The sequence below is a fragment of the Asterias rubens genome, chromosome 10, assembly GCF_902459465.1.
Source record: "Asterias rubens chromosome 10, eAstRub1.3, whole genome shotgun sequence".
Taxonomy (NCBI): Eukaryota; Metazoa; Echinodermata; class Asteroidea; order Forcipulatida; family Asteriidae; genus Asterias; species Asterias rubens.
Window position 1 is genome coordinate 8,377,588 of NC_047071.1, and position 72,089 is coordinate 8,449,676.

At 39.2% G+C, this 72,089-nt stretch overlaps 5 protein-coding genes across 7 annotated transcripts in view; 1 reads left to right on the plus strand and 4 right to left on the minus strand.

Moving 5' to 3' along the window:
- Positions 1-258: 258 nt before the first annotated feature.
- Positions 259-22,715, minus strand: LOC117295382 (regulator of G-protein signaling 7-binding protein-like). The gene is made up of 2 exons (XM_033778000.1): positions 21,573-22,715; positions 259-795 (listed from the first exon to the last, which is right to left on the minus strand). The coding sequence occupies exons 1-2, from the start codon at positions 21,771-21,773 to the stop codon at positions 619-621; spliced, it is 378 nt and encodes a 125-aa protein (XP_033633891.1). The 5' UTR covers positions 21,774-22,715; the 3' UTR covers positions 259-618.
- Positions 22,716-26,617: 3,902 nt separating this feature from the next.
- Positions 26,618-30,283, plus strand: LOC117295383 (nucleotide triphosphate diphosphatase NUDT15-like). The gene is made up of 3 exons (XM_033778001.1): positions 26,618-26,778; positions 27,719-27,915; positions 28,969-30,283. The coding sequence occupies exons 1-3, from the start codon at positions 26,618-26,620 to the stop codon at positions 29,085-29,087; spliced, it is 477 nt and encodes a 158-aa protein (XP_033633892.1). The 3' UTR covers positions 29,088-30,283.
- Positions 30,284-32,102: 1,819 nt separating this feature from the next.
- Positions 32,103-35,514, minus strand: LOC117295384 (frataxin, mitochondrial-like). Its single transcript, XM_033778002.1, has 4 exons — positions 35,422-35,514; positions 34,751-34,871; positions 33,471-33,568; positions 32,103-32,938 (listed from the first exon to the last, which is right to left on the minus strand). Exons 1-4 carry the CDS (start codon positions 35,493-35,495, stop codon positions 32,791-32,793), a joined length of 441 nt encoding a protein of 146 aa, XP_033633893.1. The 5' UTR covers positions 35,496-35,514; the 3' UTR covers positions 32,103-32,790.
- Positions 35,515-40,264: 4,750 nt separating this feature from the next.
- Positions 40,265-41,498, minus strand: LOC117295385 (zinc transporter ZIP1-like). The gene has a single exon (XM_033778003.1). It carries the CDS (start codon positions 41,289-41,291, stop codon positions 40,284-40,286), a length of 1,008 nt encoding a protein of 335 aa, XP_033633894.1. The 5' UTR covers positions 41,292-41,498; the 3' UTR covers positions 40,265-40,283.
- Positions 41,499-46,529: 5,031 nt separating this feature from the next.
- The window catches only part of LOC117295386 (aquaporin-10-like), a 25,880-nt gene continuing 320 nt past the window's right edge, over positions 46,530-72,089 (minus strand). Inside the window, exons 2-9 of one of the 3 annotated variants that reach the window (XM_033778005.1) lie at positions 64,988-65,164; positions 59,371-59,514; positions 53,918-54,044; positions 52,803-52,940; positions 51,420-51,538; positions 50,393-50,610; positions 48,998-49,187; positions 46,530-46,875 (exon numbers count right to left, since the gene is read on the minus strand). In XM_033778005.1, the coding sequence (XP_033633896.1) occupies positions 46,828-46,875; positions 48,998-49,187; positions 50,393-50,610; positions 51,420-51,538; positions 52,803-52,940; positions 53,918-54,044; positions 59,371-59,475 (945 nt within the window). In that variant the 5' untranslated portion in view covers positions 59,476-59,514; positions 64,988-65,164 and the 3' untranslated portion in view covers positions 46,530-46,827. Of the gene's footprint in view, positions 46,876-48,993; positions 49,188-50,392; positions 50,611-51,419; positions 51,539-52,802; positions 52,941-53,917; positions 54,045-59,370; positions 59,515-64,987; positions 65,165-72,089 lie in introns of all 3 variants that reach the window. The other 2 variants (XM_033778007.1, XM_033778006.1) reach the window with 2 other exon arrangements.

A 72,089-nucleotide genomic window follows, 5' to 3' on the forward strand; every position in this document is an offset into this window, starting at 1 on the left:
GTAATAATAAATATTAATGTAGTTAAATAAGGCGCACTCATCCATTGACCAGGGCCTAATTTCAAAGATCTGCTAAGCACAACAATTTGCTTAGCATGAAATTTGTTCCTTGATAAAAAAGGATTACCAACCAAATTTCCACTTGATTTTCAGGATAGGCAAACAACAGCTGAAAATCAGTATCAAGCAATATGCAACAAATGGAAATTTGGTTGGTTATCCTGTTTTTATAAAGAAAAAAATGTCATGCTTAGCACGTTTTTGTGCTCAGCAGCTCTATGAAATTGGGCCCTGGTGCGCAATGTGCTTATAACACCGCCAGGATACCTCAACAAAGGGAACGTGAAATATACAGTTTTAACATGAGCTGTGTTTGAATTTTATAAATATCGGATGCTTTGTGGGGTCCTAATTTAAGGTGTTGTTCTATATGACTGACATGGGGACACCAAAGGAGAATTAGTTTTTCACTTCTCGTGACCCAGATGGCCGATCGATCTCAAACTTCTATATTTTTGTTAGTTTATGTTCCGTGGTGGATAACATAAAGTGCTTACACTGCCAGCAATTGTGTAATACAATACAAAGCTAAAAATTTACATATAGATCATAATGACGTCATACCAACCCTCGCATGTGTGGAAAGAGTTTAAACTTGGCGATCTTGGCGGCATCCAGGCCCTTTCTGCGCTTGCGCCGTATGTCCTCCCGGAAATGAACGCAGTCACATACATCTGCGATTCCAATCAATTTCTCACGGTATTGAGCAACTCTCGTGTTGAAGTCACGCACAAGCTGGAGATTTTGAAAGAAAAACAATGCGTGATTTCATTAGGGATTTGGGTTCATTGATATAGTTTCTGTCTTTCTTGAGTGAGAGAGCAGTCAAATTCTGTGTCAGGATTCTGGGCTCGGATCGCTCCATCTAAGCACAACATGTTTCCTGAATTAGTTTGTTCAAAAATTCAATCCTAGATGACAAACTTGGCAGTAAGAAGCAACTAAAAATACTAGATAGTAAACTTTCGGGTGCAACCATGTATAATATCTCTTCTGCTCATCTTCAGGAGAATGGAGATGAGCAGAGTATACAGTTCAAAATGTCGAGACCACATACCCCCTATGTATAAAATTATTTGGTTTGCGGTAACACCATGCGGGACATCAACTTGCTTAGAAGTATTTTGTTCTTTGAAGACCCGATTCGCTATTCTACTTATGCGGAGTAGATTTTTCGAAATTCGTGAGACTTCTCAGATCTGAAAAGGTCTGTTCTGCTTATTAAAGGAACACGTTGCCTTGGATCGGTCGAGTTGGTCTTTGAAAAGCGTTTGAAACCGTTTGTTACAAATGCGCATAGTTAGATGGATAATTTGAAAGTAGAATATAATAATCCACACGAAGAAACACGGTCGGCCATTTTGTGGGGTCAACATTTTGACTCCATAAAATGGCCGACAGTGTTAGTTCGCGACGTAAAAGGAAAATCGAGTGATACTTGTGTGGATTTGATACTTCGCCACATAAATGGAAAACCGTGCAGTTTCAAGTGATACTTGTGTGGACCATTATATTAGTACACTTGTTAAATATCTTTCTAACCATAGGCCAAAGACAAACTCGACCGATCCAAGGTAACGTGTTTCTTTAACTATCTTGGCGGGAAGAAGGAAATCGGCTGGGAATACTACTTTCGCTGAGTGGATCGAGGGTAATTCTCGTTATAAACCTCGCTACCGCGGAGTGAGTTCTTATAAATTGGTTAACGTTTCGACTAGCATGGTATCGTCAAGAAACATACTTGTTAAAGGAACACGTCGCCTTGGATCGGACGAGTTGGTCTTTGAATTATAATATAATGATCCGCACAAGTATCACTCGAAGTTGCGTGGTTTTCCTTTTACCTCGTCGACAAACACGGTCGGTCATTTATGGGAGTCACATTTTTGTTTACTCCCATAAATGGCTGACCGTGTAAGTTCGCAAAGTAAAAGGAAAACCACGCAATTTCGAGGCAAATGTGTGTGGATCATTGTATTCTACTTTTAAAACATCTTTCTACCCATATGCATTTTATAACAAACGGTTACAAACGCTTTTCTAAGACCAACTCGACCGATCCAAGGCAACGTGTTCCTTTAAATGCACTGGTGCATTTAGGGCCTACATGCTATTATCAGACAATACATTGAGGTAAACGAAATATTGAAAAGTATCTGAGACACTGGAAGGAGTTTTTACCCGGCTTAGGGCATCACAAAAGAAAGACCTTGCTTTAATGGAAAGCGTGGCAACCCCAGGAAGAACAAAAGACTTGAATATAATTGCTAAATTTCAAAGAAGAATTCACAAGAAGAAAATGGGTCAAGTGAGAAGTAAAATCCATGTCACAATGAGATGACAAACAAATAGCCAAATTTTGCAATTTTATTTTTAACATAATTCCATTGTCTTCTTTGTAAAACACCTTAAAGGGAAGGTTTACGTTTGGTAACCACTCTTAAAATTATTGGTAAGAAATTTTGTTGAGGTACAAAGTAAATTGCATTCAGCATTTTCAGAATCATTTCACAGGTATTGCAGTTTTTGTCTCAAAAAATTTAAGTCTTATATTTCTCAGAATGCAAATTTTAGCCCAATTTCGAAAAAGATGCAAGGTTTACCCCTTGGGATTTTATCAAATTTTAGCCCAATTTCGAAAAAAATGCAAAGTTTACACCTTGGGATATATTTTTGTTTTAGCCCAATTTCGACAAAGATGCAAAGTTTACCCCTTGGGACTTTATCAAATATTACATTAGCCCAATTTCGACAATATTGCAAAGTTTACCCCTTTGGATTTTATCAAATTTTAGCCCAACTTCGACAAAGATGCAAAGTTTACCCCTTTGGATTTTATCAAATTTTAGCCCAATTTCCACAAAGATGCAAGGTATACCCCTTGTGATTTTATCCAATTTTAACCCAATTTCGACAAAGACGCAAGGTTTACCCCTTGTGTTTTTATTCAATTTTAGCACAATTTCGACAAAGACGCAAGGTTTACCCCTTGAGATTTTATCAAATTTTAGCACAATTTCGACAAAGATGATACAAAAAAAAAATGTTTGTAACAAAAAATACTTTTTGTAACAAAAAATAATAAAATGGCTAAGATTTTATAAATAAAGGGGAATAGGGGGTAAGTCTTGCAAGTTTTCAGCATAATTTGTTCTCTCTCCGATTTGCCTAACTTTCAGTGGCATAAAAGCCTTTGATAATTAGAAGACAGTTGCTGAGTTACAGGTGCTTGGGTGGGGCTTGTTTGGAAACTCAATTTACTCAGAGAAATAATGTTCAACTCCTCGCACTCCATTAAGCCTCCACTCAATTACCAGGTGAATTGGTAAAGAAACAATACGCCGACATTTAAAAAAAAATCTGTCCATTTGTTTTTAGCTGTGAAATGTTTATATTGGCTTTGCCTAAAAATAGGCGGAAATTATTAACACAATAAATAGTCAATATCTTAAAAATAGTTTTAAATTAAAACAAATTTGTGCAGAAAGTTAGTTAGAGTGAAGACCAGGCATTCAGGGGACTCAAAGTCTGATCGAAACCAGCGTGGTGATCACCCATTAGAACCCTTAAGGGATGGCTAGTCCCGGCCCCTCCTTTACTTTCCGACCCGGAATAATCATCCTACCCTAATTTGGGGAGAGACATGACGGACCCCAATCACTTACTGGTGCTAGCAGTAAAAGTCATGTCCCTTTGGTACGGGGCGGGATTCGAACCGGGTCTCCCAGCTCTGGAACGCACGCAAGCGAACGATCCAGTGCACTGTGTCGCCACAGTGCCCGTTGGTGTTAGGAGGTGATTTTAAACACTACTTAAATAATGCATTGTTATGACTGCTTAGTAAAAGAAAAAGATCGGTAGTAGTGGGATTCGAACCCGGGTCAGTAGCATCCATAGCCTACCTCTTACAGCATAAGCTACAGGTTCTCTTGTACAAGTGGGAGATAATGGGTTGTTATGCATAAAAGTGGTTCTGACTTTATTCGTCAGAATTAAAGATGAGTGAACAGCGTTCTCCCCGAAATCTTAATGTTCTTTTAAGGTTTTCCTTTTTCATGGTTTCATCAAGTGATCATCCGGAAAACTGGGGAGAAAATCCCAGGTAGTGTGTTTTTGCCAAAATTCGGTTGACTAAAAAAAAGGCCTAAGTATTGCACATTTCGAAAATGAGTTTAAAAATGAAATGAAATCCCAGGGAGAATTTGTTAAAATATGAAAGGCAAGCTTTGCAATGTTGTCAAAAAAAAAAATAAAGCGTTTCATTTTGACGAAAACTCCCAAGGCCTAAGCCTTGAAATTTGACAAAAATTGTGATGATCTTAGTGTAAACTTACATTTTCCTGCATGCTAAAGTTAAACACTACTTGAACAACTCAGTGCGTAACAGCAACGGCTTAATAAAAAGAAAATAATGTGTGAAGTAGCGGGATTCGAACCGGTGTGGCGGTTTCAGTCTTCCGCCGTGATTAGTTTTCCGGGTGACATAGTCGGACATATCAGCACGTTGTTCGAACGGTTTTAGCTTTCCGGCGTGTTCAGTTTTCCGGGTGACCTGTCAGATACCGCCGCGAGTACCCTGGCGAGTACTGTAGTTCTCTCAGCATTGACCCCAAATTGTTTATTATTACGATTCTTTTCTGTGTAGTCACATAATCTCTCTCCCCATCTTTACATGTACTCATGGGTACAACTTTAGGCAGGTCACACTCTGTTTGCATAAAAAAAATCATACGATCCACGCGTTTGCCGCTAGTTGTACTCGACTCGTGGACGCCGCCATGACAGCTGCTACCGGAGGTAACGGATGACTCAATACGGCACTAAAAATGGACTACTTTCGCTTGCTGTGCGCAGGCATCGCATGACGTAATGCTACCGTATTTGGTCATTCGGAAAACTGAACACAGCAGAAAGTTGAAACCGCCACACCGGGGCTAGTACGTCTCGAAGCCAACACTAACCACATGGGCTGCGGATCCATGTACATTAAGGAGTTAGTTTAATAATAATAATAATAATATAAGTAAAGCATCGGATGTATCCTGTCTGAAGAGACGACACGCTCGAATGGCTTTGATGAGTAAAGCGCTCTCCCCCGAAATCATCAGGGACGTGCATCTGCCACTATTTTTAAATTGTTTTCATCGATGGTTTGTTAACTTTGAACCGCAACTCGCGTCGTCGGCCGCCATCCTTGATGAAGAGCCTTTGCAAGGTTAAGGCCTATACCCCATGTAATTTAATCAAATTTCAGCCCATTTTTGACGAAAATGCAAGGGTTCCTTTGTAATTTCAGCCTATTTGTGATGAAATTTCAAAACACAATTTTGACATTACATTTTGGAGTGTTTTTCCACATTTTTTATTTTCCACATGTTCATAAAATTCAATTTTGAGGAATCAAAATTAGCCGTTGCAAAATTCTTTCTGGAAAGCTAATAACCAATCAACAAAACAAACATGTATTTTTAGTGTGGGGGATTTATATTTTGCCCACTCAGGTGTCCCTCGTGGCCTAATTACATTCAGCTCGGCATTATAATTGGCAATCTTAATCTGATGAACTACCTCTCTTAATTTAATTGACTCATTTCCACAAGAGTGTTTTGTAACTTCAAGATGTACTGCGTCTACCCGTATGGAGCAATAGCTATTGCATAGCTTAGTGACATGTACTATACAAAGTGATACTGTGCCAAGTAAAAACAAATACCCCAAAAGAGGAAGATGAGGGCCTTTTAATTTCTTTTTCTTTCAAAGGTGGCCGCCAAGCATTTCAAACCGGACATAAAGTCTTTAGTTTCAAGTCACCTTACGTTATACTGTTTTAAGTTATTACAAAAAAATAGTCAGAATAGTGATCAATTCACAGAGAATTTGTTTTGTTTTAAAAAACTAATGTAAAACAAAGAAAACAAAAGGTTCGGCCTCAAAAAAGGGATGAGGGAGGGGACGAACAACTGCTTTCAGTTGTCTTGGTCTGAATAATTGTGAAACTACAAATCTGAGAATCACAGCGAATGGACATTGTTTCTTTTTGGGTCATACATCACACTTTAAGGAGGCAGCCATTCCAGCGGACACTCTCAGTATAACACTACAATGTGAGAACGAACCATGTTTAAAAACTAATGGATTGTGAGACACCGATGAAAAATATCCCTTTTGCATGACATGCCCTTTTCTTTTCCTTTTTACACACATTCTACTAAGATTGCCTCCCGAACAATATGCTAGTAAAAATTGTATCAAATGAAAAGATCTTTATATACAGCTGCCAACACAGTTCCACAAATATTGCATTTCCACATTTCATTACACCTGAGCCTGTTTACCGTACGCCCTGATTTATAGACCAGACCACTGGCTTCACGGTACAATTTATTGGCTACCAAAGTAAATTTTATTTAATTCTCAGCTAACTTTGATTTTTCTTTGAAATTTTCAAATATCAATGTGAATGAAATAAAACCATTAAAAACAAGAAAATAAAATACCGGAATAAATAAAGGAATGTGACAACCGGATACGCATAATACAACGACGTGCTAAAATCTTGTTCATTTCTACTTGCAAAGACCAGAGTGTACAGAAATATTTCCAACAGTTATTGATAAATAAAATAAAACTGGGATAATTCAGTGGAAAGTGGACAATATTGTGAAATATTAAAAGCAACTTTTGCATTAATTTTCCACTATGGTATAATTATAATCGATAACACCGTATCAAAAAACACACAATGTATTAATTTATTGTCAAGCCACGTCCATTAACTTTACTGGGAACGATGTTTCACCAATAGTTTGTTCATATTGAAGCTCTAGACGTTAGTAAATAAAACTATTGGCCTACAATCAGTCTTTGATATCAACAACATAATTAGTCACATTTTTTATTTTTTAGTCTCAATTCAGATGAGGCAGACAACTTCCGTCTATGAAGCAGCTAAAACATTCCTAAGTTGTTACAGTTACGTCTACATCTCTCGAATCAGATAAAACAAACGTTGACTTAGTATTATTACTGTACTGTGTGTGTGCAGCTTTTACCTCACGGTGTCAAAACCCATGGGGCGCAACGTTAACCCATAACGATATGTATATTGATCAAGTTGCTAGGGTATTTTTTTCGCTGACATTTACGCCTGATATTGACTGTTTATGGTCCTGAGACGACCATGTAGAGCAGCCATTATAGCAAGTCAAATCAACGGTCAAAATATAACAGCAGCTGTTTTTATCATCAATGTCTCCTCCGAAATCAAATTTGTGTAGTGGCGCTGCTGGGGCACAAGCGACAAGCAATTAATGTCTCTATTTTAAAGACAGTGGACGCTATTGGTAATTGTCAAAGACCAGTCTTCTCACTTGGTGTATCTCAACATAATTATGCATAAAATAACAAACCTGAGAAAATTTGTGCTCAACTGGTCGTCGAAGTTGCGAGATAATAATGAAAGAAAAAACACCATTGTCTACGAAGTTGTGTGCTTTCAGTCAGATGCTTGATTTCGAGACCTCAAATTCTAAATCTGGGGTCTCGAAACCAAATTCGCTGAAAATTGCTTCTTTCTCATAAACGATGTCACTTCAGAGGGAGCCGTTTCTCACAATGTTTTATACCATCAACCTCTCCCCGTTACTCGTCACCAAGTAAGGTTTTATGCTAATAATTATTTTGAGTAATTACCAATAGTGTCCACTGCCTTTTTAATGTCTCTGTTTTAAACGACTGAAACATACAACTTGGTATCGTGTTTGCATTTGCATTATCTACTTCCTCTCTAGAGACAGCTTGGACGAAGAATTGAGAGGAAGTAGGGATGAAGTTTTTTTAGTCTACAGTTTGATACTTTGTTTTTGTTAAGTTATATGATGGAGCAAAGGATACAAGGCATGCGGTATAATTACATCCAAGTTAATGAATGTTTTCCTTGAATAAAGACCGTAAGAACCCATTTGGAAATGTCACGTTATGGTTTCTGGATCAAAGCATTTACCTCAATGATTCGAAGCAAGCTGTGGATTCTACTCTAATGCTGTGTCAGCTTAAAGGCACTGGACACTATTGGTAATTACTCAAAATAATTGCTAGCATAAAATGTTTCTTGATTACGAGCAGTGGATATTTATTTAATAATAGGATGAAGCATTGTGAGAAACGGCTCCCTCTGAAGGAACGCAGTTTTTGAGAGAAAAAGTTATTTCTCACTAAACTATTTGACTTGAATTCGAGACCTAACCTGGGTCTGAAAGCACACAACTTGTGCAACAAGGATTTTTCTTCTTCCGTTATTCTCTCGCAAACTTCGACGAGCAAGTGAGCTCACATTTTCACAGGTTTGTTATTTTGTGCATATGTTGAGATAAACCAAGTGAGAAGACTTGTGTCTATGACAATTACCAAATGTGTTCAGTGCCTTTAAGTGGTCACTGAGAGTCAGCGTCCACGGATAATAACAATGGCTCAATTTGGCTCATCATGGCGCGTCATAGATGTATATGGTGCTTTAGTCTCTCAAAAGACAAACTGCAAATCACCTCAAGCTGCAACTAACCTTACAATACATATTGGCTGTTTTGGAAACGCTTGTGCTAACCACACATGTCCATGTTTTAAGTTGCAATTTAACATTACAAAAGATTCAGTAGTTGGATTGATGGTCAAGTACTAGCCCTGGTGGTCATACACTTTCGTATTGTACTACAGCGACTTGACTTGACTAGCCCTATATAGGACTCTTCCTCTGTGCACAGACAGTTGAAATTAGTGGCTTGTTGCACGTAAGATTGAGTTATGAAGCCTTGAAAAATTTCCGCCCCAGGAAAGGGCCTTACAACAGGTACAGAGGAAGAGTCCTATGTAGGGCTATTTAAGTACTTGTATTCGGTGATCTATACGTCTGACGTCATTGTGACCCACCCCCCCACCCCCAACACAACCTCCCTCTTATTGTGTGGTGTTCTGAGGTGTAAATATTGTGTGTATTTTTCTTTATCGAGGTATCGTTTGTTTGGATTTAGTTCCTCCCGTAAAAAGTGTGTGCGTTTGTTTGTGTTTCATTCCTCTCGTGAAGAATTGCGCTTGGGTGTAGAAATTTATAAATGAATCCAAGCCGTGATTCTGCTCGCAAACTTTAAAACACGATAAAAAGGGCGACGTTTAACATTTTGCTGATCCTGTGTTTTAAAATCGAATGACGGTCTAGCTTGAAGTAAACGTATATGTGTTTAAAGGAACACGTTGCCTTGGATCGGTCGAGTTGGTCTTTGAAAAGCATTTGAAACCGTTTGTGATAAAAATGCATATTATGATTAAAAGGATATTTTAAAAGTAGAATACAATGATCCACACACATTTGCCACGAAACTGCGTGGTTTTGCTTTTACTTTGTGAACTAACACGGTCGGCCATTTGTGGGAGTCCAAAATTTGACTCTCATAAATGGCCGACCGTGTTTGTCGACGAGGTAAAGGAAAACCACACAATTTCGAGTGATACTTGTGTGGATCATTATATTTTACTTTTAAAATATCTTTCTAATCATATGCATTTTATAACAAACGGTTACAAACGCTTTTCAAAGACCAACTCGACCGATCCAAGGCAACGTGTTCCTCTAAAGTCAAAGTATACCGCTACAGTTTACTTATACAATCACATACATTGCAGGCATATATATACACAATAAACTAACATGTGAATTATTTCACTTCAAAAGTTGGTAGCGTTTTGTGTGATTCAGATTGAAATAATTTTGAGCCCCTCTCCCTAAAACCACATCCCTCTGAAGGGAAATTTTTTAATCAACAACAGCATTGTTTTACACCGAATAGTTTTGTAGGGCCATTAATTTTGGAGTCATTAACAAATATTTAGAGGGATATATACACCCTTCCTTTAATGATATTCTACGTTGTCCAATATTATTGTAGTCGGATATTTGTTTATGTTACAAATTATTTCGAGAACGCGACGTCGTGCTGCACCTGTACAAAACCTATATAATTAAAATGTAAATTAGTGCCAAGTTGACACGTTTTACATTATGGCGTCATTCTTGTTTTCATTTAACTGTCAGTGTGTTATCAATGGAATCAATCAATAAAGGGGTCAAGGGATATTGTTCATCACGGCAGTTAATCAAATCAATTAAATTAAATTAAGTTGACTTGTATACAATGACGGACAGTCAAGTACTTGCCCATGTTCAGATTCGAGGACAGGATAAAACACATTCGCATCAATCTGAATAATACTGTTACTGATGTCTGAATGAAGACATAACAACTATCAAAATTAATTTTTAAATGGCCTGTATACAAAATGTTTGGTAAAGACTCTTAGAGAAATCGCAATAAGCTCAGGCCTAATGAATGTGTTTACAAAATCCCCGAAAAAGGAAAACCATTACCCAATTAGAACAATCAACCACTCACTAGAAACCGTTGGAACAATGAAAAAAAAAGGTTGCTTGAGAAGGAGAAGGCATCGGAGGCGAGCTGCATATTATGGGGTAGTTATTTTTCCTATCAATTTGCACAGAATAGAGACATTGGAGACACCATGTTGGGGCCTTCATTCTAAAGCCTTCATCATATACAGTGGATCGACAATGGCTGGAAAAATCGAAACCAAAATCAAATTAATCTGAGCAAGTCTTCTCAGATTGGTTGAAAGGAATATGATTATTGAAAGCTAGACGATGGAAAAGAATTTGCTCATTGATAAGAATAATTTAGCGAAATTTTTCGTGACTGATAGGCATGTTAAGTGATATCCCCTATCATCCACCCCCCATGGAAAAAAATAACACTTCATGATTCACTTACCTACGCCATGTCAGTGATTTTCGTTTACTGACACCCCCGTAGTTGAGCAGACTTAAATAGCAGTATCCAACCACTGTAATTACCATGTGTCTCCTCTACTCATCTTTAATTTAGGATCCATCAACCCATGGTGATGGGTTCAGTCATGCTCAATCGTGCGTGTCTAATCTATTTGACAGGCTGTTTTTTAGCCAACCGTTTCTCTTCGTTGCCACCAAGGTTTTATATCAAGAAATAATGATATGCATGCTGCAGAGACACTGTGCTCTATGGTATGGTAGGTTTGTGCACCATTGTGGGATATGTATTTTTCATACCCAAAAGAGCTTGTGTTCTAGATCGGAATTGGTGGGGAATAATTTTGGTCATTCCTATTCACGAAAACACACACAAAGAAATTAGTCATTACCAAATCATCAGATATTGCTAATAGTTGGCTAAAATTCCGCATCAGATTGTCACTGTATCTTAAAGGCAGTGGACACTATTGGTAATTACTCAAAATAATTATCGGCATAAAACCTCACTTGGTAACGAGTAATGGGGAGAGGTTGATAGTATAAAACATTGTGAGAAACGGCTCCCTTTGAAGTGACGTAGTTTTCGAGACAGAAGTAATTTTCCACGAATTTGATTTCGAGACCTCAAATTTAGAATTTGAGGTCTCGAAATCAAGCATCTGAAAGCACACAACTTCGTGTGACAATGGTGTGTTTTCTTTCATTATTATCTCGCAACTCCGATAACCAATCGAGCTCAAATGTTCACAGGTTTGTTAATTAATGCATATGTTGATATACACCAAGTGAGAAGACTGGATTTTGACAATTACCAATAGTGTCCATTGTCTTTAAAGATGCTATGTCAGATTTTTTGGCCACAAACATTAAAAATAGATTTTTTTGAGTGAATGGTATTTCAAAGAGTATCACCCGCTCTAACGAAAAAAAGTTTAACTTTTACTTGTAATGGTCAGGAACCATGACAAAATTTTAAAACGTTTCTTATAAAACACAAAAGAATTGGTCACGTGATATATTGTCGGTGTCCCGACAAAAACTAATATTTTGAACACTTTATTTCACTGCTACTAATAATTGGCGGACTTTTTCGAGCAATGGCTCAGATGAAAGCTTGTAACTTTCTCGACCCCCATCAAAATTTGTGGGTCAAATCGGCCGAAAATCTGACATAGCATCTTTAATCAGGACAGAGAAATATTTGTAAAAGAAGAACATATCAAACATCCAATCAGATGTTTTACAGTAATATGGCAGTCGGATACGGAATGTTGTCTTATAATAGATCAATAATGCATTTCATACACAACACTGTTGTTCGTTTCGGCTCATAAGGTTTTGTAAACTGGTGGGGCGTGATGTACTTTGTCATTACTTAGATGGAATTTTAAAATTATATTCCTTCTGCAAATTCTAATGTTGCAAAATTCAGAGGTCATAATTATAAAGACGCATGACAAGCACGTAGGGAATCTTTAAGTAGTAGTTAGTCATTATGCGATGAAAGAGTGGTGTATCTTCACAGTCAACGCCACATCTCAGATTAAGTACCATTAGGCGAATCCTACTTATACTAAAATGAACATAATGCAAAGGCCTTTTAATTAATGTGTTCTCTCCAACACCATAATTACTTCTAAATGATTAACTGTTTAACGACCGCACCCGATTCCATGTGGTGCAGTCCGTGCACCGAATGATGTAGCCTATGTGTTTTATTTGTTTTTCTTCGCTGTAAATTGACACGTTACATTGGATCGGGCGAGGTGTTTAATGAAAAGCGTTTGAAACCGTTTGTAATAAAATGCATATGGTTAGAAAGATGTTTTAAAAGTAGAATATACATGTAACGATCCACACAAATATGCCTCGAAATTGCATGGTTTTCCTATACGGCGTGAACTAACACGGCACGCCATTGTGTGTAGTCAAGTCAATTGACTCCATAAAATGGCCGACCGTGTAAGTTCGCAAACTAAAAGGAAAACCACACAATTCCGAGGCATATTCGTTGTATTTTACTTTTACAAACATCTTTCTAATAACCATATACATCACACATTGGTGTAGGAGTCAAACTCAAATAATTTTCTTTATCCCTGGTGCAAATTTAGCAAATATTAAAATCTTTACGGTATTGCTAAGTATATCATGCTTGCAAGGCAAAATGCAAAAAACACTATAGAACGCTAGAAATTATTTAGTAAAAGGAAATGAGATGAAAACATTAAATGACTGATTCATGTTACTCGCATATACAACCACCTGCTCCATTGTAATTTTAAGGTTTTTGATTTCAAACATGTATCTCAAAAGTGATCAATTGTGACCAAAATGTCGTCCTTAAACCAAGGTTTTGGTAGTCAAAGACCAGTATTCTCACTTGGTGTATCTCAAAATAATTAGGCATAAAATAACAGACCTGTGAAATTTTGAACTAAATTTGTCTTCGATGTCGCGAGAGAATAATGGAAGAAGAAAAAAACTGTGTCGCACAAGTTGTGCGCTTTCATGCTTGTATGCAAGTTGTATGCCTTAAATTCGAGACCTCAGCTGAGGTCTCGGATTTAAACATTTCAGTGGGAAATTCCTTCTTTCTAGAAAACTATGTTACTTCAGAGGGAGACGTTTCTCACAACGCTTTATACCATCAACAGCTCTCTATTGTTCGTTACAAATGCGTTGTTTATGCTAACAATTATTTTCCGAGTACACAAAATAGTATACAATGCCTTTAAAGCCAACATCCGACCTTCCCCGCCCCAGTTTTGAAACACAGGTTGTCGATAATAAAATGACGCGCTACATAACCCAGTGAGTGTCTCTGTTAGTGAAAACTGGGGTTTATTCAGTGCACATAATCGCAGCAGCGCATATATTGTGCAGCAGCTATCTAACCTAATTCATTATTTCTGATTGTATAAAGCCAAGGATCCTCAGAAATGCGAATGAAATCACTACATCCGACCCAAGACCCCATTGAAGAGAAGACAAGTAGGACGTTTTATAGGAGGAAAACCCAAGAGAATGATTCCAGGGAAAACACGCCGGTTAGTTAAACCCAATCCACACAGTGCTCCGGTGGGAATCGAACCGGGGTCCCAGAGGTGGAAGGCAAGGGGGAAAAATCACTTCCCTAACCCGACAGACGAACATAACAACATTCATTTGTTACCCTTGATCATCGGGCACTCTTCATTTAGCCCGTGTAAGATGTAGCCCTCCTCATGTAGACGTCATTCATTTCTATTTGCTGTAACGCCATAACAAGTCATATGGAAAATGCCATACAGTAGTACCTATCATGAGTTGTGACTTCTTGAGCGGAAGTCTACTCATTCTGTTTTCCTACCATTTTGTTCAGGGCCCAATTTCATAGAGCTGCTTAACGGTAAGCAATTTTTTTCGCTTAACGTAGCAAAAATAATTGCTTAAAACCATTCGGATTCCATGCTAAACGTACACGAGCTTAGCACGTAAACAATCTGCGCGCGGAGATTTTAGATCGTTTGCTTAAGCAAAACAGAAGAAGGCAGTGAATTATACAAAAAATCATCACCTTCTTTGTCTGATATGTATTATTTGTAATGGTTCAAAGTGCCCCTCGAAAGGTTTACACACTAACTTGAAAGTAAACAAGAAGATAATACATTGTACAGCATGATTCTGAAGCATTTTGACACTCGTTTATTCGCTACACCTACCATACAAACGCACGTACAATCACCGCTGTGCCGGCAAAATAACATCGTTTGCAATGAGTGTTGCACTATGCGCTGTGTGAATAGGGTGCTTAAGCAAAATAGAGGCTTTAAGGACCATTTTTGTTTGCTTACCTATGTAAGCAAAAAACCTTGCTTAAGCAAGGGTATGAAATGAAAAATTTGCTAGGTGCGCCCGTTAAGCACAAAATCGACCGTTACGGGATGCAGCTCTTTGAAACTGGGCCCGGCGCTTAAACAGGGTGCTTAAGCAATAGGGCTTTAAGGACCCTTTTTGCTTGCTTGCCTCGCCGTTTTAAGCAAAAAACCTTGCTTAAGCAAGGCTATGAAATGAAAAACTTGCTAGGTGCAACCGTTAAGCACAAAATCGACCGTTAAGCAGCTCTATGAAATTGGGCCCTGGACGCTATACAATCTAACCGAGTTCCGGCCACATACTACAACGTACGAAGGTTTAGGGTTTTCGTTCAAACGAACGTGCGTAATTGAATAGGGGTTTTTGACGACGACGACACACCATCGTGTCCACAGATTTACACTGAACAGTTTGAAGATAATCATAGTTGAAAGCTTCCCTTAAAATATTACTTGCTGTGATGTTGTAGTTTTTGAGAAATTAGTGAAAAAACTGTCAACGTATGACTGGGACCGAGTTGGTTTGGGACCGAGTTGACCGGGTTCGTTTCAGGCGAAGAGCGTGGACGACGAAAATAGAACGCCTGGGATTTGGAATCATTTACGGGTGAAGTCACCTTGTTTGCGCCGGGGACCATTTGCCTAAACTAATTCAAGTATTTCGCTTTCTTTTCGGAAATTATACCATGACATACAAAAACTCTTTGGCAGGAATACAAAAGCAGCGATTTTATTATGATGACGTTTCTCTTGTGGTTGAGTGGGTCATTTGTATAGAGCTGCTTATAATAAATAGGCAAAACATTTTGCTTTATAAAAATGCAGAAATTGAGCAGAATACCTGGATTCACGACTTGTACATAATGAGGAATGGTTTTTGCTGTGTTTAGCTGCTTTTTGTGTTTTAAAAGCTATATGTAGTTTGGTCTGGTCCTGTGCCAATGACTTACGCAGCGCTTACGTAATCAGGGAATTGTGCTTACGCTAAGCGTAATTAACAGCTTAGCAGGGAATGTGTTCTTGAGCGTCACAATTCGCAACAAAAAAATTCTACAGTTGACTAATTGTGCTCAATTCCTGTGAAACTGTCACTACATATTTTTGATCGAGAACAAAAATACAACTACAAATCTGCAAAACAGTATGCATTATCTACGACGTGTATAAGCTCCCGTCTCCTATACGAACGTATATGCAAAATACGATAGTCGCTGATACGCGTCACTTGAACACACAAAGTGTCGACGTATCGGTATCTGTATGTTTATCTGTACACTTGCGAAACCTCTCTATTATTTGTGTCGCGACTACTGTTTTTCTCTACTCCATTATAATCATGCCCACACGTTGACTTCAAAACTAGTCCCGACTACCTGTTTGGTGAAACAGTTGTGTTGCTTACTGCTAATCGCAACATAATTAATGTTGCGCTTGCAGCACAAAAGACTCCTTGGGGATTGGAGATTAATTTGGAAAAACCGTGACCTCAAGTTGACCTCTACTTCCGGGTCAACCGGAAGTGGGATCATATCTCAAATACTATACAATCGATTTTCAAACTTTTTTCAGTTTTAGACCCCTTAGGCGTTAAAAATAAACTTTGAAACACCGTGATCTCAAGTTGACCTCCACTTCCGGGTCAACCGGAAGTGGGATCATATCTCAAGTACTATACAATCGATTTTCAATTTTTTTTTTAAGTTTTAGACCCCTTAGGCGTTAAAAATAAACTTTGAAACACCGTGACCTCAAGTTGACCTCTACTTCCAGGTCAACCGGAAGTGGGCCATATCCCAAGAAGTACACGACCGATTGTTAGATTGTTTGTAGTTATAGACTCCTTGGGGATTGGAGATTAATTTTGAATAACCGTGACCTCAAGTTGACCTCTACTTCTGGGTCAACCGGAAGTGGGACCATATCTCAAGCACTATACAACCGATATTCTACCTTGTTTCAGTTTTAGACCCCTTATGCGTTAAAAATAAACTTTGAATCACAGTGACCTCAAGTTGACCTTTACTTCAGGGTCAACCTGTAGCTGGGACCATATCTCAAGAAGTATACGGCCGATTTTTAGACTGTTTGTAGTTATAGACTCCTTCGGGATTGGAGATTAATTTTGAAAAACCGGGTCAACCCGTAGTGGGACCATATCTCAAGAACCATGCAACCGATCTCAATCTTCTTTTCTATCTACATCTTCTACATGTCCTTGGTTGCCAATCCATTGTTCCTTGACGTCTATATAGTGTCATTTCTTCGGGCAGTGTGTCTATAGCACATCTCAATTTAGCTTATTATTTTTATTGTCCTCATTATGTCTCTTAGTCCAGTTTTCTTTCGTATTTCTCTTTCATTTATTATTTCGCAGCTTCGACGACCAATAGAGTTCAAATTTTCACAGGTTTGTAATTTTATGCATTTGTTGAGATTCACCAAATGTGAATACCGATTATTTGACAATTGTCAATCGTGTCCAGTGTTTTAAGGTAAGAGCCCTGTAATGTTTCCCTACTCACACGAGGACACAATGAGTACCCAAATTATATTTAATTTCTCATATTATTTGATCATGATGACACAGTCCCTACTACGAGCACAGGAAACCTGTCGTTAATGTCAAAGACCGGTTTCCTCAATTGGATAAAATAACAAATCTGCGATAATTTTGACACAACAGGTATCAAAGTTGCATGAGAATCATACAGAAAAACACCCTTGGTTGTACAAATGTATGTGGTGCATGCTTTCGGATGCATAACAAAATGCTTCAGGCCTGAAGTATTTTTGGAGTGAGAAATTACTTCTTTCTCAAAAACAACGTTACTTCAGAGGGAGCCGTTCTCACAATATTGTTTACTCTCAACAGCTCTCTAATGCTCGTTACGAAGTAAGATTTGTATGCAAACATATCGTAATTTGAGTAATTCCCAATAGGGTACAGTGCCTTTCAAGAGTGTAATCGTATAGAAGAAATAATTTATGTACATCAAAAGACAAAAAGGAGACGATGACGGTGAAGTGAACGTCCGTGGAAAGGTTGTCAAACCCCTACATGATTAGTATTATTATGAATGATGTATCAGTCTAAGTGAACTGACGTGAATTTTATCAAAGCTCAAGTTATCCATTATTATCATAAGACAGCAAATGCACAACGTTATACGGCCCTGAAAATGGCGGGTTGATTGAGCCTTGCTTACGGGCAGTAAATGGAAACATCGTTGTCAACGAGTTTTTACCCTTTACTTAAAGGCAGTGGACACTATTGGTAATTACTCAACATATTTATTAGCATAAAACCTTATTACTTGGTATTGAGTAATGGAGAGATTTGGGTAGTATAAACCATTGTGAGAAACGGCTCCCTCTGAAGTAACGTAGTTTTCGAGAATGAAGTCATTTTCCGCCAATTTGATTTCGAGACCTCAGATTTAGAATTTTAGGTCTCGAAATCAAGCTATATAAGGGAATATTCTTCATGTTGCTTGGATATAGTTTTTTTTTCGCTCCGGATTGCCTGTAATACCTCAAAATGATTTCACGTTATAGTTTCTTTTTGTACAGATCTATACAGTCATACAACTCATACATGATTAAAGGCAGTGGACACTATTGGTAATAATTATTAGCATTATACCTTACTTGGTAACGAGTAATGGGGAGAGGGTGATGGTATAAAACATTGTGAGAAACAGCTCCCTCTGAAGTGACATAGTTTTCGAGAAAGAAGTAACTTTCCACGAATTTGATTTCGAGACCTCAGATTTAGAATAGGAGGTCTCGAAATCAAACATTTGAAAGCACACAATTTCGTGTGACAAGGGTGTATTTTTCCTTTCATTATTATCTCGCAACTTCGATGACCGATTGAACTCAAATGTTCACAGGTTTGTTATTTTATGCTAGTCTTTATACAAACATTATGATAATTATCAAAGGTGTCCAATGTCTTTAAAAACAAGGAAACCGTTCCAAAAGCAAAAGGTAAATAAAGGTATGTAATATAAATATAAAGGTATGTAAAGTAGAATATCACGATCAACACAAATTTGCATCAAAACTGCATGGTTTTCCTTATAACTAAATCGTGAGCTAACACGGCACGCAATTTTGACTCCATGGCCGACCGTGTTAGTTCGCAATTTGACAACGCAATTTCGCGGCATGTTTATGTGGATCATTATATTCTATATTTTAAACATCTTTCTAAACATATCGATTTCATAACAAACGGTTTCCACCGCTTTTCATGGACCAACTCTACCGACCCAAGGCAATGTGTCCCTTTAAAGTCCGTTACTCTAGTATACAGCACTGCAGTTCCTTTTGCGCCAAAACTGAAGACACATATACAAACCAATGGCATTGTAAATCCTTAAGGCGTCCGCTAGGCTCCAGTAGTATGCACTTTAGAAATCACACTAACAAGCCAGCATGATCTATATGGTTTCTTATTCCATACCAAGCGGCCATTTTAAATGTTTTCCAAGCCCTTTTTAAGAGGAAAAAGAAATTCTCCTCGAGCCCTTTGAGATATGTTCAATTCCACATGGACGCAGCGACTAATCACGTCTGTGTTATACGTACATCCTCTTCTTATTATTTTTTATTTTTACTGTTCCACCCTAGTTGAACTGTCATAAATTTTCATGTTTGTGTCTTGGCTTGGGACACCGTCCCTTCCTTGCCATATCTTTCAAGTCATTGTGTGATAAGGCATGAAGAGATTCATTATAACCGCCACTTAATTAAAAGAGAGTGCGCAACAACATTAATAATGAATGAAATAAAATATTTACAGATTTATAGATAACTGCAGAATATTTTTGTTTTACTGTTAACTACTAAAGACAATGGACACTTTTGGTAATTGTCAAAGACTAGTCTTCACAGTTGGTGTATCTCAACATATGCATAAAATAACAAACCTGTGCAAATTCAAGCTCAATCGGTCGTCAAGATATTGCGAGATATTAATAAAAGAAACAACACCCTTATCACACGAAGTTGTGTGCTTTCAGATGCTTGAATTCGAGACCTCAAATTCTAAATCTGAGGTCTCGAAATCAAATTCGAGGAAAATTACTTCTTTCTGGAAAACTACGTCACTTCAGAGGGAGCTGTTTCTCACAATGTTTTATACCATCAACCTCTCCCCATTACTCGTAATCAAGAAAGGTTTTATGATAATTATTATTTTGAATAATTACCAATAGTGTCCACTGCATTTTAATAGGCATGAAGCCTTTCTCAGAAAAACACGCACTATTGTATTCAGTGATTTTATTATGTCAATTTGAAGAAAGAGAAAGGGATAGTTTTAAAACTTATCACTGCTTTTAGGACAAAGCAATTTCATAAATTAAATGGTAGACAAGATGTAATATTTTCGACAAGCGCGACGAAAAGAGTAATTTGGACCCGATTTACTTTAACCTTCCTACTTTGCATTTTCTGCCGATTTTATAATGTCCAAGCGCCCATCAAGATATAACTTATACATCATAAGATTATTTTCGAATTTCTCGACCTTTATACCATCTTTACTTCCAGGATGTGGATCATTTTTGGTCCCCGAACAGGAAAGATGTCTAGAATGCTGCATCCCGTTTGCGACAAACAGAAGCATCCAAGACAAACGACTATTGTCATCGACATAAATTAATTTGAAAGCCTCATTATATTAAACTCAGGGTTGACTGGGGATGTGCGTGATTGTGAATGTAATAAAAAATGTTCCGCTACCACTAGAAGCTGCTTAATAACAATTTGTGTTTCTATAGAGATGAGAGGAAAGAAGCGTCCCACGCCGTGCTTCAATTTGCGAGTTTAATGCTGTTAGATCGCTGTGCTCAACATTGTTGTTTGAGAAGTAATTGAATTACGATTGTGCTGTATATCTACAATAATATTGATTTGCTTTGTACAAAATGTTGATTTGCATTTACGGTCAATAACAGTACTGAGAAATATTTCCTTGGGTACGAACAGTGTAGTATCCATTGCATGACATTGCGTTACCAAAGGATGACCATAAAAACCACATTGATTGATGATGCCATAGTGAACGTACACTTTGCATCTACGACTGTAAGATTATGGTCACAAAATGAACGGTGAAGTTGACCGTTTTATAACCAACATGGTAGGATCTGCTGATATTCAAATGACCACAGGTTGACCATAAAATGACCAGAGGTTTACCTAGGTTTTACCTCAGGTTTACTTCAGCGTCAACTTTGAACCAATGGAGGATATGGTACACAGATTGTTACGATATTTTATAATTATATATAAGTAATTACTTGTAACAGTGCGACTATCGCCATAAGGTTACAGACAGCTGACAGTTAGAACTTGGGTTTCTAACTGTGCATCTAGTGATGAGGAGTTGCTTTAAGTTTGAATAAATATTGACTATGTGTCTTGCTCAAGGACACAAGAGTCGCGGCGGAGTGCGGCTGACCAGACCTCGACTCAAACCCACATTAATTACAGAAGTTGAGTCCACCGCCTTAGACTGCTCGGCCACGACACCCCACGATGCCACGATTGGGATTTGACAACAAATTTTCAAAAATGCATCTAGTGATGAGGAGTTGCTTTAAGTTTGAATAAATATTTCATCCGTGGGGGAAAAATGCATCTTGTCGCAGTTTCTCCCCCATCAGTTACTCCATCCCAAGATTGATACACATTATTTGTACAAATTAAGTGGCCTCGTAAAAGGTTTGAATATAATGATGATATAATTATATACTGTATAAATGTTAACATCCTATCCGTAGGCCTACCTTTTCACACTCATCCACACATGCTCTTAGCGTAGCCTCGTCGTAACTGTCCTCGGGTGTTGAGACGAATTCTCCGGCGTAGCCAGTCGAGCTCCCGCAGCGCTGTTGGTGGTGGACCTTGGCCCCTCCGTGCGGCACCGCCAAAGCAGAATGACCACCACTCCGGGGTCTACTGCACCGTCCGGACGGGGTACGGTTCATTCAAAACCCCTTAGTCGCAGCTACTCATCGGTCAGGGCACCCAAACCCACACCGGTGGTAAAGGTCCTATACAGTCTACTGCCTTAACCATGCACACCTAAGTTTTTACAGTGTGTATTTATATTATGAGCAGATGTATAAAACATACGTTCATAATGTTCACCAGCGGTTGATGAGGTCGAGGTCATGGCATTACCGCCCAAAACGAAATGTGCTTCATTTGTTTTCCTCGCTGCATAAAAAACGGGTTGAGAAACAAACGCGTCTTATTTGAAGAATCACCACAGGCACTTTCACTGTCTAATTATTATTATAGACAATCAAGGGTTAGATGGGAACGAGACCTGCACAGCCCCTACACTGACGCAATGAATCATGTTTAATGCATTCGGCCCCAAGGAGATTCTCGTCGTTGGGATGAGTAACGGACATAAACGATGAGGTTGAGCTCATTGGGCGTGTGGTCGCACCATCATCTTCATGTGCATCAGTACAATTTCATATCTCCGCTCGTCCCGTGTTACTACCGCGATAATGTGAATTCGCTACACCGCTGAGCATATTATCCATTGCGTGTTTAAACACGGTTTACATCCACTGTACAATCCCGGATCCAATCCGTTTTCACCAATGTCCAACTGGAACGTTTACACTTGCCTAACAGCGGAGGGTAGTCCAATCGTGCTGGCTTAGCCTTATACGGTACCAGCTGCGTTGTTCATAATAATATCTCTTGCTCCCCTTTCATCAGTAAGACGCAGTAGTAGGGTGGCATGCTGAAAATGACCTTCTATGTCCTCCGTTCTTTCAGCAAAGCTCAGTGGTTATAATTAAGAAATACAAGCCGAGTCTTCGTAATAAACGCACTCGCTAAAAGCATCTGTAAATTGCTCCATCTCATCGCGGTCATAAATCCATGGACTGCGAGGATCTTTTTTTTATGGACACACGGGAACGGCTGTTGAGAATGATGTCTTGTCGTGATCATCGTACGGGACACCCGCCCCCAACGGTTGGCGGCAGCAGGAGATATGCAGATGCCGCTCAGGGCCCAAATTAATAGAGTTGCTTTAGCGGAAAGTATTGCTTAACAATGTTATGCTAAGCTGAAAGGAGCAGGATACCAGTCACAAATTGAACATGTGACATGGTATTTTCGCTGGTAACACTACTCTGGTAAGCATTTTTTATGCTTACAACTTTGTTGCAGCCCTATGAAAGATTTTGTCAAACATTGTAGTTGACTCGATTAGTCAATGAGTAAAAAAGTATCCAGGTGGAACAATGTTTGTCACTTCACTATTTTTATGAGAATGTTTGTCTCGTCACATAGATACATAAAGGGATTGATAGACCGTGTTTGGTTATCACTTGATGGCAGTAAAAACTTTGTTTTCTTCATATTGCAGCTTTCGATAGTACGAGGCATTTTGATGATCATTTCAACTTGAAGTAATGTGGTCACGGAAAAAATAACTAGTCTATTATCCTCCAAATTTGAAATTGATAAAGTTTTCTTGCAGGTTAACATTTCTAATAATTATTGTGTAGTCCAACAATCTACCTCCCCAGACATACCAACTCCGGATTTTTTGCGATATCACAAAAAGCTAGCTTCTTTTGAAAATGATATTTGCACAGGTGGTTTTTATTATGAATACTACATTTTGATTAGTTTAGTTTAGTTGTATTAGACTTTACACTGGCATAATGTAAATATACAAGACGATACATAAAGAAACAATGAACCAAAATAGCTTAAAAATACCAAGCCAGTGGTGGCGAGTAGGAACAGGTGGCCAGCACCTCTACAAAGCCGTCCTGCCACAAAGAATGTCCATTGAAACCCACCCTACAGTTAAAAACCACCCATCCCACTGTAAAAAAGGGGGGGGGGGGCATGAAGGCGGGATTGACAATTACAAACGACAACAAGAGCAATGGCAATGCGACACCCAAATGCAAACATCATCCGCTGAAAAGTCAGATACAAACTTGTCCCTGTAAAATTGGAGCAGAAGAGTCTTAAATGCTGACAAGGACACATTAAATCTGACTGACAGCGGAAGCTGGTTCCACAGAGGGACAATTCGCTGAAAATAAAAAGGACTTACGGGATTAAAACAATGACCGATTCAAAAATACACAAAAAGTGCTCCCTTTAATGTGGATTGCACGTTATCCATATAAAGCTACGAAAAATACCACGAATCTACAGGTAAATTTCGTTGTTGTTATTAGCTGTTCCGATCCAGTCGGAACAGCTATTGTTTTCGTCGAGATTTTTATTATTTTTATTATTATTATTCTTTGTTTCTCCCTAAATCCCATAGTGTTTGTACACGTTTTTGTGGCAGCCTAATCTCCTAAACCATAATACGAAAGAGTGAGTTTATTATACCAAATTGAAGCTTAGAACATAAGCTTAATTCTTATCGTAAAAAAAATTAAAATTGTTAATTAATAAGCCTTAATTAAGCTTATGAATATCTAATTAGCAAACCTAGTTAACACCATATCTCAAAAAGTAGACCGCCGATCCTGAAACTTTTTTCAGCTATACACTAGTCAGGTCCTGTTAAGGTGATTTCTGACATAAAATTTCGGACGACGTCACCATGACGTCATTTAATGCACGTTTTGTGTCTGTGCACAAACACAATGGCTCTTCAAATCTATACTTTAAACTGGTCAAAAACACAATAACTTCGAAATAATGTATCTGTTAGTTTCCTAAATATCATATTATGTGTAGAAAAATACACTGATTCTAATAAGATTTGTTTCAGTCCATAAAAGCAATCAATGTTCGTCTATTAATTAATTAATCAATTAGAATCTTGGCATCATGTGTACAACGTAGTACTTCATAAATTGGGTGCAGTCACTTTCATTGCAATGTTTAAACATCTCTATGGCTCTTGCAACACACTGCGGACCTGCATGGGTTGAGGACTCTCGGGGAGAGTCTGAGAAGACGATGTCGTGATGTTTGCATCTTTAATTTGTTTTTGAAAAATGGCAACTAGTAACTAATTAACCACATGACCCTCATTTGCATATTAAATTAGAAAATCTTTGCTGCACCATATCTCAAGAAGTATACAGCCGATTTTAAGACTGTTTGTTGCTAAAGCCTTTTTGGGGATTGGAAATTAATTTTGAAAAATCGTGACCTCAAGTTGACCCCTACTTCCGGGTCGACCGGAAGTGGGACCATATCTCAAGAACTGTACAACAGATTATAAAACTTTTTTCAGTTATAAACTCCTTAGGCATAAAATATAACTTTTGACAAACCGTGACCTCAAGTTGACCTCTACTTCTGGGTCAACCGGAAGTGGGACCATATCTCAAGAAATATACAACCGATTTTCAAACTTTTTTCAGTTATAGACTCCTTGGACATTCAAGATTAGTTTGAAACACATTTGACCCCCATGTTGACCTTTACTTCCGGGTCGACCGGAAGTGGGCCCATATCTCAAGAAGTACAAAACCAATGTTGAAACTTCAGTTATAGACTCTAAGGCAATAAATATTAACTTTGGAAAACTGTGACCCTATGTTGACCTCTACTTCTGGGTCAACCGGAAGTGGGACTATATATCAAGATCTTCACAACCGATTGCTTTAACTTTTTCAGTTATAGACTCCTTGGCATTGCAGATTAGTCTTTGGTAGCTGTGGGCCCATTTTCACCTTTACTTGCGGGTCAACCGGGAAGTGTGACCTAATACCAAGAGCTACACAACTTTTTTGAAACCTTTTTTTCAGTTATATATTCCTTGGGCAATGAAGCACATAATCCAAGCAAAACAACAAGGAACAGCTTCGTGTTTGTTCACAAACACTTAATGTCTAGTTGTTGTTGTTGTTGTTGTTGTTGTTGTTGCCACTGCATAGTTGGCTTCGCCTTGGATTTCTTGAGCTCTGCCTTTTTGGATGCTGCAGACTTTTCTGCCTTTTTAAGTCTCTTTTCGTCTCCGGAGTCGTCCGCCAACTCATCCGTGATGTACTCCTTAACGGTTGCCCAGCCTTGTGTGGATCTATCTGCAACCTTGATGAGTTTCTGGTGTTGTTTGTTTAGTTCTAGAACTGCGTCAAGTTGGGCCAATCCGGAGTCGATGTCTCCGACTTTCAGTGATGCAATGGCCGATTCGATCAGAGCGTTGAGCTTTTCGGTATGTCGAAACTGGTCCTTATTGCCAATGCTCTTGAAGTCGTACTCGATTTCGGCTGATAGTGATATACGTTGCTTCTTGATCGCTGATTCGACCCTGGTATCTATACTGCTTGACAAGGTTCGGATTGCCAAAAGGATGTCTTCGTTCGATGCCTCAGGATTCATTTTCAGATTTTTGTATGGTATCGTCAATTTGATGTAGCGAGGTAAGTGGCTCTTCCGAGAGTGAATGTTAGGCTGAGAACGCCCCGGTTTTATAGAAGAATGTAAAGAAAACCTTACGTAATCGCGGCACGCTCTAACGAGCGTGATGCACCTGGCGTGCAATAACGAAAATAAAATTAACATTACACATAAAGTCGGTCATTAAAAAAGGTTTTTGCCACAAACAATAATAATTCTGTAGCCGCTCTGTTAGCCCCATGCAGGTAACTTGTAGGGACCAATATTTCTTTTTCTGTTCAATACGGTTTCGCCTTGTAAAATTGCCACTGCCTTGTAACTTGGCCTACTTAAAACAAAACAAAACACGCGCAAAGTCCCAGTTTCAAGGCAAAGGGCGACCTCTTATGCCACATAGATTCTTTATGTCTGTGATTTTAACCAACCAAGATGGCAAGGGCGACCTCATACGTCACATTTTAACCAACCAACCAAGATGGCCGCGCCCTGTGAACAACAGCATGTGTCCCGTCCGAAAGTTGGTGTTGGTGTTCTTATCAAAAGCTCAAAGCATCCAAACTGTGTTATAATTGGCAAAAGAAAAAATGTCGACGGCGATGGCAATTTTGCTTTTCCTGGTGGTCATTTAGAATTTGCGTAAGTTGTCGTAGTTGCGATAACGGAACCCTCCTCTCGACGGCCGCCAGGAGGAGGGTTACGTTTTGTGTATCGCAACTAAACTTCATTACCTAATTTTTAGCCCCATCATGGCATCAGGGGGATCAGAGTCTGCCATCAATTGAACAAATAAATAAAACGCTGGATTCCCCTCCTAGACCCGACCCAGTCACCAGTGACTTGGGCGCTAGATTCCTTTTTAGTTTTTTGGGGAATGTTGACATGACCGATAATGTCAAAATTGCGAGAAAAAAAGGAATCTGGCGGCCAAGTTCGTCACTGGGTTTTACCTCCCGATCCCTCCGGCTCCCTCCGCTTCTTGAAAATTTAACAGTAACACCCTGGAGGTAAATATAACTCGCGTAGGGCCAAGAACACCTGAAGAAGTAGGGAGTCCAGCGTATTGCCACTATTGACTGATGGGGCTTCTAAATTTTATTAGTAATAATTAAAAAGTTCAGAATTTATCTAGGCAAAATTTCTTCACAATTTGGAAAAGTTTCCGTATGGCGCCACCACTTTTTCATTCGATATAAAATAATATAGGAACTTATTTACCTGATTGATATATCCCTTTTTGTAAAAATTAGTTAAAAAGTGCTGGCGCCATACGGAAAGTTATCCTTATTTTAAAGTTTAGATTTATTTCTTGACTGAATTCTCCCTCCCCCCGAAAAAAAATATATATATTATTTATAAAAGGAAAAACTAATTAAAAGGGTATGTCTTATTTTTTTTAGTAACCACACAAAGTCACAACATACAAAATAAAACAAAATCAGAAAACCAAAAAACTAGACCCAACATACCTGGGGCCAGCCAGCCTGGTGCCAACATGCAGGGGCTCTTAGCTAATTGTTTAAAATTTGGACATTTGCATTTTTTGTAATACAAAATATGATTCCCTCTTCTTACACAGGGAGAATTGGGAGGAATGTGCCATCAGGGAGACTGAAGAAGAAACAGGCCTAAAGATAAAGAAGGTCAAGTTTGGTACAGTGATCAATGCAGTCAGCGTTGAAGACAACTACCATTATGTTGTCATATTTATGGAAGCAGAGATTGATATGTCGTATCAAGAAGAACCAGTGAATATGGAGCCACATAAATGTCAAGGCAAGTGTTTTAAGTGTAGAATGGTTTCCCTCAGATTTGCCTGATGTATTTTCCCAAATCTACTACTTCCACTTCATATACAACAGCTGCAACTAGGCTTCCAAACTGGGCTTCTAAACTTGTCTTTCGTGTCTCGTAGCATGATCACCCCTGGTTGCGATAACGTAACCCTCATCCCAACAGCGAAGCCATAGGCACATAACCCTCCTCCCGATCGAGTTTGTGTTCTTAGAATTTGTCTCATGCTTTTCAAAAGTGGTAAAAACGGAGCAAATCTGTTAACTTATCTTCTGGATAACTTATCTTCCCGTCTGGAGGAGGGTTACGTTATTGCAACTAAACCATACGACACCTTATTTAAAAGAGCTCCCCTGGCTGCTAGTTAGGGAGAGGCTAACTTCAAGATCCTGGTTTGTATACCGCCTGGTCGCTCAAGCCTTCACAACTAGTAAAAAGTTGGGAAGGTAGTGCATTCTGCTCTACCAGCCATGTTCCTAGTGGATGATGCACATGCCTACATCCTTATGGACTGTTTCAGCTTTCAGCCCCAGGAGTAGTAAGTGGCAATGTGCCCCTAGTGGCAGTTGATTTGAGTCAACAGCCGGAATCAGTTATGTGTAGCCCTCACCTTGTAATGGCCATCCAAACTTTTGATGTCAGTAGATTTCCCATTTAAAAAAAAACAGAAAACTAATATATTTGTGTTTTTGGGATTGAACAAAGAATTGACTGGAGTGGGATTCGAACCAATGAAATCTGGATTAACGTGCCGGCGCTCTACCAACTGAGCTATCTAGCCCTATGTTGGTGATGTCCCTATTTTGTCAATATCTTTGTTCGGGGGTGCCAGTCAGAAGCCATACAACCGTTAACTGCCGTGTAGCCAGGGATCACACCCAATTACCATAAAACCTGGGACGCGGCAGCGAGGGGATCACCTCTGTTTGGGACTTTTTGTTTCAGATATCAATATAAACCACAAGGGAACCTGATTGGGTAAATATATTTGTGTTTTTTTAATCTTATTATATAATTTTTTTCTTTTTTTCATAGGTTGGGAATGGTGGGACTGGGACAAGTTTCCATCAGCTCAGAAGCTTTTTTGTCCACTGAGAATTTTCAGGGAAACTGGCTACAACCCTTTCTGCAAAAGTAGTGACAATGCTGTTTGAATGGCTTTTACTGGCATTGGTCACCAGCACGGGTAAAAACAAAATATATGTTTTGTCCCGATGCAAAACTAACGTTTATCGTTGCAGTACCCGGTACCGCTGCCAGCACATATGATTCAAACTACCTCAAGCTACCTCAGTGGTCTACTGGAAAGCCTGTGAATTTTTGTATCATAGATTTCCAGAAAGACTAAGTTTACAGTGCTTTATACACAGCGGGGTAAGGGTAAAAGCAAAATGTATTCATTCCCATTATACTAACTATGTCTACATTTGGTTATTGTTATTTATACAACACCCAAGCAGATCCTTGCCATTTGATTGGAGGATTGTCCGTCACGTGATGGCAAATAAAAGTACTATTGCACGCTGAGTCGCTCATCATGCATTTTTCAGTCCATCCGAAAAGTACTATTGCGCGCTGCGCTACGTGCGCGTGTCTTTGGTAACGCAGCAGTGTTAATACATGCAAGGCACATACATTCGGGGCTGCGTGTCTCAAAATAGCTGAACAGAATGCACATTGTCACTTTTTAATCCAACAGGCAGACCCAAAAGAAACGGGTGTAGTTTCACAATTAAAAATTGTACGCTTTGTTTGTTTTGAAAGTTGTATCCTCCACTCAAAATGACAAAGATCTACTTGGATGTTATATAAAACAACTAATGAATGTTGTTCATTCGTGATAGTGCAAATATGTTCATTTGTTGAAAGATGGAATGTTCCATTCAACTCGGCTCCGACGCGTGAATAGAACATTCCATCTTTCAACTCGTGAACATATTCGCACCATTGCACTCATCCACATTTATTATTTGCATACTATACTATATAAAGTTGTATTCTTCATACTAATATATTTTTAGTTATATCTTTTTTTTTATATTGTGTAAAGTATGTTAACCAAATTTGTATTTTCTTTCCAAATTCACCTGTCATCACAAGGTAAATCTTGTTTGCATGTTCCCATTTGTTACTGTACAGGGTGTTTAAAAAAAAAACCTACATGTACACACTTTTGAAAAGGCTGCTGAATAAAAATATATGATTCTGGGGGAAAAGGTTTATATGTATGGATAGGTATGGACTCAACTTTCACACGACACCAATATATGTAAGTCTGAAAATAGTTCATGATTGGGTGAGCACTGCTCACTTTTGTAAGGGGTATGAAAATTAGGTTGAACAGGAATTAGCCTTCCAATTTGTGAGATTTGAAGCTTACAAAATTCAATCCAAGATGTAGGCTACTTATTCTTCAGTGAGAAATGCTCAACCAAGCATTATGGCCTTTTTGGTGTCATATGAAAGTTGAGTCCAAAAGCTATCCACACATCTAAACCTTTTTTCCCAGAATCCTTTTTGTTTTATTCAGCAGCCATTTCAAAAGTGTATGAATTTTCTTTTGATACACGCAGTAAACTATAACGTTGTATTCTTCGTACATGTACTAATCTATTTTGAGTTCAATGTTTTTTTTTTTATACTGTGGAGTGTGGAAACTATGTTAACCAAATTTGTGTTCATTACCAAATTCCCCCATGTCATCACAAGATTAATCTTGTTTGCATGTTCCTATGTGTTACTGTGTTGTGGGTATTTTATAAGGCGTTACGAATATTCTGTTTAATTCTGGGATACGAATGTGTGTTATAGATATGTATTTTTGTAAAAGGTACAAACTAAGTTGAAGAGAAAATAAAGTGTAAGGGATTGCCCTGGCAACTCAAAACTAATGACCAAAGATTTATTTATAAACCATAAAGGCACCGGGCACTATTGGTAATTACTGAAAATAATTGTTAGCATAAAAACTTATTCAGTAACAAGCAAAGGAGAGCTGGTGATATTATAAATATTGTAAACAGCTTCCTCTGAAGTGATGTAGTTTTCAAGAAAAGTAATTTCTTGCTCAAATATTAGAAGACTTCAGGCCTTAAAGGAACACGTTGCCTTGGATCGGTCGAGTTGGTCTTTGAAAAGCATTTGTAACCGTTTGTTACAAAATGTATATGATTAGAAAGGTATATTAAAAGTAGAATATAATTATCCACACAAGTATCACTCAAAACTGCATGGTTTTCCTTTTACCTCGTCGTCGACTAACACGGTCGGCCAATTATGGGAGTGAAATTTTTAAATCATCTTTCTAACCAATACAATAATGAGTGAAGTCGGGTCAATGTAAGTCTTTTCTACTTCTGTCGTGTTATTTTGATATATATTTTGTATTAAACCTCGTTTTGATATGAACTGAAATTCAATAAATAATATAGAGGCATGCAAGATGTGTCGTAACCTTCAGACGTGTGTTTATTTGTTTAAATACTCCGATATTGTATGTATTGTACAAATCTTAAGTTTATTTTTCAAGGTCTCTTCTTGGTACAGAAGAACCTATTGCTTTTCAGTCATAGTCTGTTGAAATGTTTTACAAAGGGTCTGGGTACTTTTCTAGGACAAAAAATACACAATGTCCACAGATGAAAGATAATGATGGTGGAAAGCATCCCTTAGTAATTACTTGCTGAGGTGCTGTAGTTTTTGAGAAACGAGTAAAACAAGTCACACAAAAAAAATTCGTCCCAGTGAGACAATGTTTTTAGCATAACAAACTTATTTTTGAGATATTGTTTAACCCATTTTTTAAAAACTACAGCACCTGTGCAAGTAAATTCTTTAGACAGATTACTGGCATAAGTTCCCTGCCATATTTCTTGCTTGTGACTAGTATTTAACTGCTGTTTACGAAGCATACAATTGAGTGGAGTCGGTAACCTGAATTTACTTAGCAAGGATTTCTTTGCTTAAGCACAAAGCTCTATGAAATTGGGCCCAGGTTTGTTTGATTAGATGATACTGTATATGACAGTCGACGACGAGGACTCATCGCGCTTGTGGGTTTATTCCTAAAGGAATGCTACAAAAATATCTTGAAAATGATGATGCACAACACATTGTTACGTGTAAGAATTGTGGCCTATGTTTCTGTGAATGTGTTGTCTATGCTTCAGTTTTTAGTTAAAGCCTTTTATTACGTTCGTAGTGCTGGCCCAAAATCCGGACAACAATTTTCCGCTTTTTCTTTCATGACCCGCTCACAGGCCTGTCATAAATACATTGGTTTAACATCTAGCATATTAATTCAAATTGTCCTAGCAGATGAGCAAGGTTATAAATAACAGAAGTTGCGAATTGAAACAAATTTATGAAAACATTTAGGATTTAAAATGATATAAAATGAAAATGACTGCCAACATTTTCTTCAATAAAGTTTTACATGAATCCTATCATACATACATGATTGGCAGCATATTGCGCCACAGCACCTTGTAAACCATTACATGGTGCTATGGGATAGGTTTAGGTCTCATAACTCAAACGTAATCCCACATACCTTGCAGGAAAATACTGTATGTTGAATGCGCCTTCAGCGTCACTGGGTGATGGATGTGTGCGCTATATAAGAAGCTACTATTATTATCATCTGCTCAACATAATACAATAACTCCTTAGACAGAAAAACAGGCCGCATGTGTCCAGTTTAAATCACCGATTGATGAAAGCTGCACCACTTTCTGTGATTGCAAATATCTGCCACTCGAAACGATGAGGTATAATCTCTGAAGTTGTTACACACATCCGCCCTTTTCTTGGAAGTATTTATGGTTTGATCAATGTCTCTGCAGCACCTACTTCATGTCACGTATCACTTGTCCTCATCACCTCACAAAAGTCAAGAGTCCGGCCGACGATCTTGGAGATTTCCTCTGAGAGTAAATTGTGCATAGGGATGCCATCATGGGAATAAACCCAATCATTATTCACATAGTCATACCGTTTGGGGCCGCTGTAGAAAGATGAGATAAAATTAACATTAGAATTATCAACTCTAAAACAAAGATTGTAATAATGGGAAGAGCAAGGTTTCTCATTTTTCTAACAGTGCGTAGGCAACTTGACTATGGTTTTAACTTAAAAGTACATGTAGCTGTTGTCAAGCACACTGGACTCGGAGAGTTCGTTCCAGCCCTGGGCTGACTTTTATAGAACTCTAAGCACAAAAATTACTTATATGAAATTTCTTCCTTGACAAAAACAAGATTACCAACCAAATTTCCATGTGATTTGCAGAATAAGCAAACAACAACTGAATATCAATAACAAGCAATATGCAACAAATGGAAATTTGGTTGGTAATCCTGTTTTTATCTTGGAATAAATTTCATGCTAAGCAAATTTTTGTGCTTAGCAGCCCTATGAAATTAGGCCCTGGTCCCTCAACTGTGTGGGTGGCGGGGGGGGGGGGGGGGGGGGGGGGGGGGATGGTGGGGGATCAAAATTGTGGATATAAAAAAAAGTATCCCAAGCACTGAACAAACCTTGTTGGTGAAGACAGCCATATCTGTTTGTTAGGTGACTGCTTGTTAATGACGTACGTGCCGTGGTCGGCCCCAAAGCTCACTGTTAACACGCCCGACTGTAGAAAAAAGGAAACGGAACATATGAGAAATGTACCCAAAACATTCTTCTACCATGCAGGCGGGCCTGTTATTTCATCTTTGCAAAGGGCAAGGCCATTTTCTTTCTGCAAAGGGGACACTTTTGAAGGGGCCCCAAGGCCAAGACCAGGGGCATCATCGGCAATGGCCTCCGTGTAATCACAGCCTGACTATGGACCTGCGAGACTGACATGAATAGCTTTGACATCCCATCTGAGGGGTGAAGCAACTCTGGTGTTTAGAAGGTATACGTTTGGTAATTATCACTCTTAAAATTAATGGCTATAAAAACTTGCTTGGTGCAAAGAACCAAAGCTTTTGATAAAATAAAGCATTTTTAGAATCAATTCACTTTGAATTTATGTTGCTATGGACACATAAATCAGTTTTTATAACCTCCCACAACTTCAATTTGAGAAGTGTTACTGACAGTAATGTTTTTCAGACTGTGTATTCTGATTATGGATTACTCTTTCTGCATGGACATATTAATCGCTCCAGATTTTATGTGTTATCTCTAAATGCAACCCCTTTAAACATTTTGTTAAAAAAAAAAAAAAAAAAAAGTTAATTAAATCGTATGATCATCTACACCTTGTAAACCCCTTAAGGTGCTACATAATTGGGTCTCAGAATACATCACTGCAATAACCTATCTTTCTGAAAGTTGTATATTTTCAGCACCTTGAGTACCTTGTTTAGTAGATACATGTACGCACGTTACATACAATGCAAGACATCTATAATATTATAATGTTTATGTTTTTTTATTGGGTTAAAACAATTGAATGGTTAAAAAACCTAAGGTATACTTATGTATGCCTTTAAAGAAAGACAGCGCTGGGACCAGAACTTACTCTCTTTGTGTCTCCCCCACCCCACCATAAGGGACTTTTCGTTTTCGACGACGGATGGTTCTGCGACGGTTGTTCAGCTAAACGTTGTCGTTTTCAGCACAATGAAGATTCATCCCAAGTACTGTCAGAGAAATTGAGGGACGACCGTCCTCAAAGCCGACGCATGCGCAGATGAAGCCAAATGTCATCTTTACCGTCGCAGAACCATCCGTCGTCGAAAACGAAAAGTCCCTAATATTTGTAAGGAAAGACCGTTATTTCATAAATACCCCAGTAGGGATAGATCAAGATACATTTTCTCACCGAGTATGTGACGTCAAAATCTGTCAGAGAGTCTTCTTCATCTCCAAGCTCCTCCAGGAATTCTAGTAGATTCTCTAGAGTTTCCTCCGCCAGGTTCTCAAAGGTTAACTGGTCAAGGGATCTGGAAAGAGGAATTAGAAGATTGGGTGTCAATCATTCTTGTACTGGGCACTTATCATAGGAACCAAGCTTGTATCGGATCGGTTACAGGGAACTGTAAATGTTGTATAGCAAAATATTTTGGCTGCACAGATTTTGTTCACAGTGAATGGTAATAAATGAGTAGCAAATTGTAATTTTGAGTAGGAATTGACACATTTTTCTCTGCTATACTATACATGGGGAAATCATTCACAGGGTTAATAAACCAGCCAAGTCTAGGACCTAAGACATCTTCAGAATGCTGAAGGGAGAAGTTGATTTTCTCATTGTGCTGCCAGTCATCTGTGGGCAAGCAACATACAAAGTGTGGACTTGAGATCAAACAAGTCCACAAAATGTAGGGACTTGTAAGCGTAGAATGCCTAGTAACGTGGAGTACGCACGCGCAGAAGCCAGAATTCGCCGCTAACCCGTGAAATATGCTTGCCATAAGCACAGAATTCCCTCACTTTCAGTGCCCATTCTGTGCTTATGGTAGGCAGAGCCATGAAATTGGACCCAGGTCTCACCCTTCTGTTGAGCTTGAAAACACACGAGAACTTTTCCAAACTTGTTTGACTGCAACACCTTGATGTTCTCCCATCAACGAGAGCGGAGAAGTGCCATGCTACAATAAAAGTAATTATTAAAATTAAGTTTTTGGTTGATCTTTTCCAAACTTGTTTGACTGCAACACCTTGATGTTCTCCCATCAACGAGAGCGGAGAAGTGCCATGCTACAATAAAAGTAATTGTTAAAATTAAGTTTTTGGTTGATCTTTTCCAAACTTGTTTGACTGCAACACCTTGATGTTCTCCCATCAATGAGAGCGGAGTGGTGCCATGCTACAATAAAAGTAATTGTTAAAATTAAGTTTTTGGTTGATCTTTTCCAAACTTGTCTGACTGCAACACCTTGATGTTCTCCCATCAATGAGAGCGGAGTGGTGCCATGCTACAATAAAAGTAGTTGTTAAAACTAAGTTTATTGTCGACCACTAAACTTACATGTTATGGTCTATATGTAGATAACTCACGACTCTGCGTCACACGGTGACATGTTGACTATATAGAACATGCAAATTATACACCAAATGTTATTGAATGACATTATGTGAGTTTAATTATCTGTTTGATTTGTCAACTTCATTGATTGATTGATTGGTAAACTACTTGTTGGCTGTGTAGACATGAGAAAACTTGAATTGGGTCAAAGACAAAACCTAATTCACTTTCATCAATAGGCTAGTGGTCCAGTGTAACATTGGAGCCATGCTAACTACATGTGTACTATATTCCACACACTTGAGTTGGGATGGAAAGCTGTCACACAACTCCTCCCTGGACAACATGGGGGAGTTCTTGTCAAAATTTCAGGTAAAACCCTTCCTCTTACCAATAAAAAATACCTCTTTTTCAATCAACAGACTGAAAATGATAATATCTATTATCATATTAAAGGAACACGTTGCCTTGGATCGGACGAGTTGGTCTATGAAAAGCGTTTGAAACCGTTTTTAATGAAATGCATATGGTTAGAAAGATGTTTTAAATGTACAATATAATGATCCACACAAGTATCACTCAATATTGCACGGTTTTCATTTTACGTCGCGAACTAACACGGTCGACCATTTATGGATAAATGACCGACCGTGTTTGTCGACATGGTAAAACGAAAACCACGCAATTTCGAGGCATATTTGTGTAGATCATTGTATCCTACTTTTACAACATCTTTCTAACCATCCATACCGATTTTATAACAAACGGTTACATAGCGCTTTTTAAAGACCAACTCGACCGTTCCAAGGCAACGTGTTTCTTTAAAATACACGAGTGTGACTCTTCCATGACCACACATCCATGCCATGTTTAAAATAATTATGTGCTTTTTAATTAACAATTTTTGTCTGTTTTTGTGCGACTGGCCTATCTCACTGATCTCGAGTCGAGCTAGTTGAGATAACCTAACCCTCCTGCCAACGGCGTGCAGTGCAGGAGTGTTACGTTAGCGCAACTGACTAATCTGAGTGAGTTGAGCATACCCAATGGGAGACTTTCTGGGACGATAGAGGGCAGCAGACTTACCGGGTAAATCCATTGTTCTCAGAATTATGCGCATGTTCAGAACTACGTAAACAATGGAAATTTACCCGGTATGTCTGCTGCCACCTAGCGTTGGAAAGTCTCCTATTGAACTGCAAAAAAGAACAGTAGACTGTGTAGTAGAGCAAGATAGAACACATTTTTTAAACATTTATATTCATAAAACCAGCCCTTTTTGCTCACCCTTGTCGAAAACAATGGACACCACGTATTCACAGGACATGTGAAACTGCTGGACCCATTTAGAGATGCACAACATTTGTTGAGAATAACTCTGTCTGCGGTGAATCTGGAACACCGAGATCGAGATCCGACGAGGATCCGGTCCATTTGGCCAAAACGAAGCAACAATCTACTCATGTTGAGAAATGGTCGGTAGATCAACGTTGCTAATATCGTTGCTACCGTTTTCCGTAAATAATGTTAGTGTAGATTGAAAGGGATGCTTGTAATCGTAATTTGTTGTATTACTTTTTCTAACAGCTGCAGCAAGACCGTGTGTCTATGGAGGCTGCCATGATGGATCAAGTAACTAATTGTTGTCAATAGGTGGCGCTATGGCAGGCAGAGCCGTTTTCGGGGGGGTTATACATGTACTTGATTCAAGCATGGAGGAGAAGGAGTCCCGTTCTCGTCAAAATTGCGTCCCCGAATGACACAGGTTGGGAGAGTTTTCTGACTTTAGGTGATAGGACTGAACATAAAAGGACCATGGGGGGGGGGAGGGGGGGGGGGCGTTCCATCACGACACGTCAAGTTCATCCTTATCACAGTCATCATAAGCACAATACTTCGCCCCTTTACGATACACTACTCAAATTAACAACAATCCAAAATACATAGTTTTGCGGTAAGCCTGCCGAGAGGCTTTACATAACTTTTTAATCATTTCCCGTTTCAAAAAAAAACAATTATCCACAAAACAAATTCCAGACACTTAACCGCTCTAGAACTGCCAAAAACTCAAACAGACTGTTTTACTTTTTGTCTGTATCGCTTTTCCTGATACAGATTCAATTGTAATAGAAAGATTTATTATTTTAGTTATAAATAAAAGGCCGAGCTGTGTACAAATGTTGGTTTAAAGCGATGAAAACAAAATCGCCGAACATTGTGTTTGTTTGGCGAATTCGAATGCCAATGACACGCGCACACTGCGTAACAATAAAAAATTGTAGCGCGGTGTTTTAGAAGTTGTTTTTACGTAACTTTAGTACCGTGCCGGCCCAATAGACGTTGTTTTTCGTAACTATAAGGCCGTGCCGGCCCAATACATAGTGGCACAGGAAGTCGTGTCCGCCACCTCCATAGAGCAAGAGTTACCATTATTACACAATCTTTTCATCTTGCACACAAAGGCTACCCCCCCCCCCCTCTTCAGGAGCTTCCCAGGGTGTACAATAAAGACACAATCGGAGGGGATCCACAATGTCCCCCATCGAGCACCAACTGTTATGTTGGACCCCACAATAACCAATGTGGATGTTATTTATTACATTATGTTGTTGATTTTTCTTTCTCTCGTGTAAAGGAAAGCAGTAATCTTACATCAAAGTTGCGTCCCTCCAGCAGCAAAAATATCGGGCAATGCACCCGCGAACATGGGCCCATAACAATTGCCGAAAAAGGACATACTTCTCAAAATAGACAAATTATACAACTGTCTATCTTCAGTATTCGCCCCTCCCCCCTCCTCCTTTCCGGTCATGCAGCAAAGCAATAGAAGATCGAACAATAGCATTATTTCAATTTAAAGAGCCCATTCGAATCGATCTATATTGATCGATATTGCTGTGCGGTTGATGTGCCCCCACCTATTGTGTATTCATTGCCGAGTTCTGGGAATCTCTGGAATTCGTTAGAGGATGTGGAGCGGGGGTGGGGACTTCTATACAAGAGGAAGAGGGCTACATTAAAGCATGGAGGAGCTAATTCTAGGAGTAAAATATGGAAACATTTTGGATGACACCCTCTGCCACCCGGTATAGAACTCTATAGGTGTATAGGGTATGTGTACTTATACTCAGCATCTGATATAGATGGAATTGAAACAGAATTTAGATAGTTGAATTGTATAATGTATATTTGGTTTGCGGTAACACCATGTGTGTATCTACTTGCCAGGTAGTAGAGAACCGTCTTGCTTTATTCTACTATTGCGGAGCAGATGTTCGGGGATTCGGGAGGCTTCTCAGTTCTGAAAAGAACTGTCCTGCTTTTAAACTATTACCTGGGCGGATGGTATATAAATAGGCTGGGACTACTACTTTAGCTTCATGATCGTGATGAACTGTATTGCCGCGGAGTCAGTTCTTAAAATTGGTCTCAACGTAACGTTTCGACCAGCTTGCTCTAGTCATCGTCAGGAGACCGTGTACAATTTGGAATTTCCTACAACTTTTACATCCCACACGGTTTGCTGCTGTTTTGATGACAATGCCAATTTAATCAGATGTCATAACCCCAACGGCAGCGATTCCCCCATGCTCAAGGAAAGACTTTGGGAGATAAAAAAACACTGGAAATTGAAAGAAGAACATAAGGAACAATAAAGGGCATACCCAGCGTATTAATTGGAATGTTACTTTCTTGAGAAATAAAAGCCACATCGGTACCCATTTTTAATAAACAATCGTCAACACCAAACAATCTAAGAAACAAAATATATATTTATTAATTTAAAAAAAAACTTGAATAAAACACAGACAATTATGATTTATGCTGTTGTAAGTTGATTGGTTTTACAATGCATTTTCTGAACAATATTTTTCTCGTTATTGGATTTGGTCAGTTCGACTTTGGTTTTGGATCCACACTTGTGAATATCACCTTTTTAAAAGTGACTAAGGATTTATAAGTTAAAGGCCGTAAACAAATAAGAGGCCCAATTAAGAACGATTTCGAAATGTTCATTAATTATTAAAAAATAATATCCTTTTAAAGTGAAACCTTTGTTGCTTTAAAATTGAATTGTTACAACTTTTCCTGAAAAAGCAATGTTATTTAAGATTTTGACACATTTGTTTGTGTGTTCAGTACATGGTATAAAAAATAGCATTAAAAATATACATGTATCTTTAAAAATAACGCGTAGGGTAAAGATGCTTACTCAGCCCAGCCGACCGTGACCATTAATCAAATTATTCTTACATCTTAGAATCTCATTAAGAGTTAATGTTTTTGACACAATTTTTGCAAACACCCGCCAGATAAAAGTTCATTACATCGCAGTAGTTCGTGAGTTATTATTCAAATTGTCTATAGTTTGTTTCATCCACTGTAGTTATGTTTTTTGGCAAGTTGCGGGAGTAATATCAAGGAATGTTTTGAACGCTAGAGTTCCCGTTGCGATCGCTGGTAGAACACTGCCGAGCATGGCCTGTAAGTTCACCAAGTTCGTAGCAATGATCTCAAAGACGAGCGCCATGAAGATGCCGACGGGAGAAGCTGCCGTGTAGCAGAGCACGCTACGGTTAAGTCCCTCTTCGCCCATCTGGCTGCGTTGGGCATACTGGACTCCCAGACTGAAGGCAAAGACGCATTTGTGGATGGCGACAGCTACCGTGACCTCAAGGGCTTGGGTCGGTGGTTGAGGCTCAAGTCCAACAGTAAGACCGTCAAATATGCAATGGACGGATAGAATCAGGAGCAAAGCGATGACACTTGGCTCCAGCGACCGCGATTTCTGTTCAGTTTGTGGTGGATCTTCGGTCTCGGTGATGTAACCATTGGAACGAGAACTTGCTTTCAATGACGAGTGTCGCCGGAGACGGTTCAATGGAGTGTCGTGAACAAACTGTCTCTCGCCTTCAAAGGAAGTCGGCTGGACTTCAGTGTCTTTAGTTTGGGACAGTTTGGGCAGGACGAGAGTCCTCTGACGATAAGCATAAACCCTGGAGTCTGTTGGTGGCACTTTTTCGATGTTGTTGTTCATTATGTTGGTACTGTTATTCATGTTGGTACCCTCCTTCCTCAGCTTCGTATTCATGGTGTCACCCTCCAGCTCCGTATTCAGCATTTTGGCACTCTCCAGCTCCTTATTCACTCTTGCAACAAGTCTTCGGAAGTCTGGGAAGAGGTCCAGTAAGCAGGTTGCTAGAAACACCCCTCCGGCGAAGCAGTTCATACCGGTCAGAATCTGCTGAAGACGGTGCAGATCTAGGGAGTTATCGAGTCCACGGTGGAGGTAGGTTATCAGTTTACCGGGAAGCCAGCCGCACATGAAGACGAGGAAGAGCAGCGTCACGAGTGCCGCGATTTTCGTCGCCGTTCCCTGCAACAGATTCAACATGATGACTGCTGCTGAGTTGAAAATACTCCTTCAAAGATGAGATTTATGGACTAGTAGTATTGCCGTAAAAATACGAACATCGTCACACTCTCTCCGTCCTTTTCTCAGTCTTCACACCGTTGTGCGCGTTGTGATGGTCTACGAGTGCAGAAGTCGCAGCAGACGGCATGTACCCACCACATACAACACGGTGAACGACTGAGTGCTTCTCGGACAGAATGAACACAAAACGTCTTCAGAAATCTGCTTTTATACGGGCTATAAAAAGAAAAGACTTCCCCCATAGAACTAAATTTGAATTACAAAAGCGCTCCAACCGAAAGTCTTTGGTGCTCAAAGGTGATTACGTAACTGCTTGACACTGGAGGGGCTCGTTTGGGGCCTTGTCCTCAAAGACGGCTCTGAATGGGTACACGCGCCGAGAGAGTGATTGCTGGAGATGTTGAAATAAGCTCACGGCCGAGCATTGACGAAATAATTGTACAATGTAGTTATTATAAGGGCGTTGCCCACATGTCTTATCTCTGTTCAAACAGTGGTTAACGCTGCACCTTAATTGACTTGTTGTGAAAAACTGCTGATGTAAAGCTTGAGAGCAAGTTTGATTTTTTTGCAAGGGAGTATTAATAACGGTTCTGCTTCCTGTTCCTTTGTATGTTTTTGAATTTACCGTCCGCCTCCCCCCGAAACAAACAATTTAATTAAATTAAAATAACATTCTTCAAGGCCCTAATGCAGTACTTTTTAGAAAGTCATCAAAAATCATACAAAAAATGAAACTCTATGCATTTCCAAACAAGTATGGTTAGGGCATAGAGCTCCATGTTCCTTACGCTGTGGTTAGGGTAATTATTGTGGTAAATACAAACTTCATTGAAGTCACATTGTATTTCATCGAAATTGTGACCTTAATTAAACAAATCAATACCCATTTGCGATATTATGGAAAATGTTTACAGAATTTTCACTTTGGTTTTACCCATATTTCAACGATGTGTGTTAGCACAGAATCCTCAGTACTTTTCGAGTTTTGTGAAAACAAATATCACAGGCACATCATCGGGCGGGATTCGAGCCCCAGACCGTTGCATTTCTAGAGCAGTGTCAAACCAAAATATAGACCAGCGATATTGCCCGGGTAGCTGTATCGGCAGTTCGATTCAAGCACTTCCAATAAGCAGTGCTTTGAATGAATGTACTCTGTTGCAAAACTAACGAATATTAGCAGTAACTGTGAGGAAAACCCTTTATAAATCAACAGACGCCTCGCCACCACATAAAGCTGGAGACCCCGCCAACATAGGGCTGGATAGCTTATAGTAGTAAAGCGCCGGTACGTTAATCCGGAGGTCGTTTCAAGTCCCACTCCAGTGAATGTGTTTTTTTTCAAAATGACCAATTTAAAATCATTTTTATAAAAAGTGGGTCACTATTGTCCTGAAATACCACCCCACCCAAGCACGTATTTTGGGCAACGCAACTTCACAAACTCCGCATGCAGCATATAACAGTTTTTATAGTAATATTGTTATGAGCGGTTTGGACGACCAGCCGACCCATGGAATCTGCAAATACACATTGAGGTTGAGCACTTGTTATCTTTATGGCGTTTTAAGCACGCAATTCATATTTACAGAAGGAACAATTTGTTGTAATGAGTGTTTGCTGATAAACCATGGCTGAACGAATCGTTGGTTCACCCAAACCATGGGAGCTTTTTCTTTAAATACTGGGTTACGTGTGATCATGGTGCAGACTGGGCCAATATTCATAGAGCTGCTCGTAAACAGAAACCATTGCTTAAGAGTCTTCTGCTTAGCATAAATGAGCAGGATACCAGTCACAAATTGTACGTGTGACAATGGTAAGCACAACAAATTTGTTCTGCTTGATTTCGAGACCTCAAATTCTAAGTCTGAGGTCTCTAAATCAAATTCGTGGAAAATTACTTCTTTCTCGAAAATTACTTCTTTCTCGAAAATACTTCACTTCAGAGCGAGCTGTTTCTCACAATGTTTTATATTATTATATCAACCTCTCCCCATTACTCGTAACCAAGCTAGGTTGTATGCTAATTATTATTTTTGAGTAATTACCAATAGTGTTCACTGCCATTCACTATACCGCCATGCAATAGTCATGTGCATTCCAATTACTACATGTCTGGTTGAGGGGCAATGAAGCTAGCTATCTTGTTTTCCAACTGTATGATTGGGCATTAGGAATAAATCAAAACGCCAGCTGCAGTAATTTACGGCACGAAAACTGGACAGTCACAATAATGTAAAAAAGGTACTTTATTCTTTTACTTTGACATGAACCACTAAATACGTATACGGACTATAACTAAACAATACATAAAAACGATTATAAAAAGTAGTAAACTTGGTTAATAAATCTTTCGTTACAAAAAATAATGTTTATACATTTCGTGTGTCTGTGAGAATACAAAAACTACTAATATAATGCAATGCAGGGAGGTAAAGATTGAATTCATGAAAGGATCCCACAATTACGTTCTTAAGGACAGGACTTAGAGGAGTCTTTTACAAAATGGAACAATAGGCCAAGACTCCACACAATTTTCCTTTGTTCACCTTTGATTCGACCTCACAGAGGATTTTTTTTCTTCAGAAATAATTGGAGAAATTATTGGCATGACCCCCAAAGCATAATCCGCAAAGGTTGTCTTAGACTATTCGTTAATACGGAAATGAAAGTTCTCATGACATTTCTACGCAATTCTAAAGACATTGGTCTGCTCCACAAGGAACTGTGTGAACAAAGTCTAGGCCTATGGGAGGTTGTTAGTTACAGGGACAAATGAATTTACAAAAGATGTCTCCACATGCACGACAGGGATGAACACAATGAGTGACTTTTGGGACGCTTTGTGGCAGCAGACTTACCAGGCTGGTATAATCATTTGTTCTCGGGAATGTGCGCATGCTCAGAACTACTTAAATAATGGGTACTTTCGTTTAGCTTTCCCAGGTCGACCCCGGATTTTTTTTCCAGGACTGACGTGTGCAGATAATAACCCACGTTCGTCCTGGAAAAAAACCCCACCACACACCGGGGTCACCTAGGGAAGCTAAACGAAACGCACCCATTGGCAATTTACCTAGTAAGTAGGCTGCTGCCGCCTAGTGTTCCAAAGAGATTTTCTCATAGTATTACCGCAAACCTCCCTTCCACAATGCAAAGTTTCAAATCCTACATAATATAATTTTTTAAATACTAGTTCTAAGAAAGAAAAATAATTATGAAGCGAGACAAGAATATGACACGGGTACCGCAGTGAAGCTTTCATTAGGCAAAATTCACCTTCAACCTCGACCCAACTTGTAATTTGATCTTCCATGTAACGATATTGTACTTCGGACGTTTGAACAATGGGCCTATTTTTGTCGGTAAAACAATTACTTCGTTAATATTGGTTTCCTTTTCTTTTCGGCAAATATGACGTCAATTTTAGTTACGTTATTCTGTTAATTTTCATTTATTGTATAAAACAATATTGTATTTTTTTTTGCGCTGTTCGTTTGAAAATGAAAAAAAGAATCAAAGGCTCTAAAGCATTCACATTGGCAAATATTCAATCCAATCTTTAGTTGCAACTACTTAGCTTTGCTAGACTGATTGACGAGTTCGCATGAAAATGCCTACAGTAACATTATAAGCCCCAAACTCAACGAAATACAATGACTGTTTGTTGTTTAAACTTAAAAGGCAAAATCACTTTTTAATACGAATTCATGAAGGTCAAAACAAATTGACAAGTTTTTATTTTAAATTCGTATTTTACGAAAACAGCTGTAAATGATATAAAAATATACATTGAACAATTACTCTAATGTTGTGTTTTATATGGCAATGGACAGGCAAGTTGGCATTTTTGTTTGATCTGAGGTGCTTAGAAAAAATCTTCACAAAAGCAGCGGATCAACGAAACAATTACCGTGTGAAAAGAAAAAAAAACATTACAGACACTGGACACTATTGGTAATAATTGTCAAAGACAAGTCTTCTCACTTGGTGTATCTCAACGTATGCATAAAATGACAAACCTGTGAAAATTTGAGCTCAATTGGTAGTCGAAGTTGCGAGATAACAATAGAAGAAAAAACACCCTTGTCAGAAAAAGTTGTGTGCTTTCAGATGCTAGATTTCGAGACCTCAAGTTCTAAATCTGAGGTCTCGAAATGAAATTCATGGAAAGTGCTTTTTCTCGACAACTATATATGTGACTTCAGAGGGAGCCGTTTCTGACAATGTTTTATAATATCAACCTCTTCCCATTACTCGTTACCAAGTGAGGTTTTATGATAATAATTATTTTGATTAATTACCAATAGTGTCCACTGCCTTTTAGGTCTTCCAAGTTGTAACAGAGATGTGATCGCTTTTTAGAAACACAGTGTATGGATTTTTGGAACATTTTGCCTGAGTGGGTTCACATCCAAAATTGCGGAATGACATTTTCAAACTTTGACCGAAACTATCGACCCGTGCTGTTAATTATTCCATCAGTCAACACTCGTAATAAAAAGCACGGTTTTAAAGGGGTTCTGCTCATAAAGAATAAATTCTGAAATCACACATGTTTATTTGTATAATGTTTGATTAGTTATCGGCCTAAATGATATTAAAATAAATATTTAATATCCTACAGTTACCCTGTGTTTGTTTGTTTTGCTGTCCTTATAAACTGTCCCCGTTATAAAGAGGTAATCTACATGTTCAAACGACAGTGGACTCATCGACTGTTTTATATATTTTGTTGGAAATTAGAATAAAGAATGAGCTCATCTTGAAGTTGTAGAACTCTCTCAATGTAAAAAAGTGAACAATTTACATTCTTGTCCGAGTGGTGTCAGATTCGCTCTGGTGAAAACGAAAGTCAATGGGAGACTTTCTGGGACGATAGAGGGCAGCAGACTTACCGGGTAAATCCATTGTTCTCAGAATTATGCGCATGTTCAGAACTACGTAAACAATGGAAATTTACCCGGTATGTCTGCTGCCACCTAGCGTTGGAAAGTCTCCTATTTGTGTCACTCTCTTTGAGTGAGTGTGTATGAACTTCACACTCGATGAAGAGTGACTCTAAATCGAGTTGAAAGAATCAGTCTTTCACTCTGTAAAGAGTTGTCCACCATATGGTGGTATACAGGGGTGTCGGAATATAGGTTGAGTGGTCGGAATATAGGGGTGTCGGAACATAGGGGTGTCGGAACATAGGGGTGTCGGAACATAGGGGTGTCGACATAGGGGTGTCGGAACATAGAGATGTCGGAGTATAGAGCAGTCGCCTCTTTGGAAGAGTGGTTTGGAGGCACATGGACAAATTGTGATTGATTGTTCACTCTTTAATTTTGAGAGAGTATGACGACCTGGTAAATAAACATTGAAACTAAACTGTTTTTGTTTTTAAATTACTGAAGACCCTACTTGTGTTTTTACAATGCAATTGGAAGATAGCTGCATCAAGCATCCCTGAATATCTTGCGTCCGTTGGCATAATTTTCTTTTACTACAAGCGGGCCTTATTCAAGAATGGATCTTGTTCCGTCTTTGACCCCTGAGGTAAACAGTGAGGACAACAAAAAGAAGAAGGAAATCAAATTATTAACCAACATATTCAAATAAACCAACACCAAATTAATAATGAAATGTCACCGAAAATATTGCAAGAGTTGGTTAAAGAGTCTATGTCAGATTTTTGGCCCCAAACATTAAAAAATATTTTTTCTTTTCGAGTGAATGGTATTTCAAAGAGTATCACCCGCTCTAACGAAAAAAAGACGCTTCTTGAAGCGTGTGTGTCACGAGAAAGAATGCTGATACGCTAAAGTGAACAGAGTGCTAACAAAGGAATTTGACTCGACTCAAAACATGCAAAACGAAACTGAATGGCCGAATTCTGAATTTAAAACGCAGTAACAACTGAAGAGGCAAACAGCTTTAATTCGAACGCATGAAAATGAAATTGCCGAATTTGACCGAGAAAACCTATATTAATGGTCAGGAACCATGAATTTTTTTTAAAACGCTTCTTATATAACACATAAGAATTGGTCACGTGATATATTGTCGGCAAAAATTGAGCACTTTATTTCACTGCTACTAATAATTGGCGGACTTTTTCAAGCAATGGCTCAAATGAAAGCTTGTAACTTTCTCGACCCCCATGAAAATACCTATTGAATTTTAAATCAAAAATTTTGGGTCAAATCGGCCAAAAATCTGCCATAGCATATTTAACTAAATAAGGGAATATAAGCAAGTTGGTAAGTTGACAAATAGGGAGACCGCCAACATTTGGCTAAATAGCTCAGTTGGTAAAGAGCCGGCACATTAATCCGGAGGCCGTGTGTTCGAGTCTTACAATATTGTTCTTTGCTTAACCCCGAATTAATCAAAATATGTTCCGAAGGACTACTAAACCATAACTGCGCGTCACACACTAGTGTTGCGACACACTGGTCAACAATAGATGAAGTGACAGATTAAAGACCTGAACATAACTTCCTGTCATAAATTTTGAAGCATTGTCAGACGAGATTCAAAGGTGCAGTTATGTAAACACAGTTGTGACGTCGCACATATTTGTTCAGGGTGTATACCTGACCGTGACGTCAAACTGAATTGCGGGTGTTACATCATTCTTTATGTCCGTTACTTTTTTATTACAGCAGCTTTATGATTTAGCTCTTTATGAGTACAGCGGTCACTTGTATGTTTGTGATACCAGACAGCCACAAATTCTCACAAGTTCGCAAAATTGTCTGTACACTAATAACACTAGCTGGTGTAAGTTGCATCACAAGACGGTTCTGTGCAAGCCTACTCACGTTATATTCAACATGGTATTTAATAAACTGCCACTTCAATTGTATTATTGGTGCAGGAAGATCTTATTGAGTTTGTAAAACCATAACATCATAGGGCATAACTTTACACACGTTGCGACACTTTTGTTTGGGTTGAGATCTGGATTTCTTTTCCCCAACAGCGCCCGCTAGTGTTTTTTTTTCCCATATTAATGTTGCGGTGCGGAGCGTGAATAAGCCAATTGCGAGTGAGATTTGAATAATGTCTGGTGCAATGACTTGCTTGGTCCCAAATTACCGCTTACAGTTGAATTCCGCAGACTCCAGAGACAGTTGTTATGTCAATTGGTTCGGCGAGCTTTTGCGTAGTTAGGAGACGGCGAATGCCCATATCATTCTGAATGAATGTGTATGGCACACTAATACCAGGGTTATTGCTCATCTGGAGGTTGCTAAACAAAAGCTTGTCCGGCCCGAATCATGTGTAATAACGGGTGCGTTCGTTTAGCTTCCCTATTTTTTCCCAGGACGAACGTGGGTAATTATCTGCACGTCACGTTCGTCCTGGAAAAACAAAACGCCACACGCCGGGTCGACCCAGGGAAGCTAAACTAACGCACCCAATATAGTCTCTAAAGTCTGCGGAATTCAAACTTAAGCGGTAAAATGTGACAAAACAAGTCATTGTACCAGACATTATTCAAATCTAACTCGCAAATGGCTTCTTGCGATAGTTGAGTAATTGAGTTGAGTGAACATCGCTTTGCACCAAGACTACTTCAAGTGTAGTAGATCTAACAAAGCACAGAGTCAAATCCCCCACCACCCGGAAAATGTTCAAAGCTCAGAAGGTTTTATTTACTGACCTACCAACTTGATATCATCATTCTGATTTTGGTCTGTCTCACTTTTCTTGATGTATTTGATATCATCTAAATCGATGTCTTCGTCGCCTGTAGGGTGATGCATCTCAACCATGAGGCAGTAGAAGTTGGCACCAACGATGCCTCCAATGGGTGGAATAAACAGAGGTATCCACCACCAGTGAACTCCTCTTGGCCTAAAAAAAACTCAGATGAAACACGTTAACCCTAGTGAATGACAACGAACTCTTGGGCAATTCCTGTTATATCAATACGATGGTCAATTTATCCAAGAGCGATACTGTTCTCAACGATATAAACTTAGGCACTGAAAACATTGGTATAATTACGTAAAAATAATTGTTAGCAATTCATGACACTTACTTGGTAACAAGCAATGGAGAGCTGTTGATAATACAAAACATTGTGAGAAACGGCTCCCTCTGAAGTAACGTAGTTTTTTGAGAAAGAATTTTCTACGAATTTGACTTCGAGACCTCAGAATTAGATTTTGAAGGGCTCGAAATCAAGCATCTGAAAATACACAATTATCTCGCAACTTCGACGACAAATTGAGTTCAACTTTTCACAGGTTTGTTTTTCATTCATATGTTGAGATACACCAAGTGAGAAGGCTGGTCTTTCATTAATCTGGTTGTGTGTAGAAAAGTGAACTTCGATGGAGTGAAGATAAGGAAGGAGGTTTCAGTGTTAGATGTCGGAAAAACTCAAGAAAATTATTCTGGGGGAAACCCATTGCGGTCAGATACTAAGGCCTGAAAACCCAATCCATATTGAGCTAGGTTCTAACTGAACGTGGGCAATGTATTTGCTGAAAATCATATTTGCTCAATTGATTTGGACATACAGAGCACATCCTAATTTTGCACAAAATACCCCCAAATAAATGGTTTGGACCACAACTCAACATTTCTTTTCGCTGATTTCCGCGGAAGGTCATATATGACGTCATCATTATTCGGATAGATTCGTGTAACGTCAGAGTTGGGACTGATGTTTTAAAACCCGTAATCGCGCAGTAGTTTCGAGAGAGCCGTTTCGCTATCACCGTGAAACAGAAAATTGTACGACTTGTCCACAAGTCTAGCACTGCCTTATTGGGTGCGTTCGTTTAGCTTCACTGGGTCGACCCTGCGGTGCTCACTCGGGTGAGAACCTGACAAGAGCTAAATCGAACGATCACACTCGCCCTCTCGTGGTGACGGCATGCACCTCAGGTCACCCCAAAGTGACCCACTCCACAAGCAGGGCACTGGGGGCTGACCCGGGTCAGCCCCGTCACCTCTATTCGAACGTACCGGGGCAGACCAGGGAAGCTAAACGAACGCACCCTCTATTTATCATTGCTTGGCACAAACAAATAACGTGCCGCTATACTTACATCCACACTTCATTCCCATAACCAGCAATCCACGTCAAGAGCCTACCGGCAAAGTCCCGAGCTGGGTTCATGGGCGAGCCGGCATTATGACCCCAAGCCAGGATGATCATTGCCACGGCCAGACCCACGAAAAAAGGCTCCATTCCTTTCGTCGGTTTGCCGTTTTTCTCATCGAAGAAGACGAGGGTGCAATAAAGCAGCAACCCAGTGTTGACAATCTGCAAGATGTAACGGTGAAAGACCAGTGTCAGCAAAATGAACTTTTATAATCGACGATTTTGCCCAGCTAGGTATTTTGTCTTCTTTTTGGGGGGTCAAATAATGGCCCCCGGTTTTTTTTTTTTTTTTTTTTTTAATAACCCCAAGGAACAAAACCAAAAGCATGTTCCCAGAGCGTGGAGAAAATATCACCACCGAAACACGTTTCGGCACAATAATATTACCAACGTGAAGAGACGAAGCTACACTGGCGCTACATTAGCATGGTTATTGTGGTGCATTTTACATCGATGTCAATAAATTAAATGGTGCGACATTTTGTCAATTGCCTGTGTCATATTCCCATACTGAGCTCGGACAAAGTCTCCGGGAACAGACTTCCCTATGACACCGGCAACTTTCATGGGCTGGAGGCGGATGGTTCAACAGAGGGCGTTATCAGAAAATGTCTATGTACACAGTATTGGGGGAGGGTTACGCAGAATCTCCTGCCACACCGGTAGGTAAAGATGTTTATGTTTTTACCCCCCCCCCCCCCCATTTTACTTGTAGTTTTCTCGACCAGTCGCCTCAAAGAAAATTGTATTATAGGCTACGTGAATCAGTATCAACATACATAAGAAAATACCATGGTCAAATGATTTACTATGATTCATTTCGATTCTAAGTTGAGAAATGTTGACAGCTGGCAAACTACTTCAAACTTTCTAAATAGATCTTTTATTTAATTACTCTGGCTACTTATACTGTCTACCATAAATTCTTAGTTAATTATCCATCATGACTGGCTAATTGATGGTTTGCTCACCTGCTCCACGGTACCGACCCCTACACCAAAGTACGGCTGTGGGTAAGTACAGAAGATTCCACCGGTACCAGTAGGCCCAAATACCGTCCTATTTCCCCCGTCAAAATGTTCAATGGCCGCTATCAACAAATAACAACATCTAATTTATTAATTACGCGTTATTTCTTTGTCAGAAGTAAGGAGCCCCCCCCCCTCGATTAGAATATTAACAACGTCATAAAAAAAAAAAAAAAAAAATCATGAATGACTGGTAGATGACAGTGCTCATACAATCTAGTCTGAAATCTTGAACAATAAATAATGTAAAAATAATTTCTGTTGAAAGAAGCAATTTTCTACGAATTTGATTTCGAGACCTCAAGTTTAGAATTTGAGGTCCCAAAATCAAGCATCTGAAAGCACACAACTTTGTGTGACAAGGGTGTTTTGTTCTTTCATAGTTATCTCGCAACTCCGAAGACCAATCGAGTTCAAATTTTCATAGGTTTGTTATTTTATGCATATATTATGCTGAGATACACCAAGTGAGAAGACTGGTCTTTGACAACTACCAATAGTGTCCACACTGCCTTTAAATTATTCCCCTTGTATTTGAAGTCATATTTGAGAAAACTGTATGTGAAAAACTTTTAAAAATTCCAAAACCCCAGCTGATTTAGGTTGTTTGTCAGAGACAACATCTTAATTTACACGGCTTGAATGTTGTGAACGGTGGTACCTTTTTAACAAAACATAAACAATGTCTGCGTGTGCTACTTTAAGTCAGCTCTGTACCATACTCAATATTCTGTGACAGAATGTCTTTTTGGTGTTTTCTACGAAGCTGTCTAAGGGACATGGTGAAGAAATATTCCTTCTTTCTGAAAACCCATTGGTTCTCCTTCCGTACTTATTCTTGTTAAAGGCAGTGGACACTATTGGTAATTACTCAAAATAATTATTATCATAAAACCTTTCTTGATTACGAGAAATAGGGAGAGGTTGATAGTATAACACATTGTGAGAAACAGCTCCCTCTGAAATGACGTAGTTTTCGAGGAAGAAGTAATTTTCCACGATTTTGATTTCGAGACCTCAAGTTTAGAATTCGAGGTCTCGAAATCAAGCATCTGAAAGCACACAGTGTGTGTGACCAGGGTGTTTTTTCTTTCATTAATATCTCGCAACTTCGACAACCGATTGAGCTCAAATTTTCACAGGTTTGTTATTTTATGCATATGTTGAGATACACCAAGTGAGAAGACTGGTCTTTGACAATTACCAACAGTGTCCACTGTCTTTAATTTGTTTGGGTGTGAGTTTTGTTTAATTTGTTTGGGTGTGAGTTTGTTTGGGTTGTTGGAATGTTTGGGTTTTGATGTTCTGTTGTTATTTACTACTTACGGTAATATAGCCCGAAGACGACGGAGGCACCGCAGAAAGCACCTACTAACTGAGCCATAATCCACAAAGGAACACGTCGCCATGGAAACTTGCCGACCGAAGCTAGACCAATAGTTATCGCTGGGTTGACATGACCACCTAAAAGCAACAATAATGGTTTAATGAAAGGCGCCCTCTGTTGGTGTTTCTAATTTATTCCACACCACAAAACCTTGAAATTGAACACATGCAAACCAACGCAGCGGAGAGAAAGATAAGTGTGCTTATGCGCACCGACAAACGAGGGCGTCTTATCAAAGTGCCAACAGGCCAACATTAACAAAAATGATTAACATAAATCGTTGACCACTGTTTGCTATCTATATGATGATTGGCACTGGCCTCTTGTCACCCAGCACACGCGGGTTCGAGTCCAACCCGAGTAGAATTAGTGGGAATTTTGTTCTCGTAGGATTCGGATAAGACTGAGTGTGCACACATAAATCGGTGTATGGTAAAACTAAAACATGTTTGGTTTAGTATCATTATTGTCCCCGATGCAAATCAATTATTATGCAATCAATATTTTTTAAAGGCACACGGTGCCTTAATATTGGGCGATTTGGGCTATAAAAACCGTTCGCTATGATGTTTGAAAGATGTTCTAAAAGTAGATGAATGATCACACAAAAAGTACATCGAAATTGTGTATTCCCCTTGAATACTTCGTGAACTTCGTAGAACCACATTTTTTTACTGCACAAAATGGCAGACCACGTTGTTCACGAAGTAAGAATGAACATTTTGATATACAATTTGAGTGAATCTTAATATTCTCCATGTACTGTTAAACATCTTTCCAAACCTTATTAATTTCTCACAAAGTTTTAAAGCCGAGAAGCTCCAAATCCAAAGGCAACAAATCCCTTAATAATAAACAACATTATTTATAAACGGTAGTCGCTAGAGCATGATAAATAAACATCCATATCTATCTATAACGGAACTTGTTTATATTATGGAACCATAAAATGGCACATGGTAAAACTAACATTGACTTTTATTATTGGCTGACAAACATGCAGCACCCTAAAATAATAGTGCATTTGAAAACCTTTTATCTCCTAGTTTCCTACCTGACACAGCTACTCCTGTGTAGATACCAAATGCGACTCCCATACCGGAGGTGAAGGCCGTAGAGACGGGTGTACCTGACACCCAGCCGCTCACTATACCACCGGCTAGGCCGCCGTCAACAAAAAGCTGTCAGGATAGAAGCCAAAAACACTGCTTTAGTTATTATTGTTTATAGTGATATAATATTTATGGGCCTAATTCAATTTCAATTTTGAAGGATCTTGTTCTGAATCCCACTTATCTGATTGTGGTGATCTATATACATGTGTATAACAACGTCCCCAGCATATCAAACATAGAAACACACATCGAATCAAGTATTGTTGTGTTCCGATCCTGAAGGCAATTTTTTTTTCTGGGGGTGGGGGTGGGGTGTGCGGGGGCAGAAGGACAATGGGCACATAGTGCACGTCTGTCCCTTCTTTTTTCCAAGTAAAAAGCGACTTTTATGAAACTTACTAACAAGTTATGTAAATGGCACAACGACAAATACATTTCTAACAGGGCATTTTGGTCGTTTTGCTCACACGCTATTCAACTTGGCATTATTATTTACAGGGGAAAGTTTCGTTTTTGTTGTTATTTTCAACATAAAAGCCGACAATCTCGGCAACTCTTGGGGATTAATGAGAAATGTTGAGCCATGATTGATGGTTCTAAGATTTTCATGATGATCGAAAGGTGAAAATTAGTATGTTAAAAATATTCCATTAATAAACATTTTGACATGGTATGAAACCATGTCAGCTCGTTCTGAAACAAAAATTAAAATGGCCGCCTAATTTCCCATAATCCATTTAATATCATCAAGTGACACATCACTAGCACTCGATTTCAGTGGAAATTATTATTGAGAAGAGGAAAATCATAAACAATTGAAACCGTTTGACCCAACGTCAAGCAAAAGGTTACCCGTGGTAAAAGCTGCCCCGGTAAGCAGTTCTTTTCAGGGACCTTATATAGTTAAATATTGATACAATCAGAACAAAATTGCGATCGGGTGCAGTGTTCAAAAAAAGCTACGGGTAAAACAAAACCAGTGTATTGTGCAGTTCAGCTCGACGAAGACAAATGTTTACTTTTGTTTGCAACGGAGGCCGGTTAGAATAAAAGCTCAAGAATAACATGTTCAGATTAAAGGAACACGTTGCCTTGGATCGGTCGAGTTGTTCTTTGAAAAGCGTTCTGTAACCGTTTGTTATCAAATGCATATTATGGTTAGAAAGATGTTGTAAAAGTAGAATACAATGATCTACACAAATATGCCTCGAAATTGCGTGGTTTTCTTTTTACCTCGTCGATTAACACGGTTGGCCATTTATGGGAGTCATCTTTTTGACTCCCATATCAGGCCGACCGTGTTAGTTCTCGACGTAAAAGGAAAACTGTGCAATATTGAGTGATACTTGTGTGGATCATTATATTCTACTTTTAAAATATCTTTCTAATCATATGCATTTCATAACAAACGGTTGCAAACGCTTTGTATAGACCAACTCATCCGATCCAAGGCAACGTATCCCTTTAAAATTAAATTTGAAACCCTTAACCTATGCCGGGTTTGGATGCAAATATCTCGGAAGTAAACATTATTTCCATCTCAAGAATTCGTGAAATTAAAATCCCCAGGACACCAATTGGTCACGTGACACTTCCCGAGCTCCAAGCACAGCAGGATGAAAACATATAATGTCAAAATATAGAGTCTTTGTTGAGAAACTGATAGCCTTTGCACTTATTGAATCCCTGTTTGTGTTGCTGGCCAATAATTGTTGATATGCCCATATTTGGCGCAACATTCTCACGCAACTGAAATGGTGCAAGCTGCATGTGCTAACATTTATCGTTTCATCGACACATTAAAGACACTGGGCACTATTGGTAATTGTCAAAGGATCAGTCTCTCACTTGGTGTATCCCAACATATGCATAAAATAACAAACCTGTCGAAGTTGTGAGATAATAATGGAATAAAACACCCTTGTCACACGAAGTTGTGATTTCGAGACCTCAAATTCTAAATTTGAGGTCTCGAAATCAAATTCGTGGAAAGTGACTTCTTTCTCGACAACTATTTTGGCACTTCACAGAGGGAGCCGTTTCCCACAATGTTTTATACTATCAACCTCGTCCTATTACTCGTCACTAAGTAAGATTTTAAGCTAATAATTATTTTGAGTAATTTATTACAAATAGTGTCCACTGCCTTTAACGAACATGAACAACATTTAAATCAAATAACCGATCACAACATGTGGCAGGGGTATTAAAAATGTTCAAGTATTTTTGATGACATCCATGAAATAAATGGTCCTGTTTGCCAGGGGGTATGGGGAAGTATTGCATTGGGCAATGACACCGTAGTAAAGCCCTGGGCCCAATTTCATAGAGCTGCTTAAACACAAAATGTTGCTTAAGCAAAAAAAATCATGCTTAGTAAATTCAGATTACCGGCCAAGACCCCACTCAATTGTTATGCTAAGTAAACAACAGCTAAATACCAGTTACAAGCAATGTATATGGCATGAAATTTTGGCCGGTAGCATGTGTAAATTAAGCAAGCTATTTTTTTTGCTTACGCAGCTCTTTGAAATTGGCCCCTGGTCATACTTCCTGTGAATGCTAAGTGATTTTTAACGTCACATGGCTGTTTTCGCAGCGAATATTTTGCAGGAAACTAGCACAGTTCAGCTGTTGTGTGTCAATATTATGCGAATTTGTGACGTCAAAATTCGTATTGCAATCGTATTCATATTCGCGGGAACTTTTTATTTAGAGGGGGTATAATTCGCCAGGCCATGGGACTCCCCATATCAAATTGAGCAAAAGATACAATTTCAATAGTCAAAAAAATAATGATAAATACCCCTTTACTGTAAAATGCTGTGTGAATATTTTTGTTGTGTTGGTGAATACTAAGCATTTTTTCACTCATTTCCATGGGAGTTTATTTAGTGTTATGCACCCACAGGGATTATGGAGGGGTTTAGCGGATTGACCCCAAACCCTTTTCGTTTGACGAATGGGGCCGCAACTGGAAAGTTATACAAGTAACAAATTGTTATTTTTTAGAACTTTTGAATTGTGGATATTATGACAAAAATTGAAAATTTCCCCTGAAGACCAATGTAATATTGGCTGCTAGTCCCTGGTGGAATGTACATGGTCACTCTCTTTTGTACAAATAAAAATCGCACGAATGGTACTGCGGTTTCCTACTTGACGTTTTTTGTGGGATATTTCCTAATAAATTTAACTAAAGTTTGTTTTTTGGGGTCATCAATCTCTATGCGAAAAACGTAGCTATTTCATCGCATCTTCGTTCTACTGACGTATTCGGTAGTCGTATAATGGTCGTCGACAAAAGGGAGGATACCTGCACGCACGCGAACAAATTCGTGAACGTAAACGTCAGCAACTTGTGTTGTTAAGAGCTCACGATTTTAGCATACGTGAAGTTACCATTTTTCCCCTCAGGTACGTACATGCAGACATCATACGTGAGCATGAATTGAGCCCTAAGTGGTGACGTCATCTAGAAACAAAACATTTTTATTTGTTCGCGTAACGTGCATCTACTCTCGCTTATGTTTCTTTGAGCGACGTTAAACCTCAGGGGTGCGATAAAACAACACCGCAAGAAACGCTCAGGTAACGTTGTCTCAATGTTTATATCAGTTGTCATTTTACGTGCAAACACCGCTGCTGTTAACATTGAGTCACGTACGGATTGTGTTTATATAAAGGGGAGTCGACTATAAATTTCGCTGTTACACCAACGTCTGACGTTATACCATAGTTGTGAGAACGTCAAATTGTTAGCTGATGTGTACATGGCTGCTCGATTCATGCAGGGCTAGGGACCGATAGACCATTGACTTCTTAGCAGGATAGCCGCCGAATATTGACACGATTATTTAACTCTCAGTTTTTCCTCTCTTTCATTTCCCCGCCACAATAATAAAGAATGTGTATGAACTTGACGGGTGTTTTCTGCTATTGTCAAGAGATTAGTGGGTCATAAGGTCATTTAGTTTTATTTTCAATAACATGCTTGGTGTTTACCCCCATACGGGTTTCAATATTTTCTGCCAGAAAAATCCAGTAGAAAAGACTATAAAAAGTGATTGTATTTTGTGTCCACAATGAAACTCTTTACTCGCTCCCACCCTCGCTCTTCCTTTATCTATTTTCTCTGCTTGTTTATAGAGGCACCAGCCAGGAATTGACTGGGGTCGCTGTCCTTAAGCTCATTTGACTCCACTGTGCTACATTCAAACTTCCTTGTGGACTTTTGAATCTGTGGTATATCGCACCTGCCAAGTGGCGTCACTTTAAGATTCGCATCCCCCGGTTAGCCCATTCAAAATATATTTTATTTGTGTGTACGCATGACAACACAAGCAATGTTTGCAATGATACAAAAAGTCAGGACTCAATGTTTACAACTACTTGTCTATGTACACACAAATATTAGTTGGGTATTTACCGCAACTTCAGAAGTTCTGTAGTAATCATGTGAGGTTTTTTTCGGCAGCACCATGTGTAAACCTCTTCTACTGAGTAGAGATGGTTCCGAAAAGAACCGAGAAACCCACGGGAATCCGGGGAGATTCAGAATAGAGTCGGAACGCAATCACCGCGACCCACCGCGACAGACATTTAACGACTTGTCCACAAGTCTAGGATAATCACGATCAGAGCATACTGATCGAAACCTCGAGTTGCTGGGTGGTTCTTTTCCGAACCAACACTCTCAAAATAGTTTTACACCGTAAACCTACTTGGTGCCGTAAACCTACTTGATTACACTTCAAAAATTAATGCAAAATGTCAACACCTTACCTGGTTTATGAGTAATGGGGAGAGGTTGGTAGTATAAAACATTGTGATAAACGGCTCCCTCTGAAGTGGATTAGTTTTCGAGAAAGAAGACATTTTTCACGAATTTGATTTCGAGACCTCAGATTTAGAATTTGAGGTCTCGAAAGTAAGCATCTGAACGCACACAACTTCGTGTGACAAAGGTGTTTTTTCTTTCATTATTATCTCGCAGCTTCGACGACCGATTGAGCAAATTGTGAAAATGTTTACCCAATTGGTTGTCAAAGTAATGTTGCGAGAGAACTATGGAAGAAAAAACACTTTCTGATGCCTTGAATTCAAGACCTCAGTTGGGGCCTCTTATTCAACAATTTAGTGAGAAATTACCTTTTTCTCGAAAACTACGTTACTTCAGAGGGAGCCGTTTCTCACAATGTTTTATACTATTAACAGCTCTCTCTTGTTACCAAGTAGCCTTTAATTTTATGCTAACAATTAATTCGAGTAATTACCAATAGAGTCCAGTGCCTTCAAGACGAAATAATGCATGTTTTTGTTTATTACTCACGATAACGACAATTCGCGCTACGTTTTTGTTAATTTTAACCAAAGAGAAAAAAATACTCACCACCAGAACGAATATTCCCGCCATTTCAGCCAAAATTCCACGAAGGATTTCATTCTTTGTTGTGATTCGGCGACGAACACTGTTTGGTACCAAAGCAACACCCATTGTGTAAAAACCCTGGCCGAGTTGTTGAGTTGTAAAGGCCTGTAATAAAAAGGTAAGTTATTTGCAATATCATAACTTTATGCAAAACTGTGTTTCTTTTTGAATGGAGGGCAGGCCAACATTGTTTGGTGTTTGACTTTTGACCCAACAGCTAAAACGAGAGGTGAAAAACCTTCAACGAAAATAATACCTGTTCCAGCGTACTGCTTTGGAACAGTTAATGACTAATTACTTAATTTATGTGCGCGCACCCTGAGGTACACAGTGTCTCTAGTGCACATACCGTGTTGCATATTGATCGTCAAGTTGGAGAAGGCATCAAAATAACCCTGGGCAGTACACTGGTACATATTAACCAAAACCTTTAAGGACAAATCTGAAGAAAACGGACAAGTTACAGTTTCTTTCACATTCTTGTGTCCAACGAAGCCATGGCGTGGTTGAACTTGAACATGGTGAAGCTTTTAATCATCTTTGTTTATCTCATACCTGGATATTACAAAACTAACGGGAGATGTCTCCGCGGAGCTATAAAAGGAACTTGTCCCGCAGGATGGAGCAAGTGGACAAATCACTGCTACAAGGTTACTGATGAGGCCCTTGAATGGGTTCATGCAAAAGATAAATGCATTGAGATAGGGGGCGTGATGGCCACCCCAAATACTCTGGAGGAGCAGTCACACCTCTTGAGTCTTGCATCTACTATTTGGATAGACTGCAATGATATTGATTTGATTAATTTAAGTGTCTCGACATATTATCAGATATTATGCAGGTTTAGCATGCGAACGGATACGGTTAGTGCGACGGATACGTCATCATTATGACGTCATAAACTACTCGCTATCCGCTAAACGTACAGACGACACAATGGGAGGTTTCGCACGCGAGCAGATACACATACGTATACGTTTAGCAATGCGTAACATACTCTTGTGTATATGTTTGTGTGCGAAACCTCCATATCAGTGTCGTATGTACTAGAGCGGATAGCGAGTAGTCTATGACGTCATAATGATGACGTTTCCGTCGCACTAACCGTATCCGTTCAAATGCGAAACCGTCCCTTGTTACACGTTACGGATATCTAAGCGTATGCGTATGCGTATCCGTTCGCGTGCGAAACCTCCCTAATGATGGTACATGTTCAGGCAATGCATAAGCAGGCAAGGCATAAAGTACTACCACAACGGGAGTTACATGCCGTCTAGAGACTATCGAAGCTTCATTTTTTTTTTTTTTTTTTAACTTCACATTATTCAACCGCAGTGTGTATTCCAACAACCCTGATCTTGCTTGATCTTGGGATACCGCGTACAATAAACATTCTCGGAAAAACACTAAAATCTAAAAAGAGGGACAAACTTAATCGCTGGATTTAACATTATTATCCCCAAAACCTCTCTGAATGACTAATGTTTCAAATCTTTGATGATTTTAATATTGAGATTTCCGCTTTAATTAGCCTTCGAGAAAGACTGTTTGGGTCGTTTTTATTTATTTGCATTTATACCATAGCTCCTTTGATAATATAAAAATATCGAATTATGATGTCTTTATAGCGCACGTTTAATCAATGCGCTTAGTATGTACATACATAAAGAGAGGTTATATTGAAATTAATGAATTGATTCCAATTTTATGTCTACCTTATCTTTAAAGGCACCTGGGTGTGCAAGGATGGAACAACTGATGTTGACTTCAGGAATTGGATGGATGGGCAGCCTGCTGGTAAAGGCCGCACTGAGAATTGTGCTATGCTTTGGGCTCTAGACTGGTCTTCAGGCTGGGCTGATGGGCGATGTACTACTTGGTAGTACCCGGCAGTGTGTAAGCAATCAGTGGCATAAAGGTATACCAATGATGAGTTTGGTTTCGCTAAAGGGCCTAATAATGGTGCATGGAACGTGACCAATTCCATTCGGGACTGTGTGGAGTTCTGGTATCAGTGGAGAGAGTACATATAGAGTCAATGTTTTGTTTATTTTAAATTGTAACATTTTAAATTATTCCCCCCCCCCCATTTGGGGTGTGGGTTTCGGCTTAAAAAAAATTCGCTTAAGCAATTTTATCCCGCTTTTGTATGTAGTTGGTATCCTACATCTTTATATTTTTAGTCTGTAGGCCTATGTATGCATTTGGATGTAACTTTTATATGGGAAACATTTTATGGCTCTGCTTACATATTAGCAAAGAATCGGGAATTCTGTGCTTGAAACGACAACCGTGTTCTACGACTTAGCAGGGACTTTTGTTCTGGTGCGTTTGCGTACTCCACCTACTGGGCATTCTTTATTCACATAGCTAGTGCAGAAATTCGGCGCTTGCAAAGTAAGCAGAGAATTACAAAAGTGCAGAGTTCGGTAGTGAGCAGGGCCCAATTTCATGGCTCTGCTTACCGCCGAATTCTGCGCTTACGATCACGATTCCCCACTTACCGCCGAATTCTGCGCTTACGATCACGATTCCCCACTAACCGCCGAATTTCTGCGCTAGCCTTGTAAGCGTAGAATGCCGAGTAAAGTGGAGTACGCACGCGCAGAAGCCCAAATTCACCGCTAACCCGTGAAATACGCTTGCCGTAAGCACAGAATTCCCTGCTCCCGTTAGCGCCGGTTCCATGCTTACGGTAAGCAGAGCCATGAAATTGGGCCCAGAGCGGTGATGGGGACCTGATGTGATTTTAATGATCTGAAACTAACAAGAGTTAGCCTTATACCATTTCCATCTCCTAGAATGTGAGGTTTTTTTTCTTCAGCAACACCATGGCAACAACAGCGACAACGAAATCATTACTCTTTCAGCTTGAAAAGTTCCATTGAAATTTTGAAGGTCAGAAGCGCACGTTGAATTCACATTGATTACTAACTGCGGCACACTTACAATGACCTCAATAATTAAGGGATGAAAAGGGTAGAGACGAGTTCTTAAACGGCCGTTGAAAACCGGCAGGGTCGAGAGCGTTTATCACACGGCCACGACTCTGCCAGGTTTTAAAGACAATGGACAATATTGGTATACACTTGGTGTATCTCAACATAGTTATGCTTTAAATAACAAATATGTGAAAATTTGAGCTCGATTGGTCATCGGAGTTGCGAGATAACTATGAAAGAAAAAACACCCTTGTCACACGAAGTCGTGTGCTTTTAGATGCTTGATTTCGAGACCTCCAGTTCAAAACTTGAGGTCTCGAAATCAAATTCGTGGAAAATTACTTCTTTCTCGAAAACTATGTCACTTCCGAGGGAGCCGTTTCTCACAATGTTTTAAACCATCAACCTCTCCCATTACTTTGAAACGCAGCAACAACTGGAGAGGCAAAATAGCTTTAGTTTGAACGTATGAAAATGAAGTTGACTGCTCATTTGCCGAGTTTGACCGAGAAAACCTATATTATTTTGAATATGTACAGAGTCCCTCACAAAAGGTAGTATATCGCATTCAGTGATTTTAAATAAAATGTCACACTTCGACGTCACGCTTCGAGGCTAGTAGGAGTGGCCTCTATTATTATAGGTCAATCCCCATCTATAATTACCTTTCACACACATTCATTTCACACACAGTCGAATCCTACATAATTAACGTTAAATGCAGTGAAGCAAGCAGACGACCGATCTTAAGCTGTGCTTTGATTGATCCGATGTAATGTTTGTCAGCTGCACTCACATCACCCTGGACCAATTAAAATACACATATGTAAATGAACGTCACTGCATGTTTATCCAAGACATCATTGTATCCAATGAAATCACTGGTTTGCTTTGCCAGAAGGCCTACGTTGGTTATTCTTTCCCTGGTTGGCTAATGGAAGATCTGACGATGTTTGCGATACCTTCCCAACATTCAAAATGTTTAAATCTTTTATGATCCATTTGAATCTTCACACACCAAACCGTCGAAGGTGACATTCTATTAAGTATTTGGCCTCCAACAAGAGTCTCCAAAGGCACTTTATAAAGCATTTATGTGATTGTGCAATACAATTAAATCTATTCTTTCTGACACCAACCATACACAACATGTAACTCGGCAAATTCCGGACCAACTCCAGAAGTAACCAGGGTGTTTTATTTTTGCAGAGAAAGAGCACGGCTCACTGTTCATGCAGCTATCAAATACAATGAGCAATTCCAGCCATGGGCTGTCGTTTGGCTGGCTCGAATCCCTTATTACGTATTATGGGGAAAATGTGATCATTAAGTGTTAAATATTTGCATTGTTACTAATATTGTTCACAACCTGCGAGTGTTAGACCGTCAAAAAAAACAAAGCTGTAGAAAAACTTCCTCCCCGATAGGAACGAACTTTGATTTATTGGTTTTTGTATCATTCATTGTTTTATGATTGCAATGTTTGCACAACAGTGTGGATTATCAAGTTGTAATTAAGGTGTTTCATTTCGTTTCATATGTTCTCGTTGGGAAGCTAAGGACTCTCGGAAAAGCAAAACTTAATCATAGTATGATTAAGTTGGCTTTTCCGAGATATCAAGAACCTAAATGTAGAGAAAACAAGGAAGGAAGTTTCTGTTTTAGATGTTGGCGGAAATTCCCCGAAGATTTAATTCCAAAGAAAACGCGGGCAATCATACAGGGACTGAAAACAGAATCCAGATCGTGCACCGTTGGGGTTCGAACCAGGGCCCTAGAGGTTGAAGGCGAGGAAAGATACCACTGATGCTAACTCGGCCATCCGGTGGTTTCAATGCCATCAAACGGTTTCCGACGAGCACCTACACTCAAAATGACCACCTTAAAGCAATGTGGTGCGATTCGTGAAGGCCTAAAGCTAATGAAAACCAAAATGAAACATCTCAACAATTTTTAAGCGAGGAATCCGAAATTGTATTAAAGACATGGACACCTTTGATAGTTGTCAAAGACTAGTCTTCTCTATTGGTGTATCTCAACATATGCATACAATTACAAACCTGTGCAAATTTGAACTCAATTGGTCGTCGAAGTTGCGAGATAATAATGAAAGAGAAAAAACACCCTTGTATCACACGAAGTTATGTGCTTTCTGATGCTTGATTTCGAGGCCTAAAATTTAAATCTGAGGTCTCGAAATCAAATTCGTTGAAAATTACTTCTTTCTCGAAAACTACGTTACTTCAGAGGGAGCCGTTCCTCACAATGTGTTATACTATCAACAGCTCCCCATTGCTCGTTACCAAGTAAGGTTTTATGCTAATAATTATTTTGAGTAATTACCAATAGTGTCCACTGCCTTTAATTTGATGTGCAATGATATACAAATGAGAACAATTTTGTTTTATTGTGATGCAATTTTTAAATTTGTATCATTTTGTTACCGATCGTTCATATTGTCGCAGCGTAAACAAATCATTGTCATGGCCGTGTTTATTTTCCCACAGTGAGTGTGCAATAAAGTTGTAATATCTCTCTGTTTGTCTGTCTTTCTGTCTGTCTAATCTATAACTCACTTCGAACATCTCAAACATACGAGTGCTTCAGGAAAACTTTAGGCCTATACTACGACTTACTTTACCACAAGTGGTCCAATGAGTGGTGTAGTGCCCTCACTGCACAGGAAACTCTGTCTGAACAGCAAGATCTTTCTACGTCTGGTGCAAAGGCAAGCCAGACCAGTGTGTGCTCTATGGGGGATCGAGCAGTGATTTTAACGCATAGCAGACCGAGTGGGTTTCCGCTGGTCCGTTCTGTGTGATTAAAGGGCCAATTGCAGTTCAAGTTGATAGTGTCAAAACTGTGTTATGCAAACAATCTAAAGTTGTGAACCTATGCATACAAATTACAAGGCTCCACAGCAAATGATTGTTGAAATGTTTGACAGGGGCCTTGGCCTAACCTCTTAGAACTGCCTGTAAGTGGCTAAAGCTTACGCAATTATTTGCAAGATACCGTACAAAGATTGTGAATGTGATGTGGTATTTTGGCTGTTCGCATAATGGTGTTGTGCTTAGCTAAAGTGCTACACTATAACTGATTTTGGCTGTCGAACCAGGGGTGGATTTCACAAAGAGTTAGGACTCGTCTTATCTCGAGTTAGGACCAGCTACTCGTCCTAACTTAGGACTATCCATGCAATTTGTATATCTTATAGGACTAGTCCTAAGTTAGGACTAGTCCTAACTCTTTGTGAAATCGACCCCAGATCTGTCTTAGGGGAACATTGCCACCACTCCTGGGGTGGATTTCACAAAGGTAGTCCTAATTAAGGACTAGTCCTAGGCAATGCTAAGAGATAGGACCGGTCCTAAGTTAGGACGTCCTAACTTAGGACCAGTCCTATCTCTTAGCATTGCCTAGGACTAGTCCTATAAGTTAGGACTACCTTTGTGAAATCCACCCCTGGAGCACGGGGCGGAAACAGGGTTACCCCTTTCGCAGTATCCAAGAGGATGTAGGCATTGGGTATCATTCATTAGTAGTTGGTGAGTTCTAATGTATACCTCTTAACCTTTTACGAAACAGTTATTGTAACGTGCTTTGCTCAAGGGCACAAGTTGTCATTACCGGGATTCGAACCCACAATTTGCTGCTGACAACAGCGCAGCTTGGGTCTGATGAACTACAAACGGCTTGTTCTAAAGACACGCTATAGCTTTGTGTGCTGTAAGTCATTAGCCACTTTTGGTAATTATTGTCAAAGACCGATATTCTCACTGTGTATCAAAACCTGCATAAAACACACATCTGCGAAAACGTACACTGAATTGGTCATTGAAAGTGCAAAAGAATATGAAAGAAAAAACATCATCATTGCAAAAATTAATTTGTGTGCTTCCAAATGCATAGAAAGTGTTAAATTACCTCTTTCTCAAAAACTACAGACGAAGACGTTTGTTACTACAATGTGTTATCTATCATCTGCTCTCAATTGCTCGTTACTATTAAATAAGTTTTTATGCTGACAACTATTTTGAGAGATTACCAATATTGTCCAGTGCCTTTAAGCAGCTGTATGAGATTATCGATTAGATATCGATTACAACATTTTTTGTTACCATAAACATAATAACAATGAAAGAGCTCAAACGGTTTCACCAACAGCTGCATTATTTGATAATTGAGAATGCAGCGCTTATGTTATAATTAAGAATTGTGTGGATAGTAGAATCAAAGTAAAAACTAACAAGTAAGTTCTCTTTAAAATGACAAAACCATTGCTAGATTGAAAAGTACATAACCAACGAAACTTCATTTTTTTGTGTTCAATAGATTCGTGGAATTTGTTTTCTTCTGTCGAGGGGCTATACAATGCGCAAAGCGTGAATTACGTTAGTCCCATCGGTATTGACTTGAAAGGACATGTCAAGGTACTGAATGATTTGTTTGTGATCTCCATGCTATGGAAAAAAGTAGATGGGAAAATAGCATCTGATCGTCACAAAAAAACGTCCGTTTGAATAATATCCAGGCAGGTCGACTGCTGAGGAATGTTCAATCAGAATGATAGGCAGTAGCAACGATCCGTAACCTTTTATAATCTGTGCAATAAGAGGCCATGACCACGTTTTTTTTAATGTCTGGTTGTAGATGTCAAAAAGTGCATTAATTTTGGTGCTCGACACGTGAGCTGGTGCCCTTCCTACAAACTGTGACATCATTGTGTTCTTAGAATGGAGGAGAGCACCAGACTTGTTAATATGGCGTTTGGGAGAGACAATTTCAATCCAGGTGGAGGGGGGGGGGGGGGCAAATAGAAATCGGTAATGTAATTTTGTACTGCTGAAAAGACAGACTAACACGACCGTTGTTCTTGAGCAGGGTTACAATAAAATGAATGTGCACATCTGCATTGTGTGTGCAATGGTTTGGGTTATCCATTTTTGTCAATCGGGTTTTACTTGGTGTTAGACGCTCTTTTAATGTTGAGTTAGTAAAACTATGAAACCAGAAGGCTTAAATACAGTCAATACATACACACGTTGTGACTGGTTTGTGCCAAGACTATCAGGTAAAACATGAGGTTGGAATGTGGCAAATTGTAGGTGGATGGAGACAGTGCATGAAAACAACGTAGGATGGGACCGCGCTCCCGAAGCACCGCTCTCTCTGGACACTCTGCACATTTTTAACTGACACCATGGGTGTTGTTGTTGATGTTGTTGTTGTCGTTGTTGATGTTGTTGCTGTTGTTACAGTGGGCGTTGTTTTTGTTGTTGTTGACGTTGTCGTTGTCGTTGCAGTTGTCGTTGTCGTTGTCGTTGTCAGTGTCGTTGACGTTGTCGTTGTCGTTGTCGTTGTCAATGTCGTTGTCATTGTCGTTGTCAATGTCGTTGTCGTTGTCGTTGTCGTTGTCGTTGTCGTGGTCGTTGTCGTTTTCATGGTCGTTGTCGTTGTCGTTGTTGTTGCGATCCGATCTGAACGAATTTCATTCACATGATCTACAATGGCACAGATTTGCATTATGCCATAAGATGAAAGAAAAGGGCACAAGTTCACATGTAATAATGTGTACGGACCACTGCACACTTAGCAATCCCACAGAATGATTTTGGGTTTGGGGAGGTGCTGTGTCCTTCAACACTTGCATTCCATTGGGATTAATTTCTGCACGCAATCGTTTTTTGTATAAGGCCAGTTTGAGTTATTACTGTTGATCTAATATTGACCCTGGATGACTCCCCCTCCCTTGGGCATTATTCAAAATGTGTAAAAATTTGACGCGAAGTCATAAATCAATCACAAATCTCATCTAAATAAACAACAGTGATGATTTATTGACCGTAAGCATTGTGTGATTTTTCGAGAAACCTTTCATAAATTTTCACACAGGTGCCTCAAATCCTTTTGAACAATAACGTTTAAACGGTCTTTTTTTCTTCCATTCTCTCGCAACTTACGACCAGTTGAGTCCAAGTTTTCACAGGTTTGTTATTTTCTGCATAACTTGGGACACACCAGGTGAGAATACTGGTCTTTGACAATTACACAAGGTGCCCAGTGCCATAAAGTAGCTCACTGTGAAATTGGGCCCAGGGTTCGTGGAACATCTGGGGATTGGGGTGAGCAATAGAGACAAAAAAAGCGACTTCAAATTTGGGCTTGTGGAGCCAAAAAACGAACATGTGGCTCGCGACCTTGCGGAGCAACTGTAGTTCGAGAAAGAAGTAATTTTCCACGAATTTGATTTCGAGACCTCAAGTTTAGAATTTGAGGTCTCGAAATCAAGCATTGAAGCACACAACTTCGTGTGACAAGGGTGTTTTTTCTTTCGTATTTATCTTGCAACTTCGACGACCAATCGAGCTAAAATTTTCACAGGTTTGTCATTTAATGCATATTATGTTGAGATACACCAAGTGAGCAGACTTTAGTCTTTGACAATTACCAATAGTGTCCGTTGTCTTTAAATGAACTACATAAACAAAATGCAACTTTGTGATTAAAACAGAATAGGAAAATGCCAAACAAAACTTCAACTATTCATTACCATTGGGGCCTATCTAAAATGTTGAATTTAAAAACTGAAATTCGTTTTTCAGTCATTTTCAAACAATATTTAATGGTACCTTCAAAACCCTACATAAATTGCCCACAAAACGTTCCTGCCACAAGAGCTCATGAGACTTGCTGACCACACGGTTACTGAATAATAATTATGCTGTTTCCACAAGGGTGATATAAACTATTAAGATTTGTCATCTTAAGATCTGTTTTGCCCATGAGCTGTCGGTGGTTGCAGCTGCACCATGAAGACATCCTTGTTTTTGAGTCGATGTCCTCGGTTCTAGCACAGAGCTGTCCTTCCGTCGTCTTCAAAGGCCCACAGGGTGTATATTTTGTGATTATTTCAAAAGTAAGTAACCATTAAACTTATTTTCGTAATGGAGGGAGCAATGAAGACCCATTAATTTGTACAACACATTGTAAGAAAGTAGTCCATTAGAAGTAAAGAAATGGGGTAAACAAATTAAACCCTATAGAATTTGAATCCGAGAAAGGCTTCAGGCAAGGTGACACCAAGCATGTGAAAGCACATTATTCTGTGTAAAATGGTTGTTTTTTCTTTAAACTTTGATGACCAAAACTGAGACAAAATTTTCACTGCTTCTTTAAATTGTGTTCATAATGTTGGGATACACCAAGTGGGGATACTAATCTCTGATAATTGCAAGCAGTGTGTATACCTGGTTAAAGCTTGACTCGTTAGAAGTATATGCCTATTTAATGCATGTGTATACATGTATTTTGAACTATCGTAGCTGGGAGTGTCAGGCCGGCTTCGTACAATGCTGTACACATAGAATAAAAGGGTATACCCCTTTATATAGCATACAGTGCAGCAATGCTAAATATTAAAAATATGCCACGAAAAATACTTTTCATAGTTTTGGGTTTTTTTTTTTACAGTAAAGGGAAAACCATTCATTGACTCTTGAACTTAAATTCTCTGTTCAATTTAATATAGGCTGTCCGTCGAGTAATCCCCCCTCCGAGCCAAAACACCCCTACACCACCAGTGTATTTTTTTCCAAATAAAACGTCCGAACACCAATAAAACGTCCGAACACCAATAAAACGTCCGAACACCAATAAAACGTCCGAACACCAATAAAACATCCGAACACCAATAAAACGTCCGAACACCAATCTTGAAAAATAATTCTCTACACCTGACATTTTTTTTAAGGACCCAATGACCAAAAATGCAACAAGTTTAAAGTCAACAAACCCTTGGTACAGAAGTTCTGCACAATCTTACACTAAATTCTGTGGGGGTTCTTAACTCTGCTTAACATGTAATTCAGACGTGCACGCTTCACGATCGTTTATTGCATTTCAACGAAGCTTTACGTCATCCTTTCAAAATATCAGATGTCTACAACACACTCTAACTAGCGGGTGAGAGGATCCCATGGGACATGCACCATGTCTGGGCCAGCATGACTTGAAACTTGTCAAAAATACCTAGTTAGTCAAAATGATATCCGGCTCGGTTCAATTTCTCAACCAGTTCCCAGGTCAACCTGACGCAGAGATGGGTCAAGCCATACGGGACCTGGATGAAACCTGACCATTTTTTTTTTGAGTGCAGGGCCCCGTTCATGGTAGACTTGATTCAAGAAAAACGCCCCCACAATATTAGCTATCACGTGCCCTAACTTAACGAAGAAAGATCACAAGAGGGCGCTGTTTGTAGCTGCTATCAGGACGACTAAAAAGCCACGATCAAAGACTTGGAACCAAGTCTACGTTCATGGCTCTGCTAACCTTAAACACAGAATTGGCACTTACGGAAGCAGGTATATCTCTGCATCGCTAAGCAGAGCCACGAAACTGGGATTATTATCTCGGTTTGACGTCATCACCCTGAAGAAAGGCGTAGTTATCAGTTATTAGCCTACCGCGCGAGATTTGCGGTAGCACCAGCCAGCAAATCTCAATAGTGTCGGTTTTCGCAGAAACTACACTACCTCAAAAAAGCTGTCCCAATCCTATAGGCTCTATCTCAAAAGAAGATGTACACATGGTGCTGTATGCGACCGTAAACCTCACATTAAAAAGGCCTTTACGCGTCATTTATAGCCGAACCATAGGGGATAATTTAATTCTCCATGGTTGAACCAAATGTACTATGAAACAGCATCCCCAAATTGCCCCGCTTGCCTCTCCCAAATGAAAATGTGTTGTTCTCCACTGCGACAACACCCGAATGGAGGGCTCACATTAACGGCTTAGAAGGATCACTGGTTACAAAATTCAGCCAAAATGAAATAGGAAATTCCGAAAATAAACTACATTACCCTAAATCACAAGGAGGGATAATGTATTCCTCCATGGTTGAACAAAAGCACCCCCAAATTGCCCCGCTTGCCTCTCCCAAATGAAAATGTGTTGTTCTCCACTGCGACAACACCCGAATGGAGGGCTCACATTAACGGCTTAAAAGGATCACTGGTTACAACATTCAGCCAAAATGAAATAGGAAATTCCGAAAATAAACTACATTACCCTAAATCACAAGGAGGGATAATTTATTCCTCCATGGTTGAACCAAATGTACTATGAAACAGCACCCCCAAATTGCCCCGCTGCGGCTTGCCTATCCCAAATGAAAATGGGTTGTTCTCCACTGCGACAACACCCGAATGGAGGGCTCACATTAACGGCTTAGAAGGATCACTGGTTACAACATTCAGCCAAAATGAAATAAGAAATTCCGAAAATAAACTACATTACCCTAAATCATAAGGAGTGAAAACGTCCCATTGTACACATGTACAAACCCACGTTAAGGGATTTTATATTTTACTGAATTGAAAAAAAAGTTCCGGTAATTTTGCTGCCGGAAAAAAAAAAATCCGTATTCCTGCAGCAAAATTACACGGACAAAGTTTTTCATTCCGTAAAATATAAAATCCCTTAACGTGGGTTTGTACATGTGTACACGGTTGTGGCTGAAACTAAATATGTACTTACATGCACTTTATTATGTGTAGGTGTTTGGGCAAACGTGGTTGGTTGTAATTACGCTAATTAGCATAATTAATATTTACATATACGGAAAACCCGTAAAATAACGGCGAAATTTACGGAATAATTCACTTTACGGAGTCCGTTAAAATACGGATACTTTTTACAGTGAGGCTATAGTTGCACAATAATGTGTTACGT

Bases quoted from the DNA above. Each gene is read 5' to 3' on its own strand.
- LOC117295382 (XM_033778000.1), bottom strand. From the start codon at position 21,773: ATGAACCGTACCCCGTCCGGACGGTGCAGTAGACCCCGGAGTGGTGGT. The intron at 796-21,572 runs GTAGGCCTACGG...CAAAATCTCCAG, and splicing joins GTGTGGATGAGTGTGAAAAG to CTTGTGCGTGACTTCAACAC.
- LOC117295383 (XM_033778001.1), top strand. From the start codon at position 26,618: ATGGCCGCGCCCTGTGAACAACAGCATGTGTCCCGTCCGAAAGTTGGT. The intron at 26,779-27,718 runs GTAAGTTGTCGT...CTTCTTACACAG, and splicing joins GGTGGTCATTTAGAATTTGC to GGAGAATTGGGAGGAATGTG. The intron at 27,916-28,968 runs GCAAGTGTTTTA...TTTTTTTCATAG, and splicing joins GGAGCCACATAAATGTCAAG to GTTGGGAATGGTGGGACTGG.
- LOC117295385 (XM_033778003.1), bottom strand. From the start codon at position 41,291: ATGTTGAATCTGTTGCAGGGAACGGCGACGAAAATCGCGGCACTCGTG.
- LOC117295384 (XM_033778002.1), bottom strand. From the start codon at position 35,495: ATGGGAGAACATCAAGGTGTTGCAGTCAAACAAGTTTGGAAAAGTTCT. The intron at 34,872-35,421 runs GTGAGACCTGGG...TCCTCTTTCCAG, and splicing joins TTTTCAAGCTCAACAGAAGG to ATCCCTTGACCAGTTAACCT. The intron at 32,939-33,470 runs GTTTGTTCAGTG...ATCTTTCTACAG, and splicing joins TGGCTGTCTTCACCAACAAG to CGGCCCCAAACGGTATGACT.